This window comes from Pristiophorus japonicus, chromosome 15 (assembly GCF_044704955.1).
Source record: "Pristiophorus japonicus isolate sPriJap1 chromosome 15, sPriJap1.hap1, whole genome shotgun sequence".
NCBI lineage: Eukaryota > Metazoa > Chordata > Chondrichthyes > Pristiophoridae > Pristiophorus > Pristiophorus japonicus.
Genome location: NC_091991.1, coordinates 3,431,606 through 3,503,694, shown reverse-complemented (window position 1 = coordinate 3,503,694; position 72,089 = coordinate 3,431,606). Strand labels below are relative to the sequence as shown.

General features: G+C 48.2%; 1 protein-coding gene across 2 annotated transcripts; it reads left to right on the top strand.

Annotated features, from left to right (window-relative positions):
* The first annotated feature begins 18,178 nt into the window (after positions 1-18,178).
* Positions 18,179-39,847, top strand: kera (keratocan). 2 transcript variants are annotated; one of them, XM_070900073.1, is made up of 3 exons: positions 18,179-18,194; positions 30,077-30,951; positions 37,815-39,847. In XM_070900073.1, the coding sequence occupies exons 2-3, from the start codon at positions 30,090-30,092 to the stop codon at positions 37,985-37,987; spliced, it is 1,035 nt and encodes a 344-aa protein (XP_070756174.1). In that variant the 5' UTR covers positions 18,179-18,194; positions 30,077-30,089; the 3' UTR covers positions 37,988-39,847. The 2 variants fall into 2 exon arrangements, with proteins under 2 accessions (XP_070756174.1, XP_070756173.1); XM_070900072.1 differs by lacking the exon at positions 18,179-18,194 and adding an exon at positions 20,388-20,728.
* The last annotated feature ends 32,242 nt before the right edge of the window (positions 39,848-72,089 follow it).

Below are 72,089 nucleotides of genomic sequence, written 5' to 3'. Positions count from 1 at the left end.
ATTTATTAATCTTGGCCAAGTTATCTGTGATTAAATCCCTGTCGGCCTAGTTTAAGGAAGCTTGCTGGTGGATCAGTCTGATAGCTCCATTGGTTATATCCAGGATGGTGCTCAGGCCTTGTATGTCTCTGGCTCGCACACCAATGAGCTCAGCATGAAAGTGGGGTAGTTTGGTGAAACAGGAAATTGATATTTTTAAAATGAAAAGATGCAAAGCAGTGGTATCTGCTTAACGTTTGTACTCATTTTCTTGAAAGAGATGTAACCCGGAGCAAGATTTGGCTTGAAGACAAAGAAATGCTGGAACAGTGATAGTGTTTTACTGTTTGTTTTGGAAATACACCAGACCTTGTTCTATCAGGTTGTCCTTTGATGTTGTGGTGAAGGATGCAGTGTAGAACAGCTGTGTTGTTTGTAGTTTATCTATCACAGACGGGACAATTAGTAATGTATTTTATCCACAGATTGTATATGGAAGGGTATAATATATGCCAGCTGTATTTGGATTGTCAGCAAATTTCATGCCAGCTCATCGTCTTTTGAAAAAACTACTATTCTCCTCAACCCCTCCCTGTGGCAGCGAGTTCCACATTCTCACCGCTCTCTGGGTAAAGAAGTTTCTCCTGAATTCCCCATTGGATTTCTTAGTGACTCTTATATTGATGGCCTCTAGTTCTACTCTTCCCCACAAGTGGAAACATTCTCTCTGTGTCTACTCGATCAAAACCTTTCATAATTGTGGAACTCGCTACCACAGGGAGTGGTTGAGGCGAATAGTATCGAGGCATTTAAGGGGAAGCTGGATAAGCGTATGGGGGAGAAGGGAATAGAGGGTTATGATGATAGATTTAGATGAGGAAAGATGGGAGGAGGCTTGAGTGGAGCATAAACGCCGGCATGGACTGGTTTGGCCGAATGGCCTGTTCTTGTGCCATGAGTTAGAATCATAGAAACATAGAAAATAGGTGCAGGAGTAGGCCATTCGGCCCTTCGAGCCTGCACCGCCATTCAATGAGTTCATGGCTGAACATGCAACTTCAGTACCCCATTCCTGCTTTCTCGCCATACCCCTTGATCCCCCTGGTAGTAAGGACTACATCTAACTCCTTTTTGAATATATTTAGTGAATTGGCCTCAACAACTTTCTGGGTGAAGAAGTTTCTCCTCATCTTGGTCCTAAATGGTTTACCCCTTATCCTTAGACTGTGACCCCTGGTTCTGGACTTCCCCAACATTGGGAACATTCTTCCTGCATCTAACCTGTCGAAACCCGTCAGAATTTTAAACGTTTGTATGAGATCCCCTCTCATTCTTCTGAACTCCAGTGAATACAAGCCCAGTTGATCCAGTCTTTCTTGATAGGTCAGTCCCGCCATCCCGGGAATTAGTCTGGTGAACCTTCGCTGCACTCCCTCAATAGCAAGAATGTCCTTCCTCAAGTTAGGAGACCAAAACTGTACACAATACTCCAGGTGTGGCCTCACCAAGGCCCTGTACAACTGTAGCAACACCTCCCTGCCCCTGTACTCAAATCCCCTCGCTATGAAGGCCAACATGCCATTTGCTTTCTTAACTGCCTGCTGTACCTGCATGCCAACCTTCAATGACTGATGTACCATGACACCCAGGTCTCGTTGCACCTCCCCTTTTCCTAATCTGTCACCATTCAGATAATAGTCTGTCTCTCTGTTTTTACCACCAAAGTGGATAACCTCACATTTATCCACATTATACTTCATCTGCCATGCATTTGCCCACTCATCTAACCTATCCAAGTCACTCTGCAGCCTCATAGCATCCTCCTCGCAGCTCACACTGCCACTCAACTTAATGTCATCTGCAAATTTGGAGATACTACATTTAATCCCCTCATCTAAATCATTAATGTACAATGTAAACAGCTGGGGCCCCAGCACAGAACCTTGCGGTACCCCACGAGTCACTGCCTGCCATTCTGAAAAGTCCCCATTTACTCCTACTCTTTGCTTCCTGTCTGACAACCAGTTCTCAATCCATGTCAGCACACTACCCCCAATCCCATGTGCTTTAACTTTGCACATTAATCTCTTGTGTGGGACCTTGTCGAAAGCCTTCTGAAAGTCCAAATATGCCATATCAACTGGTTCTCCCTTGTCCACTCTACTGGAAACATCCTCAAAAAATTCAAGAAGATTTGTCAAGCATGATTTCCCTTTCACAAATCCATGCTGACTTGGACCCATCATGTCACCTCTTTCCAAATGCGCTGCTATGATATCCTTAATAATTGATTCCATCATTTTACCCAGTACTGATGTCAGGCTGACCGGTCTATAATTCCCTGTTTTCCCTCGCCCTCCTTTTTTAAAAAGTGGGGTTACATTGGCTACCTTCCACTCGATAGGAACTGATCCAGAGTCTATGGAATGTTGGAAAATGCATCCGCTATTTCCAAGGCCACCTCCTTAAGTACTCTGGGATGCAGTCCATCAGGCCCTGGGGATTTATTGGCCTTCAATCCCATCAATATCCCCAACACAATTTCCCGACTAATAAGGATTTCCCTCAGTTCCTCCTTCTTACGAGACCCTCTGACCCCTTTCATATCCGGAAGGTTGTTTGTGTCCTCCTTAGTGAATATCGAACCAAAGTACTTGTTCAATTGGTCTGCCATTTCTTTGTTCCCAGTTATGGCTGCCCCTGATTCTGACTGCAGGTGACCTACGTTTGTCTTTACTAACCTTTTTCTCTTTACATATCTATAGAAACATTTGCAGTCCGCCTTAATGTTCCCTGCAAGCTTCTTCTCATACTCTATTTTCCCTGCCCTAATCAAACCCTTTGTCCTCCTCTGCTGAGTTCTAAATTTCTCTCAGTCCCCAGATTCACTGCTATTTCTGGCCAATTTGTATGCCACTTCCTTGGCTTTAATACTATCCCTGATTTCCCTTGATAGCCACGGTTGAGCCACCTTCCCTTTTTTATTTTTACGCCAGACAGGGATGTACAATTGTTGTAGTTCATCCATGCGGTCTCTAAATGTCTGCCATTGCCCATCCACAGTCAACCCCTTCAGTATCATTCGCCAATCTATCCTAGCCAATTCACGCCTCATACCTTCAAAGTTATCCTTCTTTAAGTTCTGGACCATGGTCTCTGAATTAATTGTTTCATTCTCCATCCTAATGTCTTTCATGACAACCTCACCTCTTGTTTAACGGAACCGGGGAGGCGAAATTACTTGGTGTAACCGCAGGGAAAGCATGAAGTAAAGCAGGAGCTGGTGTAAATTTAAATCTGTACCATATGAGCACACACTCCTCACGGGGAGCTTCATTTGCTGGGAGCGTTTCAGCGAATTGGGCCCCTGCTTTCGGACTCTTCAAGCCCAGGCAACAGTTTGACGGACTCATATTTCTTGTGCCTTGCCTGAACTTCCTGAGCCTGGTGTTGTGGAAAGGACAGCTTTTGGTTCTGACGACAGGTCGTTGACCCGACACTCTGGCCGAGAAATTCCGTTGCGGCCGGTTTGGGGGAGGTAATGTCCGCAATGGTTGAACCTTCTGCTCCAGGCGTGGAAGTCCTGTCCCACTCTCAAAATTGGGGTTGCCGTCCCCGAGAGGAAGTGCAGCGCAAATAAACGCACTCCACTTCCTCTCTGGGGCACTCACAGGGCGGACGGGTCGGGAGCAGGGCACAGTACAATGCACGGAGCCGCGTAAGGCTGCTGCGTAGGAGGGGCTCTCCCCTTCGTTAAAGGGCGGGGACCGTAGCTGCTGATTCTGCGGGGCCCTACCTGCACCACTGGGGAGCGGGGTGCCAAGCAGATCGGCGCACGGACCCCGCGTTAAAAGCGGCAATGATCCGCGACAAGTAAGTTAGCACCTTGTCTATTGACCCACCCCGCCACCTCCCCTTTAACTACACCCCGTGAGCCCCCACCCGCCCCATTCACGCCCCCTGTCGCTGTCGCTGTCATCGCCCCGCGCAGCGTCAGGGGGCACAGGACAATTTTTGCAGCGTAGCAAAAACGGGGCGCTGCATGCGGTGATGACCCCACGGAATTTAGCGTGAGTCGTTAGCGGTGGCGCGCCCCCGTGAATGGTTGTTTGTGCCCCGGTACGGCCCCTGAGCGCTAATGGGAGGCACATCTGGCCCCAATTTCTCCCCCTGTTAACTCTCTTTCTCTCTCCACGGATGCTGCTTGATCGGCTGAGTGTTGCCAGTATTTTTGTTCTTTGTGCCTCTCTGGGAACACCAGGCCCTGTTAATATCCACAGTTTGCGATATCTGTGATGGGTAATATTGAGTTATGTGGTCTGTGAGGCTCCATAGTACGTACCTAACTGACCCACCAAGACAAAACAACTCCGTCACTCAGTTCCTATGGAATATGTTTCGATGAAGAATATAAATCTGTCGATGTATCTTTCCTGACATCACCCTCTGCTTAATTCTTGCTTTTCCGTTCAATTTCTTTTCAAGGACTAGTAAAGAATAAACTGCGCTGTCTGCAAAATATTGAATCGATACTCCTTATTATTACTATTACTTGTTATTGTGTGAGGATTGACAGATTTGTTGCACATTTAAATATGAAAGGTAAGTCCTGCAGGGATTTCTGTTGCTGATTTAACTGCTGTTGTCACTGTTCACCCAAAGCAAACAGAAAATAGCTGAGGTAATGATAAGAAACAGAGGACTGTAAAAAAAAACTATCAAAAACAAATACAAAAGTGTGGAAGGAGCCGATCTAGCCCATTCATCCACAGAAGCCGAGGGCCCCCATCATGTCATCTAACTGCCTTTTGAATTAATCCAGTTTTTGCTCCCGCTCCCGCACTCGGAGGATTATTACAAATATTAAGCTTTGCGTGAAGAAGTTGCTTCCAGAATTTTCCTTTTTTCGGCTGGTACTTCTATCCAGCTGACACTCCAGCGCAGTGCTGAGGGAGTGCTGCACTGTCAGAGGCGCCGTCTTTTGGATGAGACGTTAAACCGAGGCCCCGTCTGTAATGTGTGCACCTGTGAGTATGCTCAGAGGTTTGCCCAGCTGTTGCATTGTGAGTGGCTTAGCCAGGTCATGTGATGTTCACAAGACTCAATAAAACCCCAGTCAGTTGGGTCTAGGTCATCCACGATGAGGTATGCAGTTGTGAGCCTGGTGGATGAACTGGTAATGTGTAGTGTGATCCAAGCCATCGTCAACATCTTCACTGAGGCGTACGAAAGCATGGGCCTTACACTAAACATCCATAAAACAACCAACCTGACCCCACTGCACAGCACTGCCCCCCGGTCATCAAAATCCAAGGCGCGGCCCTGGACAACGTGGACCACTTTCCCTATCTCGGCAGCCTACTATCAGCAAGGGCAGACATCGACGACGAGGTCCAACACTGCCTCCAGTGCGCCAGTGCAGCCTTCGGAAGAGAGAGTTTGAAGACCAGGCCCTCAAATCTGGCACCAAGTTTATGGTCTACAGGGCTGTAATGATACCCTCCCTCCTGTATGGCTCAGAGATGTGGACCATGTACAGAGAAACACCACCACACGATGTCTCCACAAGATCCTGCAAATCCCCTGGGAGGACAAACGCACCATATCAGTGTTCTCGATCAGGCCCACATCCCCAGCATCGAATCACTGACCACACTCGACCTGTTCTGTTGGGCGGGGCCACATTGTTCGCATACCCGACACAAGACTCCCAAAGCAAGCGCTCTACTCGGAACTCCTACACTGCAAGCGAGCCCCAGGTGGGCAGAGGAAACGTTTCAAGGACACCCTCAAAGCCTCCCTGATAAAGTGCAACATCCCCACCGACACCTGGGAGTCCCTGACCAAAGACCGCCCTAAGTGGAGGAGAAGCATCCGGGAGGGCGCTGAGTACCTCGAGTCTCGTCGCCGAGAGCATGCAGAAACCAAGCGCAGGCAGCGGAAGGAGCGTGCGGCAAACCAGACTCCCCACCCACCCTTTCCTTCAACCACTGTCTGTCCCACCTGTTGTATATGTAGACACCTTTAGTAATGACTCCACGAGGCAGGGTATGATACTTAAACTGTGTAGACCTGCAGTCCTTTATTTACAGTGACGACAACAAGCTGTGAGTTCCCTTTTATACTGGGTTACCTGCCGTGTGCAGGCAACCCCTAGGTCTCCAGCAGCAGCACCCTCTGGTGTACCGGTAGGGTGTGTACAGTATAAGGGTACATTCAATGTGGTATAACAGTGTTACAGACATCACACAGTGAACAGGCATGCATACACAACACCACCTGTGGCAGAGACTGTAATTCCCGTATTGGACTGTACAGTCACCTGAAAACTCATTTTTAGAGTGGAAGCAAGTCTTCCTCGATTTCGAGGGACTGCCTATGATGATGATGATGAACTGGTAATGTGTAGTGTGATTGTTAAACCTTTGCTAATAAACCAACTAGTTCTTAATAGCAATGTGTTGCTATGAATTCTGAAGCAATGAACCCATGAAGCAAATACATTATACTGTCTTCCCTCTCAGGTGGATGTAAAAGATCCCTTGACCACTATTTGAGGAAGAGCAGGGGAGTTCTGCACAATGTCCTGGCCAATATTTATCCCTCAAGCAACATCACTGAAACAGATTATCAGGTCATTTATAATACAGTATGTTACATGGGGCTGTAGCTTCTCTGGATGAGATGAGGAGTCTCTTCTAACGTACTTTTGTATTTGATTTTGCAAGTTTCTCTTATTAAAGTCCTCTGTTTCTGACGAAAGGTCATCGACCTGAAACGTTAACTCTGTTTCTCTCTCCACAGATGCTACCTGACCTGCTGAGTGTTTCCTGCATTTTCTGATTTAATTTCAGATTTCCAGCTTTTGTATCATGTCATTTATCTTGTTGCTGTTTGTGGGAGCTTGCTGTGCGCAAATTGCTGCTGCGTTTCCTACATTACAACTTCAAAAATACTTCATAGAAACATAGAAACATAGAAACATAGAAAATAGGTGCAGGAGTAGGCCATTCAGCCCTTCTAGCCTGCACCGCCATTCAACGAGTTCATGGCTGAACATTAAACTTCAGTACCCCCTTCCTGCTTTCTCGCCATACCCCTTGATCCCCCGAGTAGTAAGGACTTCATCTAACTCCCTTTTGAATATATTTAGTGAATTGGCCTCAACTACTTTCTGCGGTACAGAATTCCACAGGTTCACCACTCTCTGGGTGAAGAAGTTTCTCCTCATCTCGGTCCTAAATGGCTTACCCCTTATCCTTAGACTGTGACCCCTGGTTCTGGACTTCCCCAACATTGGGAACATTCTTCCTGCATCCAACCTGTCCAAACCCGTCAGAATTTTAAACGTTTCTATGAGGTCCCCTCTCACTCTTCTGAACTCCAGTGAATACAAGCCCAGTTGATCCAGTCTTTCTTGATAGGTCAGTCCCACCATCCCGGGAATCAGTCTGGTGAATCTTCGCTGCACTCCCTCAATAGCAAGAATGTCCTTCCTCAAGTTAGGAGACCAAAACTGTACACAATACTCCAGGTGTGGCCTCACCAAGGCCCTATACAACTGTAGCAACACCTCCCTGCCCCTGTACTCAAATCCCCTCGCCATGAAGGCCAACATGCCATTTGCTTTCTTAACCGCCTGCTGTACCTATATGCCAACCTTCAATGACTGATGTACCATGACCCCCCAGGTCTCGCTGCACCTTCCCCCTTCCTAATCTGTCACCATTCAGATAATAGTCTGTCTCTCTGTTTTTACCACCAAAGTGGATAACCTCACATTTATCCACATTATACTTCATCTGCCATGCATTTACCCACTCACCTAACCTATCCAAGTCACTCTGCAGCCTCATAGCATCCTCCTCGCAGCTCACACTGCCACCCAACTTAGTGTCATCCGCAAATTTGGAGATACTACATTTCATCCCCTCGTCTAAATCATTAATGTACAATGTAAACAGCTGGGGCCCCAGCACAGAACCTTGCGGTACCCCACTAGTCACTGCCTGCCATTCTGAAAAGTACCCATTTACTCCTACTCTTTGCTTCCTGTCTGACAATCAGTTCTCAATCCACGTCAGCACACTACCCCCAATCCCATGTGCTTTAACTTTGCACATTAATCTCCTGTGTGGGACCTTGTCGAAAGCCTTCTGAAAGTCCACATATACCACATCAACTGGTTCTCCTTTGTCCACTTTACTGGAAACATCCTCAAAAAATTCAAGAAGATTTGTCAAGCATGATCTCCCTTTCACAAATCCATGCTGACTTGGACCTATCATGTCACCATTTTCCAAATGCGCTGCTATGACATCCTTAATAATTGATTCCATCATTTTACCCACTACTGAGGTCAGGCTGACCGGTCTATAATTCCCTGCTTTCTCTCTCCCTCCTTTTTTAAAAAGTGGGGTTACATTGGCTACCCTCCACTCCATAGGAACTGATCCAGAGTCAATGAAATGTTGGAAAATGACTGTCAATGCATCCGCTATTTCCAAGGCCACCTCCTTAAGTACTCTGGGATGCAGTCCATCAGGCCCTGGGGATTTATCGGCCTTCAATCCCATCAATTTCCCCAACACAATTTCCCGACTAATAAAGATTTCCCTCAGTTCCTCCTCCTTACTAGACCCTCTGACCCCTTTTATATCCGGAAGGTTGTTTGTGTCCTCCTTAGTGAATACCGAACCAAAGTACTTGTTCAATTGGTCTGCCATTTCTTTGTTCCCCGTTATGACTTCCCCTGATTCTGACTGCAGGGGACCTACGTTTGTCTTTACTAACCTTTTTCTCTTTACATACCTATAGAAACATTTGCAATCCGCCTTAATGTTCCCTGCAAGCTTCTTCTCGTACTCCATTTTCCCTGCCCTAATCAAACCCTTTGTCCTCCTCTGCTGAGTTCTAAATTTCTCCCAGTCCCCAGGTTCGCTGCTATTTCTGGCCAATTTGTATGCCACTTCCTTGGCTTTAATACTATCCCTGATTTCCCTTGATAGCCACGGTTGAGCCACCTTCCCTTTCTTATTTTTACGCCAGACAGTAATGTACAATTGTTGTAATTCATCCATGCGGTCTCTAAATGTCTGCCATTGCCCATCCACAGTCAACCCCTTAAGTATCATTCGCCAATCTATCTTAGCCAATTCACGCCTCATACCTTCAAAGTTACCCTTCTTTAAGTTCTGGACCATGGTCTCTGAATTAACTGTTTCATTCTCCATCCTAATGCAGAATTCCACCATATTATGGTCACTCTTCCCCAAGGGGCCTCGCACAACGAGATTGTTAATTAATCCTCTCTCATTACACAACACCCAGTCTAAGATGGCCTCCCCCCTAGTTGGTTCCTCAACATATTGGTCTAGAAAACCATCCCGTATGCACTCCAGGAAATCCTCCTCCACCGTATTGCTTCCAGTTTGGCTAGCCCAATCTATGTGCATATTAAAGTCACCCATTATAACTGCTGCACCTTTATTGCATGCACTCCTAATTTCCTGTTTGATGCCCTCCCCAACATCACTACTACTGTTTGGAGGTCTGTACACAACTCCCACTAACGTTTTTTGCCCTTTAGTGTTCTGCAGCTCTACCCATATAGATTCCACATCATCCAAGCTAATGTCTTTCCTAACTATTGCATTAATCTCCTCTTTAACCAGCAATGCTACCCCACCTCCTTTTCCTTTTATTCTATCCTTCCTGAATGTTGAATACCCCTGGATGTTGAGTTCCCAGCCCTGATCATCCTGGAGCCACGTCTCCGTAATCCCAATCACATCATATTTGTTAACATCTATTTGCACAGTTAATTCATCCACCTTATTGCGGATACTCCTTGCATTAAGACACAAAGCCTTCAGGCTTGCTTTTTTAACACCCTTTGTCCTTTTAGAATTTTGCTGTACAGTGGCCCTTTTTGTTCTTTGCCTTGGGTTTCTCTGCCCTCCACTTTTCCTCATCTCCTTTCTGTCTTTTGCTTTTACCTCATTTTTGTCTCCCTCTGTCTCCCTGCATTGGTTCCCATCCCCCTGCAATATTAGTTCAACTCTTCCCCAACAGCACTAGCAAACACTCCCCCGAGGACATTGGTTCCGGTCCTGGCCAGGTGCAGACCGTCCGGTTTGTACTGGTCCCACCTCCCCCAGAACCGGTTCCAATGCCCCAGGAATTTGAATCCCTCCCTGCTGCACCACTGCGCTATCCTGCGATTCCTACTCTGACTAGCACGTGGCACTGGTAGCAATCCCGAGATTACTACTTTTGAGGTCCTACTTTTTAATTTAGCTCCTAGCTCCTTAAATTCTTTTCGTAGGACCTCATCCCTTTTTTTACCTATGTCGTTGGTACCAATGTGCACCACGACAACTGGCTGTTCTCCCTCCCATTTCAGAATGTCCTGCACCCGCTCCGAGACATCCTTGACCCTTGCACCAGGGAGGCAACATACCATCCTGGAGTCTCGGTTGCGGCCGCAGAAACGCCTATCTATTCCCCTCACCATCGAATCCCCTATCACTATCGCGCTCCCAATCTTTTTCCTGCCCTTCTGTGCAGCAGAGCCAGCCACAGTGCCATGAACTTGGCTGCTGCTGCCCTCCCCTGATGAGTCATCCCTCCCAACAGTACTCAAAGCAGTGTATCTGTTTTGCAGGGGGATGACCACAGGGGACCCCTGCACTATCTTTCTTGCACTACTCTTTCTGCTGGTCTTCCATTCCCTATCTGGCTGTGGACCCTTCACCTGCGGTAAGACCAACTCACTACACGTGATACTCACGTCATTCTCAGCATCGTGGATGCTCCAGAGTGAATCCACCCTCAGCTCCAATTCCACTTCGCGGATCATCAAGAGCTCGAGGCGGATACACTTCCCACACACGTAGCGCCCAGGGACACCGGAAGTGTCCCCGAGTTCCCACATGGTACAGGAGGAGCATATCACGTGACCGAGTTCTCCTGCCATGTCATGTGGAATCTATATGGGTAGAGCTGCAGAACACCAAAGAACAAAAAACGTTAGTGGGAGTTGTGTACAGACCTCCAAACAGTAGTAGTGATGTTGGGGAGGGCATCAAACATGAAATTAGGGGTGCGTGCAATAAAGGTGCAGCAGTTATAATGGGTGACTTTAATATGCACATAGATTGGGCTAACCAAACTGGAAGCAATACGGTGGAGGAGGATTTTCTGGAGTGCATAAGGGATGGTTTTTTAGACCAATATGTCGAGGAACCAACTAGGGAGGAGGCCATCTTAGACTGGGTTTTATGTAATGAGAGAGGATTAATTAACAATCTCGTTGTGCGAGGCCCCTTGGGGAAGAGTGACCATAATATGGTGGAATTCTGCATTGGGATGGAGAATGAAACAGTTAATTCAGAGACCATGGTCCAGAACTTAAAGAAGGCTAACTTTGAAGGTATGAGGCGTGAATTGGCTGGGATGGATTGGCAAATGATACTTAAGGGGTTGACTGTGGATGGGCAATGGCAGACATTTAGAGACCGCATGGATGAACTACAACAATTGTACATTCCTGTCTGGCATAAAAATAAAAAAGGGAAGGTGGCTCAACCGTGGCTATCAAGGGAAATCAGGGATAGTATTAAAGCCAAGGAAGTGGCATGCAAATTGGCCAGAAATAGCAGCGAACCTGGGGACTGGGAGAAATTTAGAACTCAGCAGAGGAGGACAAAGGGTTTGATTAGGGCAGGGAAAATGGAGTATGAGAAGAAGCTTGCAGGGAACATTAAGACGGATTGCAAAAGTTTCTATAGATATGTAAAGAGAAAAAGGTTAGTAAAGACAAACGTAGGTCCCCTGCAGTCAGAATCAGGGGAAGTCATAACGGGGAACAAAGAAATGGCGGACCAATTGAACAAGTACTTTGGTTCGGTATTCACGAAGGAGGACACGAACAACCTTCCGGTTATAAAAGGGGTCGGGGGGTCTAGTAAGGAGGAGGAACTGAGGGAAATCCTTATTAGCCGGGAAATTGTGTTGGGGAAATTGATGGGATTGAAGGCCGATAAATCCCCAGGGCCTGATGGACTGCATCCCAGAGTACTTAAGGAGGTGGCCTTGGAAATAGTGGATGCGTTGACAGTCATTTTCCAACATTCCATTGACTCTGGATCAGTTCCTATGGAGTGGAGGGTAGCCAATGTAACCCCACTTTTTAAAAAAGGAGGGAGAGAGAAAACAGGGAATTATAGACCGGTCAGCCTGACATCGGTAGTGGGTAAAATGATGGAATCAATTATTAAGGATGTCATAGCAGTGCATTTGGAAAGAGGTGACATGATAGGTCCAAGTCAGCATGGATTTGTGAAAGGGAAATCATGCTTGACAAATCTTCTGGAATTTTTTGAGGATGTTTCCAGTAGAGTGGACAAGGGAGAACCAGTTGATGTGGTATATTTGGACTTTCAGAAGGCGTTCGACAACGTCCCACACAAGAGATTGATGTGCAAAGTTAAAGCACATGGGATTGGGGGTAGTGTACTGACATGGATTGAGAACTGGTTGTCAGACAGGAAGTAAAGAGTAGGAGTAAATGGGTACTTTTCAGAATGGCAGGCAGTGACTAGTGGGGTACCGCAAGGTTCTGTGCTGGGGCCCCAGCTGTTTACACTGTACATTAATGATTTAGATGAGGGGATTAAATGTAGTATCTCCAAATTTGCGGATGACACTAAGTTGGGTGGCAGTGTGAGCTGCGAGGAGGATGCTATGAGGCTGCAGAGCGACTTGGATAGGTTAGGTGAGTGGGCAAATGCATGGCAGATGAAGTATAATGTGGATAAATGTGAGGTTATCCACTTTGGTGGTAAAAACAGAGAGACAGACTATTATCTGAATGGTGACAGATTAGGAAAAGGGGAGGTGCAAAGAGACCTGGGTGTCATGGTACATCAGTCATTGAAGGTTGGCATGCAGGTGCAGCAGGCGGTTAAGAAAGCAAATGGCATGTTGGCCTTCATAGCAAGGGGATTTGAGTACAGGGGCAGGGAGGTGTTGCTACAGTTGTACAGGGCATTGGTGAGGCCACACCTGGAGTATTGTGTACAGTTTTGGTCTCCTAACCTGAGGAAGGACATTCTTGCTATTGAGGGAGTGCAGCGAAGGTTCACCAGACTGATTCCCGGGATGGCGGGACTGACCTATCAAGAAAGACTGGATCAACTGGGCTTGTATTCACTGGAGTTCAGAAGAATGAGAGGGGACCTCATAGAAACGTTTAAAATTCTGACGGGGTTAGACAGGTTAGATGCAGGAAGAATGTTCCCAATGTTGGGGAAGTCCAGAACCAGAGGTCACAGTCTAAGGATAAGGGGTAAGCCATTTAGGACCGAGATGCGGAGGAACTTCTTCACCCAGAGAGTGGTGAACCTGTGGAATTCTCTACCACAGAAAGTTGTTGAGGCCAATTCACTAAATATATTCAAAAAGGAGTTAGATGAGGTCCTTACTACTAGGGGGATCAAGGGGTATGGCGAGAAAGCAGGAATGGGGTACTGAAGTTGAATGTTCAGCCATGAACTCATTGAATGGCGGTGCAGGCTAGAAGGGCCGAATGGCCTACTCCTGCACCTATTTTCTATGTTTCTATGTTAACCCTTAGATACACTTAAATTGGTAGTAACAATGCTAAAGTTCACTTACTGATATAAAAAATAAAAAGAAAAGCTACTCACCAATCACCAGCCAATCACTTACCCCATTGGCTGTGACGTCACTTTTTGATTCCCTTCTACTTCTATTTTGCTTTCTCTCCCGCTGTAGCTGCACCGGTCGCCTTTATAGGTCGCTCCCCTCTCACCAACTGCCGCTGGCTCTCGATCTCCCGCTGGGCCTTTATAGGCCGCTCCCCTCTCACCAACTGCCGCTGGCTCTTTTCATTGACTGTAAAGCGCTTTGGGATGTCCTGAGATCGTGACAAGTGTTATAGAAATGCAAGATCTTTCTTCATCCCCTGTCCTGTGGTCCTAGTTTAACTTGGAACAGTGCTCAGGATTAACATATTTTAATTCCACTTAGTATCTCATTTATGTTTCAATTGAATATGTTCCATGATACTTTATTTTTGAAAAAAATAAGTTTAGAAAAAGTGATGGACAGCACATTTCGTAAAGTCAAAGGGTGTTTATCGCTGAAGAAGCTCAGTTTGGCCTATATTATAGCATGTAAACATATACTTAGACCGATTAATTACAGTAATTCTACTGAAAATAAACTATGGCCAAAATAATTACTTAGTTTTGCCCCAAGAAATAACTCGAAGAGTAGGAATAGCAGGAATCGGAACCAAACTGAGAATTACACCTCTTGAAAAACACATTCATTTTAACATCTTTCACCACTTTACTCCTTAGCTTTCTTCTATTTCCTTTGGTTAGTTGAGTAGCTTCCAGCCAAGCCTTGCCAATGTTGAACCGAGGCAATACAACACTGGATACAGCACAATGGAACCATTGTCTGCTGTGCCATCTGACAGGAATTACGCTATAGATTATAGTTATGAATTCATATATATTTGCAATGTCTCCACTAAACTTGAACCACATGGCCACATGTAAATCTATCCAGTGCACAAAATGCTCAAGGCAATAATATGAAATATCCTGGACAAATCTCTCAGAGAACCAACTGAAGACAACTATTGACCAAACTTGTCGATCAGCTGGAGCAGGAATGCCACAGATCAGTTACAGCCACAGAGCCCTCGTGACCCTCCCCCCGCCGAAGCTCAGGCAACTCAGTCTGAATCATGCTTATATTTGCTGGCATGGTTTGTTTGGATTCTGTGGGCCTAGAGATTTGGACAAGGGCTGTTCTTGGTGCGTTCATTGCGTTGTTGGATCAGTCCGAATCACAACAGGATTCTTCAGCCTCAGCAACTTGAAAGATGGAAGCAAATTAATGCGGAATCAGGTTTAAACTTGATATGTGGGCCCAAGGCTACAAGGTACACACTTACATGGCCAATGAAGACAGAAATCTTGAAAACCCTTGAGATAGACCAAAAACGAGGCCTACTCTAGGCCTAACAATTCCAACGCATTCCTGGCTGACCTCCCACATTCTACCCTATGTAAACTAGTGATCCAAAACTCAGCTGCCCGTGACCTAACTCACACCAAGTCCCGCTCACCCATCACCCCCTGTGCTCGCTGACCTACATTGGCTCCCAGTTAAGCGACGCTTTGATTTCAAAATTCTCATCCTTGTTTTCAAATCCCTCCATGGCCCTCGCCCCTTCCTATCTCTGTAATCTCCTCCAGACCCACAACCCCCAGAGATATCTGCGCTCCTCTAATTCTGCCCTCTTGAGCATCCCTGATTATAATCGTTCAACCATCAGTGGCCGTGCCTTCTGTTGCCTGGGCCCCAAGCTCTGGAACTCCCTCCCTAAACCTCTCCATCTCGCTACCTCTCTCTCCTCCTTCAAAATGCTCCTTAAAACCGACCTCACCTGCGCTAATTTCTACTTAAGTGGCTCGGAGTCAAATTTGGGACATTTCACTACATTAAAGGTGCTATATAAATACAAATTGTTCTTGTTCTTGTTGGAATCTGGCACCAGCAAACTATAACACATTGACTACAATGTGATCAGAACTGAAGGTTATATATCAGAATGATAAACTCTGTAAGCTCCTCCAGCCCTACCAGTCTTCGAGATCTCTGCTCTCCTCCAGTTCTGGCCTCTTGCGCACCTTCGACTTTAATCGCTCAACCATTGGTGGCCGTTCCTTCAGCAGCCAGGGCCCCAGGCTCTGGAATTCTCTCCCTAAACCTCTCCACCTCTCCTTCCTCATTTAAGACGGTCCTCAAAACCTCCCTCTTTGAACAAGCTTTTGGTAACCTGTCCTACTATCTCCTTATGTGGCTCGGTGTCAAATTTTGTCTGATCACAAACCTGGGAAGCGCCCTGGGATGTTTCACTACATTAAAGGTGCTATATAAATGCAGCTAGTTATTATTAACGTCTGCGTGCAAGTGCACGGTGCTTGATACCCTAACACATAGAGCAAAACAGTGTTTGAAAGCAATGCAATCTGACCAGTGTTATTCCCTGTGACTTACTGAAACCAGAGCCCGAAATATAATGAGAGTATCAATAGGCATGCAGCATTTACAAAGTGCACTATAGACATATTGGGCTGGGTCTTCGCCCGTGTCGTTTTCGGGGCGAAAACGGAGGCGGGGAGGGAAATTTACCGCCCGATTAACGTTTGTGATGTGTGGGGTAATTTTTGTTATCGGGGCCCTGTGCCGAGGAGCAGCACAATGGGACGACTTTCGCAGCAAAAAAAACGGGAATCTCACCAACTAAAGTGTGAGGCCGGGAGCGGTCTGAGAGAGACCTTGGGAGGGGGAAAAAACCTCACAAAAACATTCCAAAAACATTGCCCACACTCTTACAACACAAATCGCTACAAAAAAATAAACAAATAAAAACTGGGGCTCACCTTTCTTGCAGTTTATCCACCTGACCTTTGCTGCAGAGAGTTGTTGAGGCCAGTTCGTTGGATATATTCAAGAGGGAGTTAGATGTGGTCCTTACGGCTAAAGGGATCAAGGGGTATGGAGAGAAAGCAGGAAAGGGGTACTGAGGTGATGATCAGCCATGATCTTATTGAATGGTGGTGCAGGCTCGAAGGGCCGAATGGCCTACTCCTGCACCTATTTTCTATGTTTCTATGACCTCCGCGGGCAGGGCAGGACCGCTGTGTTTTCCCTGGCGGGCATCGCAGGGTGCGTTTCGGTGTGTACGGCTCGGGTGTGACTCCAAACTCCTGCCGGTGTCGCAAGGAGAGGCGTTGAGCACCCAGCGGTGCTTCTAAGCACTGCCGCAAAACCCGACCCGAGGATCACGCCCGCACGCAAAAGACCTCACCGCCCAATTTTCCCGGGCTTTGCCGCGGAGGGTCAAAACCCGGCGAAACACAGATCACAAACGTCCTGAAAATCCAACCCATAAGAGAAACTGAAGGTCCACCCCAAAGGATAGTACGCTAGTTGTCCTGAAACACAATCATACCGACATTGGAAAGGATGGTAACGGATGCCCAGAGGGACTAAAGGGGTTTGAAATGTTTGTACGATGTCAGCAAATTTTAATATTCTATTTCCAGTTTCATAATGGGTCTGTGTTAGATTTGAGTAGCTTAAATGCAGAACAGATTTCAGAGCAGAAGACTTCTTTTTTGTGCCACTTTTGATGTGTTTCTGAAAACATGCATAAATATGATGGCACCAAATGAACCAACTACTGCTCCACTGGAGCTCTGCTGGCCTGTTGCAAGAATAATTTTTCTTTCACAAAAGAAATACTGTTTCAAAAGCAAGCGTTTAAAAGTTTGCCTGTATCTCTGTTAAGCCACAGGAGATAGAAAAGTCACACAGTTGCACCACATGCAACACAGCGTAACTATGTTTGGAAATTAATGTGCAAACTTGCATTAAATAGGCCACAGTAGTGTTAGCCGTGGCTCAGTGGGCAGCACTCTCGCCTCTGAGTCAGAGGGCTATGGGTTCATGTCCCACCCCAGAGATTTGAGCACAAAAATCTAGGCTGGCGCTTCCAGTGCAGTGCTGAGGGAGTGCCGCACTGTCGGAGGTGCTGTCTTTTTGGATTAGACGTTAAACCACGGTTCCTGTTGTCCCTCCCAGGTGGATGTAAAAAAATTCCCCAGAACTATATCGACCAGCACAGCCACCATGGGCCAAATGGCCCCCTCCTGTGCTGCATCATTCTGGGATTCTGCAGTGTACCCGTTGTGAGAAGTAGCACATTTACATGCAACAATCCATGTCCCGAAGCAGGCTGAACAGTGCTGAGGCAATCAAGTCTTACACCACAGGCACAGGGTTGCCAACCCTCCAGGGTTGCCCTGGAGTCTCCAGGAATTAAAGATTCATCTCTTGAGAGAAAAATCATCAGGGAAAATTGTGCGTGTTTTTTTTTTCATTTTCTTGGAACACCTTTATTAGATACAGAAACATTGGCTATGGGGGGAGGGGAAATGGCTGTTTAACTGGGCGGGGCGGTTGGAGGCGTGAGGTCATGTGATGAAACCTTCAGGAATACATACAACCAGAGTTGGCAACCCAATACCAGCATCTCCATTAACCTAAAGATTGACAGCAATGACCACAGCCAAAACAGCTCACAATCTGGAAACACACAGCAGGTCAGTGTCTGCGTAGCAGAAAGGTTCAGCGTTTCAACAACAACAACAACTTGTATTTATATAGCGCCTTTAACGTAGTGAAACGTTCCAAGGCGCTTCACAGGAGTGTTATAAGATTTAAAAATTTGACACCGAGCCGCATAAGTAGAAATTAGCGCAGGTGACCAAAAGCTGGGTCAAAGAGGTCGGTTTTAAAGAGCGTCTTGAAGGAGGAAAGAGAGGTAGAGAGGTTTAGGCAGGGAGTTCCAGAGCTTCAATTTAAGTGTGGAAGTAAGTCACCTTCCACTCCGGGGAACTGCTTGGGAGGAGAAGAAGAAGCTGGAACTAATTTTTGCCACGCATTGTTTTCACATCCACAAAGAATATTTAACCTTTTTAACCGAGGGTTTGTCTTGTCAGAGTTACTTTATTTTACTATTTTTAAATCGAATTCTCGAAACTGGTCAGGATATATTTACTGCTCCCACCTCCGAATGGAGAGCTTCATTCAAAAGGAGCACAAGACACTCCGGAGCAGTGGCCTAGACCCTGGTTGCCGTTTTGGAGCGTGGGCAGGAACATCGGCAGGACCAGGTACAGAGAGTGGGAAGGTCGGGGAGGTTAAGCGGCGAGTGTTTGTGGCGAGATGCGGTGAATGTTTGTGGCGGAGGAGCGGCGAGAGATCGGGGCGGAGGTGCGACAGATGAGGGTACGGGGACCAGAAGAGGCGCGGGCCCAGGCCCAGCCCACACTGCGATATGTGCGCGCACGAGGTCCGTGCGGCAGAGCAGGTCTCCAGTCGTCCTGGTTAACCCTTGCCACTGGATAAAGGCCGAGCTCTGTCAAACCCGTGTGGTGGCTGGTGTGCAACGGTCACCCCACGTTAAAAAAATCCACGCACAGGCATCTTCCACCCCCTCAATTGGAGTTCAGGATCTGGAACATCGGGTTCTTCACCGAAACATCTGTAAACTCGTGGAAGCAAGTCATCCTCGTTCGAGGAACCGCCTCTGATGATGATAACTCCTATTTCTGTTCTGTGCACCCTTTGAGTGTTGTTCCCTGCTGGGAATGTGGCATCCATGAATGTATCCTTACATTACTGCATGTAATTTATTAAGCTACAATACATTTTCATTAAAAAAGAAAAATAAATAACTTGCATTGATATAGCGCCTTTCATGACCACAGGATGTGTCAAAGTGCTTTACAGCCAGTGAAGCACTTTTGAAGGGTAATCACTGTTGTAATGTAGGGAAACGCGGCAGTCGATTTGCGCACAGCAAGCTCCCACAAATAGCAATGTGATAATGACCAGATCAACTGCTTTTCAATGGTGTTAGTTGTGGGAGAACTCCTCTTCTCTTCTTCAAAATAGTGCCGTGGGTTCTTTTATGTCCACCTGAGAGAGCAGGCGGGGCCTCAGTTTAGCATCTCAGCCAGTGAGTATACTGGCATATTAAGGTTTCTTGGCTTGCGCCAGGAGCAATACAAGTTGAAGCATTGTGGTGATTTGTTCTTGGTTTCTGAGGGTTCATTTGGGGCAGGGACTGGGAGCTAAGGAGATTGGCCCTGCTCGACAGTACTGGTTGGCTTTGTTCTCCTTCCCTGAGCGAGTCAGTGAGCGGGGGGGTGGATGGGACCTGCACTGACTGGAGCCCCAAGGTAGGGCTGCGGGCGGCCGCAAATTCTCCAGTCCTGGGCCAAGGCCAACGACTACATGTGGCTGAAACACCTGTGTGACGTGAATTACCTTTAATGATCTACAGCGCGTACATTCAATGCATAGAGTTGCTACAGCAACTCTGCTTTCACATACTAACAGGATGCACGAATGAATTAGCTATGCTACATATATTGCTTGAATATTCTTGCATCTGGTTTATATCCCGAGTCCAAGAAGGAACTTTCACAAAACAGCTGGGATCCCTTTCACTGTTGTTCAGCAGTGTGACTGCAATAAAAAATGTTATTACTGAATAAAATTAGCTGATCAGAGGAGTTTTTACGACCACCATTCCACGTGGTTCTATTTTAATTTTCGATCTTTCCAAGACATGACATTTTGCATTGTTTATCCAGTCACGTCTCTAGCTGATATTGAAACATTATATACATTACCAGCAGCTGGTTCAGATTTCTGGATGTATTCACAACTGTTTTCTACCCTCCCCCAGCCCCCCTCCATCCCACGAGTTTCAAATGTGAAGGTGTCTGCTATTTTAGGGTTAAAAAAAAAACTTTATCAGTGCATATATATTAGGCTGCCTTAATAAAGCACAACATGCAGGCTCAGTCAATCTGTCACAGGCAAACAATGGTGAAGTAAGACTGCAGAATAGTGCAAAGCGTGTCTCCAGATTAAGCTGTGCTGTGCATACAAGAGCAAGAGGTTAGAGTCAGACCCTGGAGAGCTTTTAGTTGCTGCTTACTTTCAGCAACACAAGATTGGATGAGAGCTATCTGCAATAATCCAGCGTACCCTCTAGCAGAGCAATCTCTCACAAAGCAAACAGCCATTCACAAGAGGCAGAGCTGCACTCCTGGAATCCAAGGTAAATGGTTTTTTGCACTTTTTGGGGAGCATAAATGAGACTTTTCAGGAGATGTATGAGTTAGCTTGGCATTCTCAATGTGTAGAGCATTCCCTGGTGCCATGCACTTTAGTGTCTGAAAAATTAGGAAAGATTTATTGCTTTGATAAGGAATTGTCTACCTTTGAGAAAGAAGTTTTGAAAAGATGGTTTAAGATAATAAGGTAATAATAACTGTAAATACATTCAAATGGGTTTAGATAATGTCAAGGAAAACAAACAACATAATAATTATTGATGTTCCAATGTCTCTTTTGATTACCTTGTTTTTAATTGTTTGTTAGCTATACTTTATCTCCTGTATTTTTTTCCTGTGAGCTTGTTTTCTACACTGGAAACTAGAGGGAAATGAACCACCTCTGGTTTACACAGGTGGAAAAAATGCAGTAAGCAAGATGATATAAAATGTCTTTTAGCCTATACTCTGAACTCAACCCATCGAAATCCACATACCACTCAAGCTCAAAGCACTTCTGTACTGTATCCTCCACTTGCTCAGCTTTTATTATGTAAACTGATTGCGATCGAGGAAGTTTTAATTTATCAAAAACACCTAAGGAGAAACAAAAATATTTGCATATGTTTGTTGTATTTTTTTTGGTGATTAATTTCCAATTGCATGGGACGGGTTGTTAAAGCAGTTAGGAGTGCTCCACATATATCTTTGCTGAACAGACCGCTTGTCCACAGATCAGCTCAGGTGGCTAGAGTGCTGAGTTTGTGATTGGGGCTGGGTAATTGTGGTCTGGGAGGCTGCTGCTGGCTTATGACGGGATTTATCTCTGTCCTCGTTACTCTCACTGCTTCAGTGTCAGCCTGGAACTGCAGGACAGCAAGCGAGCTGTCATCGCCCTGCCTTCTCCCCAAGTGCCTTCCTGCTCCTATTCCCCTGAGGTATTACATTCCCTCCAGTGACATTTCCTCCAGTGTCTGACATTGCTGTATCCCAAAGCAACAGTCGCCCGGTTTACATCTATACCTGCGCCCACGCTATCGCATGTAACACAATGGATGCAGTCACCTATTGCATTTTCCCTTTTGAATTTAACCGGGTAAGCACAACAACAAAAAAAACATATGGTATAAATCACAGAACAACACAGTAGTTATGGACTTCGTGATGTGTCATAAGACTGACAGCCTCATTTGTCCTTTGTTCTCTAAACCTTTTTAATGTGGTCTACGGATTAGAGCAACACCTACAGTGTACGCCGTGCTAACTGCGCCTAGTCCTTGTCTGTTGAACTGGAATAACGATCCATTTACACATATTACGTTTAATTCAGGAGAAACTTCTTTACCCAGAGAGCGGTGAGAATGTGGAACTCGCTGCCACAGGGAGGGGTTGAGGCGAATAGTATCGATGCATTTAAGGGGAGGCTGGACAAGCGTATGAGGGAGAAGGGAATAGAGGGTTATGCTGATAGATTTAGATGGGGAAAGACGGGAGGAGGCTCGAGTGGAACATAAACACCGGCATGGACTGGTTGGGCCGTATATCCTGTGTAATCCTATGTACCTCTTAATCAATTTAATAGTCAATCAGTACAAAGTATGGACTAAAGCAAGCACGGAGATCATGGCTCTCCACGACTCGTTCTTTCTGTTGGATCCATGTTCAGTTTAGTCGGAAGGTAAGATTGCTAATTGAGCTCCAAATGAAAGCAGCTGTATATTGCTTGATCGATAATCATTGACGATGTCCCCACCAGGATTCCCCACCGAGACGTTCCACCCAATCAGCAGCTCTGACAGCCAGCTATTATATTTCCTTTTAATGCTGGATTGGCAATGGGGAGAATTTCCTCTTTAGAAAATGTGATCCAGATGACTTTATGTTTCAAGGTGATTAAGTGTATATAAGCATAAGCAGGTGTGCGTGCCATTGTTACCTCCAGACACAAATATTCCAACGCTCTCCTGCCCAGCCTCCCACCTTAGTATCCTCCGTAAACATGGAGCTCCTCCCGGCTGCCCCGTGTCCTAACACACACCGAGTCCCGCTCACCCATCACTCCCTGTGCCCGCTGCCCCGTGTCCTAACACACACCAAGTCCGGTTCGCCCATCACCCCCTGTGCCCGCTGCCCCCATGTCCTAACTCACACCGAGTCCCGCTCACCCATCACCCCCTGTGCTCGCTGCCCCGTGTCCTAACACACACCGAGTCCCGCTCACCCATCACCCCCTGTGCTCGCTGCCCCGTGTCCTAACACACACCAAGTCCGGTTCGCCCATCACCCGCTGTGCTCGCTGCCCCGTGTCCTAACTCGCACCAAGTCCCGCTCACCCATCACCCCCTGTGCTCGCTGCCCCGTGTCCTAACTCACACCAAGTCCGGTTCGCCCATCACTCCCTGTGCCCGCTGCCCCGTGTCCTAACTCACACCAAGTCTGGTTCGCCCATCACCCCCTGTGCTCGCTGCCCCGTGTCCTAACACACACCAAGTCCGGTTCGCCCATCACCCCCTGTGCCCGCTGACCTACAGTGGCCTCCAGGTCCGGCAATGCCTCGATTTTAAAATTCTTATCCTCGTGTTCAAATCTCTCCATGGCCTCGCCCCTCCCCATCTCTGTAACCTCTTCCAGTCCCACAAACCCTCTGAGATCATTCCACCATTGATGGCCCTGTCTTTAATTGCCTGGGCCCCAAGCTCTGGAATACCCTGCCTAAACCTCTCCGCCTCTCTACCTCTCTCGCTTCATTTAAGACGCTCCTTAAAAGCTACCTCTTTGACGCAGCTTTTGGTCGCCTGCCCTAATTTCTCCTTATACAGCTCAGTGTCAAACTTTGTTTGCTAATCGCTCCTGTGAAGCACCTTGGGATGTTTTACTCCGTTAAAGGTGGTATCTAAATGCAAGTTGTTGTTGTATCAACATGGTAATGGATCCTGGTATCAGTGAAAAAATAAAGCTAATGCTGAATTTGAATCTTCTGATGTTTCTGCATTTTATTCAACATGAAGATGTTTCTTTCAGTGTATTAGCCGAGATTGCCATTTAAAAAAAAATGTTGAAGCTGGGAGGTGGACAATTGAATATTCTGCACCATATTCTATGATATATCGGTTCAACAGTGCAGACAGCTGGCCAGGGATGAGCAATGGAGACATTAAATGGACAGACTGTCTATATTTTCACTCAACTACCTTTGAGAATCGGGGATTAATTAGGCAGAAATTCCCCTCAGGACATTAAGTGTTGAGGAAGACTCTTTGATCAGTCAGACTGCAAACGGTACTGTACAACATAAATGGTCTCACTGGGACAGATTATCTTTTCTCATTCCAAGGCTGCTCATGTCCTGGCGGAGGGGGGGGGGAGGAGTTAAAATTCCCCCTGAGTTAAAATGGACTCACACCCTATTTTTCCCACCCCGAACTGGCCAACTGCAATTTTAAATTACAAGCAGCAAGGACATCCATCCCAGGCTGGCCAGGGTCCTCTTTAAATATACAGATTGGGGTTCAATGATGTCATCGGGGTCCGATCTGCTATTTTATAAAAATTTACAGCACGGAAGGAGGCCATTTCGGCCCATCGTGTCCACGCCGACCGACAAAGAGCTACCCAGCCTAATCCCACTTTCCAGCTCTCGGTCCGTAGCCCTGTAGATTACGGCACTTCAGGTGCACATCCAAGTACTTTTTAAATGTGGTGAGGGTTTCTGCCTCTACCACCCTTTCAGGCAGTGAGTTCCAGACCCCCACCACCCTCTGGGTGAAGACATTTCTCCTCAAATCCCCTTTAAACCTCCCCCCAATTACTTTAAATCTATGCCCCCTGGTTGTTGACCCCTCTGCTAAGGGAAACAGGTCCTTCCTATCCACTCTATCCAGGCTCCTCATAATTTTATACACCTCAATCAGGTCTCCCCTCAGCCTCCTCTGTTCCAAAGAAAACAAACCCAGCCTATCCAATCTTTCCTCATAGCTAAAATTCTCCAGTCCAGGCAACATCCTGGTAAATCTCCTCTGTACTGTAATGTGGTGACCAGAACTGCACGCAGTACTCCAGCTGTGGCCTAACCATTGGGGGCTTTCACTGTAGAGCAAAATCTGCCTGGAACAGCAGCAAGACCCAGGCAAGATAAATTCTTTGTGTGCTTTCTTTTAAAACAGGCTTCCTTGTGGCGCCAGGAGGCTCCTCCAGGCCCCACAAGGAAACCTTGGACCTTTTCTATCCTGGGCTCCCCCCACCCCCCGCACCCCACAACCCCCCCACCCCCCATCCCCTCCCCAGCCCCCATTCCTCCCTCCATCCCCCCTCCATGCCCCCCCTCCCCATCCCCGCTCCATCCCCCCTTCCCATCCCCCTCCCCCATTACCCCTCCATCTCCCCCCCTCCCCCCTCCCCCTCCGAGCTGCACTCTCCTGGAGTATGGAATCAACCCATGAAAGAAAAAAAGACTTGCATTTATATATCCCCTTTCACAACCTCAGGACGTCCCAAAGTTCCTTACAGCCAATGAAGTACTGTGGAAGTGTAGTCACTGTTGTGATGTAGGAAACGCGGCAGCCAATTTAAGCTCCCTCAGACACCAATGAGTTAATAAGCAGATAATCTGTTTTTAATGATGTTGGTGGAAGGATAAAAATTGGCCAGGACACCGGGGATAACTCCCCTGCTCGTTTTCAAAATACATCCATCTGAGAAAGCAAACGGGACCTCGGTTTAACATCTCATCTGAAAGACGGCACCTCTGACAGTGCAGCACTCCCTCAGCACTAAATTATGTTCTCGAGTCTCTGGAGTAGGACTTGAACCCACAACCTTCTGACACCTGTGCTCATTAAGTTGAACATTAATTTCTTCCGCTGATTGTTACGATCTGCTGATTGAAATCCGCACCAGATGCAGCAACTTTGAGTCAAGCAAGGTTGCAGAGCAACAGTTACATTTCCCAGCTTGTGACTGCTTCCTGTGACTCATCGGAATGTTTCCATGCCGTGTACGGTAGACCAGGTGTACTTCTGTTGGTGGCTTGCTTTTGTTTCAGGATTTGTGATGTGACTCCCTGTGTAGTAGTGTTTTGGTTTGAGCCACTTTTCTCTCAGAACATTTTCCATTTGTTTTGGTGATAAAATCTCTTTATTGCTGAAGTCTCTTATTGCTTCCAGCTTCTGCTGTGGCTGGGTCTCGCTAATGCCCGCAGTATTGCTCCGAGCTATTTGGGATATTTTCTCATGTTCTATATGTGAGGCTTTTAAAGGACAAAGCTCATTGAATCAATGCAGAATTAGCAAACTGGATTGAAAACTGCCAAAGTAATAGAAAGCACAGAGTAATTACAAATGGTAATGGTTCTGTCTGGGAGGCAGTGTTTGCTGAAGTCCCACAATGCTCTGATCTAACTGTCTTGCTATTCTTTTTTTTTAATTCGTTCACGAGATGTGGGCAGTACTGAGGGAGTGCCGCACTGTCAGAGGGGCAGTACTGAGGGAGTGCCGCACTGTCGGAGGGGCAGTACTGAGGGAGTGCCGCACTGTCAGAGGGGCAGTACTGAGGGAGTGCCGCACTGTCGGAGGGGCAGTACTGAGGGAGTGCCGCACTGTCGGAGGGGCAGTACTGAGGGAGCGCTGCACTGTCGGAGGGGCAGTACTGAGGGAGTGCCGCACTGTCGGAGGGGCAGTACTGAGGGAGCGCCGCACTGTCGGAGGGGCAGTACTGAGGGAGTGCCGCACTGTCAGAGGGGCAGTACTGAGGGAGCGCTGCACTGTCGGAGGGGCAGTACTGAGGGAGTGCCGCACTGTCGGAGGGGCAGTACTGAGGGAGCGCCGCACTGTCGGAGGGGCAGTACTGAGGGAGCGCCGCACTGTCGGAGGGGCAGTACTGAGGGAGCGCCGCACTGTCGGAGGGGCGGTACTGAGGGAGCGCCGCACTGTCGGAGGGGCAGTACTGAGGGAGCGCGGCACTGTCGGAGGGGCAGTACTGAGGGAGTGCGGCACTGTCGGAGGGGCAGTACTGAGGGAGTGCTGCACTGTCGGAGGGGCAGTACTGAGGGAGTGCTGCACTGTCGGAGGGGCAGTACTGAGGGAGTGCTGCACTGTCGGAGGGGCAGTACTGAGGGAGTGCGGCACTGTCGGAGGGGCAGCGCTGAGGGAGTGCCGCACTGTCGAAGGGGCAGTACTGAGGGAGTGCCGCACTGTCGGAGGGGCAGTACTGAGGGAGTGCGGCACTGTCGGAGGGGCAGTACTGAGGGAGTGCCGCACTGTCGAAGGGGCAGTACTGAGGGAGTGCCGCACTGTCGAAGGGGCAGTACTGAGGGAGTGCCGCACTGTCGGAGGGGCAGTACTGAGGGAGAGCTGCACTGTCGGAGGGGCAGTACTGAGGGAGTGCCGCACTGTCGAAGGGGCAGTACTGAGGGAGCGCCGCACTGTCAGAGGGGCAGTACGGAGGGAGTGCTGCACTGTCGGAGGGGCAGTACTGAGGGAGCGCCGCACTGTCGGAGGGGCAGTACGGAGGGAGTGCTGCACTGTCGGAGGGGCAGTACTGAGGGAGTGCTGCACTGTCGAAGGGGCAGTACTGAGGAAGCACCGCACTGTCAGAGGGGCAGTACTGAGGGAGCGCCGCACTGTCAGAGGGGCAGTACGGAGGGAGTGCTGCACTGTCGGAGGGGCAGTACTGAGGGAGTGCCGCACTGTCGGAGGGGCAGTATTGAGGGAGTGCCGCACTGTCGGAGGGGCAGTACTGAGGGAGCGCCGCACTGTCGGAGGGGCAGTACTGAAGGAGTGCTGCACTGTCGGAGGGACAGTACTGAGGGAGTGCTGCACTGTCGGAGGGGCAGTACTGAGAGAGTGCCGCACTGTCGGAGGGGCAGTATTGAGGGAGTGCCGCACTGTCGGAGGGGCAGTACTGAGGGAGCGCCGCACTGTCGGAGGGGCAGTACTGATGGAGTGCTGCACTGTCGGAGGGACAGTACTGAGGAAGCACTGCACGGTCGAAGGGGCAGTACTGAGGGAGTGCTGCACTGTCGGAGGGGCAGTACTGAAGGAGTGCCGCACTGTCGGAGGGACAGTACTGAGGGAGTGCTGCACTGTCGGAGGGACAGTATTGAGGGAGTGCCACACTGTCGGCGGGGCAGTACTGAAGGAGCGCCGCACTGTCAGAGGGGCAGTACTGAAGGAGTGTTGCACTGTCGGAGGGACAGTACTGAGAGAGTGCTGCCCTGTCGGAGGGACAGTACTGAGGGAGTGCCGCACTGTCGGAGATGCCGACTTTTGGATGAGACGTTAAACCCGAGGCCCTGTATTGCAACAGTGACTGCACTTCAAAAGTACTGCTGGAAAGGGGTTTGGGATGTCCTGAGATTGTGAAAGGTGCTATATAAATCCAAGTTCTTTCTTCATGTTCTACAAAGCATCATTGAGGCCACAGATCGGTTATTATGTACCCTGTATTCTGCGGGTCCTTCAAAAAGACAATGAGATTCAAATAATTGAAATGGAAGAGTCCTGGAGCTAGAGCTCTCAGGCACAAAAGCAGATGCATAGAACATAGTTTGTGTTCACTGGAGAAAATATAATTAAGTGGGGATAGGATCCAAGAGGTGCATTTAATATAAATGCAGACTTGGCGTGTAGGGTAAAAGTATGTAAAGCTAGCCACGGGAGGGATGATTCTCTGCATTAGCACAGCCAATTAGGTAGCTCATCTGCCAGATATGCATGTAGAGGGATCGTGGGCTGCATCGATATACACGACCAGTGGCTTCCTAGCTGACAGGGCAAGCTTGGGTGCATGTGCCCCCGACAAAGAGGTGGATACGGGGAACGGATTTCCAATACAAGGAGCTAGATATATCGGAGGACAAACTTGCTTGATATATTGTCAGCTGTGGCTCAGTGGGTAGCACACTTGACTCTGAGTCAGAAGGTTGTGGGTTTAAGTCCCACTCCAGGAACTTGAGCGCAAAAATATAGGCTGACACTCACAGTGCTGAGGGAGTGTTGCACTGTCAGAGGTGCCGTCTTTTGGATGAGACATTAAACCAAGGCCCTGTCTACTCTCAGGTGAACGTAAAAGATCCCATGGCACTATTTTAAAGAAGAGCAGGGAAGTTATCCCCGGTGTCCTGGCCAATATTTATCCCTCAATCAACACAACAAAAAAAAAGATTATCTGGTCATTATCACATTGCTGTGTGTGGGAGCTTGCTGTGTGCAAATTGGTTGCCGCGTTTCCCACATTACAACAGTGACTACACTCCAAAAGTACTTCATTGGCTGTAAAGCACTTTGAGACATACAGTGGTTGTGAAAGGCGCTATATAAATGCAAGTCTTTTTTTTACTGAAATTGTGAACAGATTTGACCTCAATTAGTCACGCGGCTGGCGTGATGCGTGCTGACTCTATGCATTGCCCTCAAGAGTTAGCTGGACCAGCTCTTCAGTGGGCAGAGATCGCATCATGTACAAAGCAAGTATCTTTCGAGACAATATTTGGTCCGTGTGATCTCCTGGACTGGCTTCGATTACCTGAGGGAGGGCGGAGAGGAATTTTCCAGAGTATTTTTATCCTTATTGATGCTGGGTTTTTTCGCTGGTCCCACAATACTGTTCTTTTGCCTCTCGCTGGAGATTGAGGGGTACAGTAGCATAGTGGTTATGTTATGGACCAGTAATCCCAAGGTCTGGACTAATCATCAGATACATGAGTTCAAATTCCACCACTGGGGAATTTAAATTCAGTTAATTAAATCAATCTGGAATTTAAAAAAAACTAATATCAGTAATGGTGACCATGAAACTATTGGATTGTGGTAAAAACCCATCTGGTTCACTAATATCCTTTAGGGAAGGCAATCTGCTGTCGTTATCCAGTGTGGCCTATGTGTGACTCCCGATCCTCTTAATCTTAAATGCCCTCCATTCATCACCATCCTTGGAAATATATCGGCCGTTCCTTCATCGTCGCTGGGTCACAATCCTGGAACTCCCTCCCTAACAGCACTGTGGGAGCACCTTCACCACACGGACTGCAGCGGTTCAAGAAGGCGGCTCACCACCACCTTCTCAAGGGGCAATTAGGGATGGGCAATAAATGCTGGCCTTGCCAGCGACGCCCACATCCTGTGAACAAATTTTTAAAAATATATTACATGGCTGCCCAGGGGTGGGGTGAGATTTTAATCGCGATGCTCTGACCATCATGAGGTGTAGAGAAGACTTGATGGACCAACTGGTCTTTTCCTGCCCGTCAATTGTGTATGTTCGGACAATTCTTCATTTGACAAAAATGTGATTTAATGCTTAAGAAACGTGCCAAAAAGCAATTGATTGTTTTTTTCCCCATTTTATTTTTTTTCCAGGGTATCTGCAAACATGAAGGTCGTGGTGCAGCCTGTTCTAGTTGCTTTATTCCTAAGCAATGGCATTTGGTGTCAGGACTCATCAGACTATTTCACACGCCTACAATACTTTTACGAATGCCCGAAAGAGTGCCGATGCCCTTCGACCTTTTCTACTGCTCTGTACTGTGACAGCCAAAAGCTCAAAGAGATGCCTATAGTGCCATCAAAAGTTCTGTACGTCTATCTTCAGAACAATTTCATTGAAGCGCTTTCGGAGAAATCCTTCAAAAACGAAAGTCAGTTGAAGTGGATAAACTTGAATAAAAATGAGATCACAAGCAACAACATCGACAAAGGTCTCTTTCAGAAGATGGAAAATCTGCTGTACCTGTACCTGGAAGATAACTACCTTGAAGAGGTACCTGCACCCCTGCCCAGCAGCCTGGAGTACCTGCGCCTGGCTAGGAACAAGATCTCCAGTATACCTGAGGGTGCCTTCAAAAACCTCAACAAGCTGATATTGCTTGACCTGCAGGGGAACAAACTGAGAAACATTCAGGAAAACACTTTTCAAGGACTGACGACTCTGCTTCAGCTGAATTTGGCCAAAAACGAGCTGGAGCAAATGCCCTTGCAGATTCCCTCTTCAATTCTGCAACTCTACTTGGACAATAACTCCATCAAAGCCATCCCATGGAACTACTTCATCGGCCTGCCCAAGCTCTCCTTCATCAGGCTCAATCACAATAAGATTTCTAACACTGGAATTCCTGAGACTGTCTTCAACGTGTCGTCCTTACTGGACCTGCAGTTGTCACACAATCAACTTACTGCCGTCCCACTCATCCATTTCAGTCTCGAGCATTTGTACCTCGACCATAACCAAATCAAAAGTAAGTAGCAGGTTCTTATTTTGAGAACCACAGTAAATACCTTTCAAGCATAAATCACAAAATGGGCAACCCGCAGTAATGAGATTCAGAAATTGGCAGATACAACACACACAGGCTATTCCCCATTGCTGTCCCGGTTACTCGAAGTAGGTTTATAATACCTCTAGTAATAGTTCACATACCAGTTCACTCTCTTTGCAATGAGATTGTAGGGCAGATGTTATGAATTTGCGCTTCTGGGGCACAACTTTGTCGACCAGGACTGCACATCAGGGACTTAGACATGAGGCTCAGAGGGCACGCCGGGATTTTCCATTCATTATAATCATAAAATTACACTGTATGAGCCAATAGTCTTTGCTGGTAGCTCACCCCACAAGTCTGTTATCGGTTGGATAAAAGAGTTCTGCCGGCCTTCCCTTCTTACGGGTTGGAGTTTCTAACTATCCTTGGTTTCCAGTCTCGAGCCAATTTTCAATCCAGCACCGTGCATTACAGCTGGAGTACTGCGTGCAGTCCAGGTCACCACATTACAGGAAAGATGTGATTGCATCAGAGCGGGTACAGAGGAAATTTATGAATTTTAGCTATGAGGAAAGATTTGATAGGCTGGATTTTGTTTTCTTTGAAACAGAGGAGGCTGAGGGGAGACCTGATTGAGGTGTATAAAATTATGAGGGACCTAGATAGAGTGGATAGGAAGGACCTGTTTCCCTTAGCAGAGGGGTCAACAACCAGGGGGCATAGATTTAAAGTAATTGTGGGGAGGTTTAGAGGGGATTTGAATGAAAATATTTTCACCCAGAGGGTGGTGGGGGTCTGGAACTCACTGCCTGAAAGGGTGGTAGAGGCAGAAACCCTCACCACATTTAAAAAGTACCTGGATGTGCACCTGAAGTACCGTAACCTACAGGGCTACAGACCAAGAGCTGGAAAGTGGGATTAGGCTGGGTAGCTCTTGTCGGCCGGCACGGACACGATGGGCCGAATGGCCCCCTGCCGTGCTGTAAATTTCTGTGATTCTATGATTATTCCTTGCCGTCTTACCGTAATCACTGATTATTGTGAAACCTGACTAGAAGCTGGCTAGAGTTCCAAGTATATAAACTAATTTAATTTGCCTAGTCCACCATATCAGTGATGTCCTCGAAATACTTTGGTATATTAGTCAAACTGGACTTTCCTTTCTGCCATCCATGCTGGCTGCTCTTGAACAAGTTGAGCTTTTTCATTGCCTCTCTCAGCACGGACAATCGCTAATGTTAGCGGACCAAAGTTATGTCAGTTATAGCTTCACTCGTTTCAGTTCCCATCTCCGTTAAGACTTGTTCTGTCTGGACCTGGTGCCTTATTTATTTTAACAGCAGTAGTAAATCCTCATGCCCATGGTCCTTGAAGTACAGGGCATGGGTGAAGATCTGAGTTCCAGATAAAGAGGAAAAGAAAAGACTTGTATTTTATTAGCGCTTTTCACAACCTCAAGACATCCCAACGTGTTACACAGTCAATGAAGTACTTTTGGAGTGCAGTCACTGTTGTAATGGGGGAAACGCGACAGCCAATTTGCTCACAGCAAGCTCCCACAAACAGTAATGTGATAATAACCAGATCATCTGGTTTTCTTAGTAATGTTGGTTAAGGGATAGATATTGGCCAGGACACTGGAGCGAACTCGCCTGCTCTTCTTCGAAATAGTGCCGTAGGATTTTGGACATCCACCTGAGACAGGGCCTCGGTTTAACGTCTCATCCGAAAGACGGCACCTCCGACAGTGCAGCACTCCCTCAGCACTGCACTGGAGTGTCAGCCTGGATTAAAGAGGGAAAAGCAGAGGGAGAAAAAAAAATGCACATATATTAAAATAAAAAGGCACAAAAAGTTCTAAATTGGTCCCAAACGTTACGAAGTTACAGGAACTTGAAATGGAGAGGCCGCAGCAGGTCAGGGAGCATTCATAGGTGTAGCTATTACAATTAAAGCTGGTGGCAGACAGCCAGAGGAGGGTGGGGGCTTGAATCATGACCATCCATTGTCGAGAGAGGTCGATGGGGAGTTACCATTGTGATTGGAAATGTTGCCGTAAAAGTGCTAATCGAAAATTGGAATAACAGGAAATCCTATTTTTGGGGTAGGCAGTGAACACTTGCACAAGATCTTTTTAACACGATATATATGTAATCATATCCTTCATTATTTACATGCTGCCTAACTGCTTCTCTGTCATTCCTGAAACTCTGATGTCTGAACTTAGATAAATCTCCCTCTGAGGGGGGAAGTTCTGAGTACGATCCTTGCCCGATGGTTGCACAAAGCAGGAAATTGCAGGAGCGCTGTCCTTAATCTGGTGTCTATTGTCAAATGCATTGAAGATGATGGGCAGTAAGCCTACAATATCCTGAAGTGCTCAGCCGCAGGCCAGGGTCCTGGCTCATCTCCCACACCCGCAAAATTGACCCCACCAAGTAATAACTCCGCTACATTCTTTGTCCATGGAATCCAGCTTCCTTTCATCCTTTATTTATCGCAGATGTACTGTTGCTTGAGATGGTCCCAGCAATCTTAGCTTCAATAAACATTTCCCTCCGAATCTCATTACTGCTACCGACTGAAATCCTCGTGCATTTTGAAAGCCTTCCTCTTATCTCCAATGCTGCTCTTTACAGGATAAATTCAGCGAGGGCCATGCTCCTGGCAGGGAGGGGGGAGGCTTGAGGGGAGAGTGCATCAGAGAAGCGGCCACAGAGCTTGGTGCAACTCTAGCCGTGGAGATCTTGATTATCCGGCCATTAATGAAGCACCAATGGTACACCGCCTCGAGAAACATTCCCTCCTCTTTGGATAGACTTATGCTGTTACCCAGTCAATATCTGGGCAATTGAAATTCACTCTGATTTATGTTCTGGCCTTTCTGCAGGCCTCCCTGATCTGTGAAGATCTTTCCCCTGTCTACCTTCCAGGCATAGATGACCAATAACGACCTCCATTCACACTTTCTCCACAAATGCAGCTACAGCAGCTGAAGAGCTTCAGTCCCCACCTCCCATAAACTTCCAGGGCCGCGTCCAGGGAGGGGTCTGAATAAAAGATATCTCCTCCCGCTGTGTGGCCCTTTTATTCAATAAGGTCACCTTTCGCCCCCGGCTTTCCTGCTGCACAGTTTCTAAAGCTCGATCCATCAAGCGGGCTGTGCCGACCCAAATTATACTGCCCCCAAACCCAGGCACAGCTTTCAGCACACCCTCCGTAGTTGATAATCTGGTCCCCAACCACTATGACAGTCCGGGTACGTCATGTACTGAACGCTTTAAGCGTGTTACAGTGTGAGGCCATTGGGGGCGATAACCTTCCAGGGCCGGACGTTTCGTGCCCGGCGCGGAAGTCCCGCCCCCGACGTTGAATTGGGCGCAATCTCCGGCACACTGCTTCCTGTAGGGGGCGGGGCCCGGGGCGTGATTAAAGAGGCGGGGCCACTGCACACTCTGCACGGCCTCTGATGACCATCACTGGGCACCGGGTCAGCGTGCGACTGGGCCAGCAGCCCAAGACGGAGAGGCAGGTGGCACGACGGTGCCCTGACCACTCTCGGGCCACCATGATCGAGCCGACCCGAGAGTCGGGCGGCAGAAAAAGATGGTGGCCTGGGGCGCTGACGCCCTCCCCTTTAACTACTGCCCCGAGAACGGGTGTCGCGTTGACATCTGCTCGTGCCAGCCTCGCGGGCCATGGGGCAATTTCCCCCACGGGGCGTTAGGGAGTGGCTCAGAGCGGTGAGGGGGCAGGGAGGTGAGGGGTCAGAGCGGTGAGGGGTCAGAACGGTGAGGGGTCGGGGAGGTGAGGGGTCGGGGAGGTGAGGGGTCAGAGCGGTGAGGGGTCAGAGCGGTGAGGGGTCGGGGAGGTGAGGGGTCGGGAAGGTGAGGGGTCGGGAGGTGAGGGGTCGGGGAGGTGAGGGGCTGGGCGGTGAGGGGTCGTGGCGGTGAGGGGTCGGGGCAGGACGTGGCGGTGAGGGGTCGGGCGGGGAGGTGAGGGGTCGAGGCGGGGAGGTGAGGGGTCGAGGCGGGGAGGTGAGGGGGCGGGGCGGTGAGGGGGTGGGGAGGTGAGGGGTCGGTGGGGGAGGGGCTGGGCGGTGAGGGGTCGTGGCGGTGAGGGGTCGGGGAGGTGAGGGGTCGGAGCAGTGAGGGGTCGGGGAGGTGAGGGGTCAGAGTGGTGAGGGGTCGGGGAGGTGAGGGGTCGGGGAGGTGAGGGGTCGGCGAGGTGAGGGGTCAGAGCGGTGAGGGGTCATGGCGGTGAGGGGTCGGGGCAGGGCGTGGCGGTGAGGGGTTGGGGCGGGGAGGTGAGGGGTCGAGGCGGGGAGGTGAGGGGGCGGGGCGGTGAGGGGGTGGGGAGGTGAGGGGTCGGTGGGGGAGGTGAGGGGTCGCGCGCCGCCATTGGCATTATTGATAGTTACGCGGTGGTCCGGGGTGCTAATTGGTGCAGGAAGTCCTGCCTCTCCTTGGTTACTGCCCCCAAACGGGGCGCTACCCAATTTCGGTCCCGATAGAATCATAGAACGGTTACAGCACAGGAGGAGGCCTTTCGGCCCATCGAGCCCGTGCCGGCTCTCTGCCCTTTCCCCGGAGCCCTGCACATTTGTTTTCCTTCAGGTACTTCTCAAACTCCCTTTTTGAAAGCCACGATTTTGTCTGCCTCCACCACCCTCTCAGGCAGCGCATTCCAGATCCTAACCACTCGCTGCGTAAAAAGGCTTTTCCTCATGTCGTCTTTGGTTCTTCTGCCAATCGCCTTAAATCTGTGTCCCTCTGGTTCCCGACCCTTCCACCAATGGGAACAGTCTCTCTCTATCTACTCTGACCAGACCCCTCATGATTTTGAACACCTCGATCAAATCTCCTCTCAACCTTCTCTGCTCCAAGGAGAACAACCCCAGCTTCTCCAGTCTCTCCACGTCACTGAAGTCCCTCATCCCTGGAACCATTCTTGAAAATCTTTTCTGCTCCCTCTCTAAGGCCTTCACATCCTTACCAGTGGTTGGGCCCTGAGAGTGGAGCAGTGTGCTAAGGGAGGCGTTCCACACCTCTTTCGGGGCGCTAGGCCGGGTGAGCAATTGAATATACCGTTGTTAAAAAGCCGGCTTGGTCGCCCCCGAGAGAGGCCTCCCTGCAAAAATAAAATCGGAGCAAAAAACACAAAAAAATTCCCGAAACATTACTCACCCCAAATAAAGGTAAATCGCAAAAAAGAATTCCACAAATCAATCACACTTCCCTGATGCAGTCACGCCTTCCCTCAGTGCCCCAGGACAGCTGCACGCCAGGTGTATGCAGATCACTTCCTCGATGGCAATGAGGCCCGAGATCCAATATCAAGTCCGCCTCGGGCCTATTCCAGATTCTGAAGGGGATTGACAGGGTAGATGCTAAGAGTTTGTTTCCCTTGGCTGAGGACTCTAGAACCAGGGGGCATAGTCTCAGGATAAGGGGTCATAGAAACATAGAAAATAGGTGCAGGAGTAGGCCATTCGGCCCTTTGAGCCTGCACCACCGTTCAATATGATCATGGCTGATCATGCAACTTCAGTACCCCATTCCTGCTTTCTCTCCATACCCCTTGATCCCTATAGCTGTAAAGGCCACATCTAACTCCCTTTTGAATATATCTAACGAATGGTCTCAACAACTTTCTGTGGTAGAGAATTCCACAGGTTCACAATTCTCTGGGTGAAGAAGTTTCTCCTCATCTCGGTCCTAAATGGTTTACCCGCTATCCTTAGACTGTGACCCCTGGTTCTGCACTTCCCCAACATCGGGAACATTCTTCCTGCATCTAACCTGTCCAATCCCTTATATGTTTCTATGAGATCCCCTCTCATTCTTCTAAATTCCAGTGAATATAAGCCTAGTCGATCCAGTCTTTCTTCATATATCAGTTCTGCCATTCCGGGAATCAGTCTGGTGAACCTTCGCTGCACTCCCTCAATAGCAAGAATGTCCTTCCTCAGATTAGGAGACCAAAACTGTACACAATATTCAAGGTGTGGCCTCGCCAAGGCTCTGTACAACTACAATCTACAATCTCCCTGCTCCTATACTCAAAACCTCTCGCTATGAAGGCCAACATGCCATTTGCCTTCTTCACCACCTGCTGTACCTGCATGCCAACTTTCAATGACTGATATACCATGACACCCAGGTCTCGTTGCACCTCCCCTTTTCCTAATCTGTCACCATTCAGATAATATTCTGCCTTCCTGTTTTTGCCACCAATGTGGATAACCTCTCATTTATCCACATTATACTGCATCTGCCATGCATTTGCCCACTCCTGTCCAAATCACCCTGCAGCCTCTTAGCGTCCTCCTCACAGCTCACACCACCACCCAGCTTAGTGTCGTCTGCAAACTTGGAGATATTACATTCAATTACTTCGTCTAAATTGGCCATTTAGGACTGAGATGAGGAGGAATTTCTTCACTCAGAGGGTTGTAAATCTTTGGAATTCTCTGCCCCAGAGGGCTGTGGAGTCTGAGTCTCTGAATATATTCAAGGCTGAGATCGATAGATTTTTGGAGTCTCGGGGAATCGAGGGATATGGGGATTGGGCGGGGAAGTGGAGTTGAATTCGATGATCAGCCGTGATCTTATTGAATGGCGGAGCAGGCTCGAGGGGCCGACTCCTGCTTCTAACTTTTATGTTCTTATTCATTCAAGCACCGTGATTTCTTTCCCCCTCCCCTCATTTTTGAGCATCTTCGAATATTTAGGTCTCTCAATGTGACAGAAAATGAAGGCCAGCAGTGAAAGTAAATTTGCCGGTAACTTAATGGAACAAAACATTAACACTTTACGCTGTTTCTCTTTTACCCACAGATATTAACGGACCTCAAATCTGCCCCATGCCCATCAACATGATTGACCAGAGGCCTGAAAAGAACCATCAGCCTCGACTCCGTTACCTCCGCCTCGATGGCAATGGACTCAAACCGCCCATTCCAGTCGAGCTCATGATGTGTTTTCGGCTCCTTACTGCAATTGTGATTTAAAGAAATAACACCTGCTCTCCATATCCATTCCAAGAAAGCAAGAGAGAGAGAGAGAGGTGAAAAAATGCAAGTCTTGCTGGTCTGGTACTTGCAGTGTGAGATGATTCCTAGTTGTATACCTTCTAAACTGGAAAATAGACGACAAAAAACAATCTAGCAATGGCAGAAAAATGCCAGCAATTTTAATACATCAATTGCAATGGCAGAGATTCAAGTACATTAGTTTTTAAAAATACTGATAGGTACTATTTTGTAAACTGGAAATTCTGGAACCCAAGCAGAAAAAGTTTGAAATCCAAGTGTGTTAACCAGTAGTGGAGATCTGGAACTCCCCCCGCACCCCCCCCCCCACCCCACCCCACCCCCCCAAAAAAAGGCTGTGGGTATTGGGGGACCAATGCAGCTTTAAGACCGAGATAGGTAGATTTGTGCTGGGTAATGGTATCGGGGGATATAGAGCAAAGACGGATAAATGGGGTTGAGGTGCAGATCAGCCATGAACTCATTAAATGGCGGAGCAGGCTCGAGGGGCCGAATGGCCTACTGCCCGTTTCCTAATGTAGAGAAAAAAGAAAGGTTGATGTTTTGGGGGAGTACTTGTTCGGAGGAAGAGTTTTTGCCCAAAAGGCTAACTTGTCTTTTGGCTCTCCAGGTGTGCGGCATTTTTATGTCAGTATATTAGCCAGCGGCACCAGCCAGCCTTTGGAGCTCACCTTCCCAGTGTAACTTCACCGTGACTCGGCATCCAGTCAACGAACCGAGGAATGGCTTAGACTCCAATACTCGAAACTGTGATTTTCAAAATAGGGCACCACTGTTGCCGACCAACCAGAGATAGTTGCGTGCGCTCAGCTCCAGTGTTTATTTGTTTGTTCTCATTGGACGTCCCACAGATTGGTGAGCGAGAAAGGTGAGGGGTGGAGATTTCAGGTTTGGTGAGGTCTGTGATGTGACCTGGAGGTGATGATAGGATGTGGGCAGCGTGTGAGATTATTGAACTCACACGGAGTATGTTTATCGCGATCAGGTCCTCCGTCTGTTGTGGTTTGACACGCAGCGGGTGGGCAGAATGCAGGCGCAGAATGTTAGGGATTAATTGTCTGGGAAAAGGATGATTGAGAAAGCAAGGAGAGCCAGTGCGGAGAGATAGAGAGAGAGGAGCGCTAGACAAAGGGCTGGATATTTGGCTTTGCTGATTTTGGGCGGTAATGGCGGCGGGGCGGTAAAGTTTGCACCCGGGAACAGTTTGCGCCTCAGTAGCAAAATCTGGCAGCTGGACCCCAAGTGTGGGGCGGGGCGCTAAGGGAGGCGTTACACACCTCTCTCAGGGCACTAGGCCGGCTGAGCAAGGGACAATTCCCAGCTAAACAGCCGGTCCGGGAGTGTTCCGAGAGAGATCTGGGGAGAGAAAAAAACCTGAAAAAACCTAACAAAAACATTCCCAACACACAGCCCACGCCACCACAACATAAATCGCACAAACAAATAAAACCCAACCACACTGACCTGAGGTGGACATTACTGACCTCACTGCGGCCGGTATAGGTCGGAACGCCCGCTGTCACAGGCGGTCCCAGCAGGGGGCGCTGCGGGGCGGATCGCCTGCTGTCACAGGCGGTCCCAGCAGGGGGCGCTGCAGGCCGACACACCCGCTGTCACAGGCGGTCCCAGCAGGGGGGCGCTGCGGGGCGGAACGCCCGCTGTCACAGGCGGTCCCAGCAGGGGGCGCTGCGGGGCGGAACGCCCGCTGTCACAGGCGGTCCCAGCAGGGGGCGCTATGGGGCGGAACGCCCGCTGTCACAGGCGGTCCCAGCAGGGGGCGCTATGGGGCAGAACGCCCGCTGTCACAGGCGGTCCCAGCAGGGGGCGCTGCGGGGCGGAACGCCTGCTGTCACAGGCGGTCCCAGCAGGGGGCACCGAGGTGCGGAACGCCCGCTGTCACAGGCGGTCCCAGCAGGGGGCGCTATGGGGCGGAACGCCCACTGTCACAGGCGGTCCCAGCAGGGGGCGCTATGGGGCAGAACGCCTGCTGTCACAGGCGGTCCCAGCAGGGGTGGACGATTCAGGCGGGACGCAAAACTCGAGCCGGTGTTGTAACCAGGGGCGCAGCACACCGGCTCGCCTCTCCCGGGCGGTAATGCTCCGTGCCCCGCTGAAACCGGCCCCAAAACTCCCGCAGGGCCTCGGGAGCTGGCCGCCCCCCCCCCGCCCCCCCGGAAGAGCTGACCGTCGCCATTACCGCCCCTCCGGGGTGAAAACACAGGCGGACATCACTGGAAAATCCAACCCCTTTGGGGAGGAAAACAAGAGGGAGGGCGGAGAAGGAACGCGAGAAGAGAGAGAGAGTGGGGGCAGAGTAATTAATTCATCAGCATGAACTGCTCATACTGAAGGAGGATATTGTCAGATTGGGAGAGTTTTGTTGTACTCTCCCCGAGTGTGCTTATCACTCTCAGATCCTCCGTCTGTTGTGGTGAACGTTACTTTGTCATATTTGGGACCTGACAGTTCTGTGCAGAATGCTTCTTATCAGCTTCCGGTAACTTCTGGTTTGTTGGCAGCAATCACTCCGTTAAACATAAACCATGATAGAAAATGAACAGCAAAACTAGAAGCAAGAAGAATTAAAAGTCAGAAAGTGCCTTTATAACATTTCCAGTTGATCAATAAGTTGATACATTATAATTCAACACTGAAATATGTTGAAAACCAAACAATAAAACGCGGTAAGCACACAGCAGGGCAGCATAACATCCGTGCAGAGAACAGGAGGAGGCCATTCAGCCCATCGTGCTAGTACCGGCTCTTTGAAAGAGCTCTCCAATTAGTTGCACTCCCCGCCTCGCTCTTTCCCCAGCGCCCTGCAAATGTACCCTTTTCAAGTATTTATCCGATTGCCTTTTTGAGCGTTACTGAATCTGCTTGCAACTCGCTGCATAAACAATATTCTCCTCCTCCCCCTGGTTCTTTTGCCCAGTAGCTGAACTGCTTGTCCTCTGGTTACCGGCCCTGTGTCTGATGGAAACAGTTTCTTGATTTGCAAGTATATGTCTGTGCAGACATATGGTCCCAGTGAGGGATTAATGGTACGTTTAGCGTACACTCGGATTGTTCTATAGCAGTGCTGCGAGTTCAAACCGTTGCCTGGAGGCATTGCCAGCTCACCCTGTAAATCCGATCACACAATGCGCCTACCGCCAACTTGGAAAATGACCCCCCTCCCTCTCCGCAATGTGTTCGCTGAATTAACTGGAGACTCACAAGGGAACTGACTGGATGCCTCAATATATCTTCAACAACAACAACTTGTATTTATGTAACGCCTTTAACGTAGTAAAAAGTTCCAAGGCGCTTCACAGGAGCGTTAGTGAATAAAATATGACACCGAGCCACATAAGGAGATATCAGGGCAGGTGACCAAAAGCTTGGTCACAGAGGCAGGTTTTAAGGAGTGTCTCAAAGGAGGAGAGAGAGGTAGAGAGGCGGAGAGGTTTAGGGAGGGAATTCCGATAGTCCTTGTATCTACTAAATCACCACTACAACTGTGTTCTGAAATTCAATTGCTTTATACTCCTAGATACAATAGCAAAACCTATACAGCATAATAGAGGGCATATCTATGTTTAACTAGATCCTTATACATAAAATGTGTTTTATTATACAGTAAGCTAGAGTTCAGCTTGTAATAATGGAATAGCGCATGTAATATGCATGTTATTATAGCATTGCAACATCATACAATAAAGATGCATGGACAAGTTTAATTTATTTCCATTTCAGAAAGATATGCTACTGAAGTGATTTTATATTATTGCAATATAATAAAATGCGGAAAAAAAAATCTGCCTAACTTATTACAACGTGTGCAAGGAGGGAGATCTGTGGATGGGTTTACTACAGTGACGAATTCACGTCTGGGTATGTCTGAAATTCTTCTCGGTGTTCTTTTGTCAAAGAGTTTAACCTGTGGCTTAATGCTGCTGGTTAGACTGTGGGGAAAGGAACTTTAGCCGAGTTTACATGCTGGCACCCCACAGTGAAACCTCAGATGAGACTTTCACTGTCACTCACTCGATGCAATAACCGTGGGTCGAACTTAGAATAATAAACAAGCACAGTAGTCTTATCATTAAACAAAATTACTCTAACATAGAATCATAGAACGGTTACAGCACAGAAGGAAGCCATTTGGCCCGTCGAGCCCGTGCCGGCTCTCTGCAAGAGCCCCTCAGCCAGTCCCACTCCCCCGCACTTTCCCCGTAGCCCTGCAAATTATTTTCCTTCAGATACTTATCCAATTCCCTTTTGAAAGCCACAACTGAGTCTGCCTCCACCACCCTCTCAGGCAGCACATTTCAGATCCTAACCACTCACTGCGTAAACAAATGTTTTTCCTCAGTCTTTGATTCCTCTGCCAATCACCTTAAATCTGTGTCCTCTGGTTCTCGACAACGGCCTATTATGTCTGTGATGTACCTATGAATGACTCCACGAGGCAATGTGTTGTACTCAAACCGTAATGACCTTGGTCCTTTATTCGTAACTCCAGAGTGAGGCACAAGCATTGTGGTTACCCTTTTATACAGCCCCTGCCGCCAGGGCAGGAAACCCCGGTCTCCACCAGTTGCACCCTCTAGTGGTGCCAGTATAGTATATACACAGTGCAAACCTTATCGATAGTACATCAGGTAAACAAGTCTCAATCTTATGCAACTATTCAGTGACAACACAAAGAGTATATCTATAGTCTGCATATATAACATCTGCACCAATGAGAACAGTCTCTCTCTATCTACTCTGTCCAGACCCCTCATGATTTTGAACACCTCGATCAAACCTTCTCTCAACCTTCTCTGCTCCAAGGAGAACAACCCCAGCTTCTCCAGTCTATCCATGTAACTGAAGTCCCCCATCCCTGGAATCATTCTCGTCAATCTTTCCTGCTCCCTCTCTGAGGCCTCCACATCCTTTTACCTTCACTTGGGAGAACAGACCGGGCCTCAGTTTAACTTACAACAGTGACTGCACTTCAAAAAGTACTTCATTGGCTGTAAAGCGCTTTGGAACCTCTGGTGGACATGAAAGAACATGGGGGAGACTTTCGCCTTCATTTTTGGCGGTTTTCTCAGTGGTACAGCTGTTTTTCTGAGAGAAACCGCCCGGCGAAAGTTTTCCCTCCTTTCTTTTTGAATGGTACCGCCCAACTCTCGGAACGCCCGCCGGGAACAAACTGCCAATGTGCACCGTGTCAGTTTGGCCTCAACGGAACCCGCCCAGATCACCGAGGGAACCACCCGGTGAAAGCTGCTTAAACAGGGTGCCAGGTGAGTACTCTGTATATTAAGGTAAGTTAAAGGTTCTTTATTTATTTTTTAATTGTAAAACGGCGATTAACTGTAAAACTATCTTGGGAATGTTTTTTAACTTTTTTTTTAGTGAAATTTTTTTTAAAGTTTTCCTCCCTCCCTAGGCCGAACCGCAGCCTCGGAGTAAATTTAAAAAATGTTTTTAAGAACCGCCCATTTCACCTAGTTTCGCCTTTAACCGCCGAGAAACCGGCGAGAATATCGGTGCAAGATCCATTTTCTCACCGGGTGATATTTTTTACGTTAATTATGGAAATTCTCGCCAATGTTAGTTGCAAAATGTTAGCGGTTTTTCTGAGAGGCAATCAGGCATTGAGGGGCTTTAGGGAAAGTCTAGCCCCATAAGAACTGGGAGCAGGAGTTGGCCATTTGACTCTCGAGCCTGCTCCACCATTCAATAAGATCTTGGCTGATCTTCTACCTCAACTCCACTTTCCTGCTCTGTCCCCATATCCCTATCGATCTCAGCCTTGAATATACTCAACGACTGAGCCTCCACAGCCCTCTGGGGCAGAGAATCCAAAGATTCACCACCCTCTGAGTGAAGAAGTTCCTCATCTCAGTCCGAAATGGCCGACCCCTTATCCTGAGACTGTGACCCCTGGTTCTAGACTCCCCAGCCCGGGGGAAACACCCTCCCTGCATCTACCCTGTCAAGCCCTGTAAGAATGTTGTATGTTTCAATGAGATCTGCTACATAAAATATATAATGTATAGCACCCTGGATCTGTATTAAAAGACTAGCTGTATGAGGAATGCCATTTAACTGCAAATGGCTGATTGAGATTGCCAGAATAAATAGAGTTGAATTCATCTAAGAGTGTTCAAGAGACTATGGGCTAGACTTTCCATTATGATCCCTATGGGCCAAAAATGGGCGATATTTCCAGCCTTAGTGCTTTTTTAATTTTTCAGGATCGCTGGAATATGGCCCAATTTAAAAACCGCTAATTAGCAATCTTGCTGTGCAAGGCCCCTTGGGGAAGAGTGACCATAATATGGTAGAATTCTTCATTAAGATGGAGAGTGACACAGTTAATTCAGAGACTAGAGTCCTGAACTTAAAGAAAGGTAACTTTGACGGTATGAGAAGTGAATTGGCTAGGATAGACTGGCGAATGATACTTAAAGGGTTGATGGTGCATAGGCAATGGCAGACATTTAAAGATCACATGGATGAACTTCAACAATTGTACATCCCTGTCTGGCATAAAAATAAAACGGGGAAGGTGGCTCAACCGTGGCTAACAAGGGAAATTAGGGATAGTGTTAAAACCAAGGAAGTGGCATATAAATTATCCAGAAAAAGCAGCAAATCTGAGGACTGGAAGAAATTTAGAATTCAGCAGAGGAGGACAAAGGGTTTAATTAGGAGGGGGGAAATAGAGTACGAGAGGAAGCTTGCTGGGAACATAAAAACTGACTGAAAAAGCTTCTATATATGTAAAGAGAAAAAGATTAGTGAAGACAAGTGTAGGTCCCTTGCAGTCAGAATCAGGTGAATTTATAATAGGGAACAAGGAAATGGCAGACCAATTGAATAAATACTTTGGTTCTGTCTTCACTAAGGAAGACACAAATAACCTTCCGGAAATACTAGGGGACCGAGGGTTTAATGAGAAGGAGGAACTGAAGGAAATCCTTTTTAGTCAAGAAATTGTGTTAGGGAAATTGATGGAATTGAATGCCGATAAATCCCCAGGACCTGATAGGCTCCATCCCAGAGTATTTAAGGAAGTGGCCCTAGAAATAGTGGATGCATTGGTGGTCATTTTCCAACATTCTATAGACTCTGGATCAGTTCCTATGGATTGGAGGGTAGCTAATGTAACCTCACTTTTTTAAAAAAGGAGGGAGAGATGTTATATATATAAACCTGTAAATACCTTGTTTAACCACCAGAGGGCTCATCCCCTGGAGTTCTAAGGGATCCCACAATCCCTTGGGAGCACCTGTACTTAAGGAGGCCTCACAGGCTGGAGAGGCACTCTGGAGACCTGCAATAAAAGACTAAGGTCACTCTTTACTTTGCGCTCACAGTATCTGGTGAGACTCTTTATTCATACACCACAACTGGCGACGAGATACAGATGACGACCCCACCGCAACGATGCAGAGAACAGTGGGCATCCTGGAGAAATTTTCGGAGGGAGATGTTTGGGAAATTGCAACCGATTGCTTATGCATCCAGAAGTCTGTCTAAGGATGAGAGAGCCTACAGCATGATTGAAAAAGAAACGTCAGCGTGTGTTTATGGGCTAAAGAAAATGCATCAATATCTGTTGGGGCTCAAATTTGAATTGGAAACTGACCATAAGCCACTGATATCCCTCTTTTCGAAAAGCAAGGGGATAAATACGAATGTATCGGCCCGCATCCAGAGATGAGCGCTCACGTTGTCCACATTACAACTACGCCATCCGCCACAGGCCAGACACAGAAAACCGTACCGATGCTCTCAGTAGGCTGCCATTGCCCACCATGGGGGTGGAAATGGCACAACCCGCAGATTTAGTGATGGTAATAGAAGCATTCGAGAGTGAGCAATCACCTGTTACCGCCCGACAGATTAGAACCTGGACGAGCCAGCACCCCTTACCGTCCTTAGTAAAAAACTGTGTGCTTCACTGGAGCTGGTCCAGTGTCCCGTTAGAAATGCAGGAAGAAATAAAGCCATACCAGTGGCACAAAGATGAAATGTCTATACAGGCAGACTGCCTTCTGTGGGATAATCGGGTAGTGGTACCAAAAAAGGGCAGGGACACTTTCATTAGTGATCTCCACAGTACCCACCCAGGCATTGTAATGGTGAAAGCGATAGCCAGCTCCCACGTGTGGTGACCCGGTATCGATGCGGACTTAGAGTCCTGCACAAATGTAACACATGTTCACAGTTAAGCAATGCACCCAGGGAGGCGCCACTAAGTTTATGGTCTTGGCCCTCCAAACCGTGGTCCAGGGTCCATGTTGACTATGCAGGCCCGTTCTTGGGAAAAATGTTCCCAGTGGTTGTAGACGCGTACTCCAAATGGATTGAATGTGAGATACTGTCAGCAAGCACGTCCGCTGCCACCACTGAAAGCCTGCGGGCCATGTTTGCCACGCAGGGCCTGCCTGATGTCCTTGTGAGTCACAACGGGCTGTGTTTCACCAGTGCCGAGTTCAAAGAGTTCATGACCCGCAACGGGATCAAACATGTCACATCTGCCCCATTCAAACCAACATCCAATGGTCAGGCAGAGAGAGCAGTGCAAACAATCAAGCAGAGCTTGAAGAGAGTAACTGAAGGCTCACTACAGACTCGCCTATCCCGAGTCCTGCTTAGTTACCGCACGAGACCCCACTCGTTCACTGGGATTCCACCCGTTGATCTGCTCATGAAAAGGGCACTTAAGACAAGGCTCTCGTTAGTCCACCCTGATCTACACGAACAGGTAGAGCGCAGGCAGCTTCAACAAAGTACATATCATGATAGCGCAAATGTGTCACGTGAAATTGAGATTAATGATCCTGTATTTGTGTTGAACTATGGACAAGGTCCCAAGTGGCTTCCTGGCACTGTCGTGGCCAAAGAGGGGAGCAGGGTGTTTCGGGTCAAACTTTCAAATGGACTCATCTACAGGAAACATTTGGACCAAACCAAACTCAGATTCATGGACTATCCAGAGCAACCCACAATAGACTCTACCTTTTTTGACCTCCCAACATACACACCAGTGGCAATCGACACCACGGTTGACCACGAATCAGAACCCATCACCCGCAGCAGCCCAGCAGGACTCACCACCCCCAGCAGCCCAGCAAGGCCAGCTGCACAGCTGCCCAGCGAGGGCCCAACAAACGACTCACCAAGACCAACATTTTCACCGAGACGATCAACCAGGAAAAGAAAGGCCCCAGATCGACTCACCTTGTAAATAGTTACACTATTGACTTTTGGGGGGGGGGGGGGGGGGAGTGTTGTAATATATGTAAATCTGTAAATACCTTGTTTAACCACCAGAGGGCTCATCCCCTGGAGTCCCAAGGGATCCCACAATCCCCTCGGAGCACCTGTACTGAAGGAGTTCTCACAGGTTGGAGAGGCACTCTGGAGACCTGCAATAAAAGACTAAGGTCACACTTTACTTTGAGCTCACAGTATCTGGTCAGATTCTTTATTCATACACCACAAGAGAGAAAACAGGTAATTATAGACCGGTTAGCCTGACATCAGTAGTGGGGAAAATGTTGGAATCAGTTATTAAAGATGTAATAGTAGCGCATTTGGAAAGCAGTATCTGGATCGGTCCATGTCAGCATGGATTTATGAAAGGGAAATCATGCTTGACAAATCTTCTAGAAATTTTTGAGGATGTAACTAGTAGAGTGGACAAGGGAGAACCAGTGGATGTGATGTATTTGGACTTTCACAAGGCTTTTGACAAGGTCTCACACAAGAGATTAGTGTGCAAAATTAAAACACATGGTATTGGGGGTAATATATTGACGTGGATTGAGAACTGGTTGGCAGACAGGAAGCAGAGAGTCGGGATAAACAGGTCCTTTTCAGAATGGCAGGCAGTGACTAGTGGGGTGCCGCAGGGCTCAGTGCTGGGACCCCAGCTATTTACAGTATACATTAATGATTTGGACAAAGAAATTGAATGTAATATCTCCAAGTTTGCAGATGAGTGGGAAAATGCATGGCAGATGCAGTATAATGTGGATAAATGTGAGGTTATCCACTTTGCTGGCAAAAGCAGGAAGGCAGAATATTATCTGTGTTATGTATGAATAAAGAGTCTGACTGGGTACTGTGAGCTCAAAGTAAAGTGTGACCTTAGTCTTTTATTGCAGGTCTCTAGGGTCCTGCTCCAGCCTGTGAGGCCTCCTTAAGTACCTGTGCTCCCAAGGGATCGTGGGATCCCTTGGGACTCCAGGGGATGAGCCCTCTAGTGGCTGTACAAGGTATATACAGATTTACATATATAACAACACTCTCCCCCAAAGTCAACAGTGTTAATATTTACAATGTGAGTCGATCTGGGGCCTTTCTTTCCCTGGTTGATCGTCTCGGTGCAAATGCTGGTATTGGTGAACTGTCTGTTGGGCCCTTGCTGGGCTGCCTGGTGTGTTGGGTCCTGCTGGGCTGCTGCGGATGATGGGTTCTGTTTCGTGGTGAACCGTGGTGCCGGTTGCCATTGGTGTGTATGTTGGGAGGTCAAAGAAGATAGGGTCCAAGGTGGTTTGCTCAGGATAGTCCATGAATCTGAGTTTGATTTGGTCCAAGTGTTGCCGGTGAATGAGTCCATTTGAAAATTTGACCCGAAACACACTGCTCCCCTCTTTGGCCACAACAGTGCCAGGAAGCCACTTGGGACCTTGTCCATAATTCAATACAAGTACAGGATCATTGATTTTAATCTCGCGTGACACATTTGCGCTATCATGGTATGCACTTTGTTGAAGCCGCCTGCTCTCTCCCTGTTCATGTAGATCAGGGTGAACTAACGAGAGACTTGTCTTAAGTGCTCTTTTCGTGAGCAGTTCAGCAGGTGGGATCCCAGGGATTGAGTGGGGTCTCGTGCGGTAGCTAAGCAGGACTCGGGATAGGCGAGTCTGCAGTGAGCCTTCAGTTACCCTCTTCAAGCCTTGCTTGATGGTTTGCACTGCTCTTTCTGCCTGACCATTGGATGCTGGTTTGAACGGGGCAGATGTGACATGTTTGATCCCGTTGTGGGTCATGAATTCTTTGAACTCAGCACTGGTAAACCATGGCCCGTTGTCGCTCACAAGGACATCGGGTAGTTTGTGCATGGCAAACATGGCCCGTAGGCTTCAGTGGTGGCAGCGGATGTGCTAGCCGACATTATCTCACATTCAATCCATTTGGAGTACGCATCTACAACCACTACGAACATTTTACCCAAGAACGGGCCTGCATAGCCGACATAGACCCTAGACTACGGTTTGGAGGCCAAGACCATAAACTTAGTGGCTCCTCCCTGGGTGCATTACTTACCTGCGAGCATGTACATCTGAGCACGCAGGATTCAAAGTCCGCATCGATACCGAGCCACCACACGTGGGATCTGGCTATCACTTTCATCATTACGATGCCTGGGTGGGTACTGTGGAGGTCATTGATGAAGGTGTCTCTGCCCTTCTTGGGAACCACGACCCGATTTCCCCAGAGAAGGCAGTCTGCCTGTATAGACATTTCATCTTTGCGCCGCTGGAACGGCTTTATCTCTTCCTGCATTTCCACGGGACACTGGACCAGCTCCTGTGAAGCACACAGCTTTTGACTAGGGACAGTAAGGGGTCCTGGCTCGTCCAGGTTCTAATCTGTTGGACGGTGACGGGTAATTGCTCACTCTCAAATACTTCCATAACCATGACTAAATCTGCGGGTTGCGCCATTTCTACCCCCGTGGTGGGCAATGGCAGCCTACTGAAAGCATCGGCACAGTTTTCTGTGCCTGGCCTGTGGCGGATGGTCTAGTTGTATGCGGGCCGATGCACTAGTATTTATCCCCTTACTCTCGGAAAACAGGGATATCAGTAGCTTATGGTCAGTTTCCAATTCAAATTTGAGCCCAAACAGGTATTGATGCATTTTCTTTACCCCATAGACTCACGCTAACACTTCTTTTTCAATCATGCTTTAGGTTCTCTCAGCCTTAGACAGACTCCTGGATGCATAAGCAACTGGTTGCAATTTCCCGAAATCATTAGCTTGTTGCAATACACACCCGACGCCATATGACGACACATCACATGCTAGTACCAAACGCTTACATGGATCATACAACTCAAGCAATTTGTTTGAGCATAACAATTTTCTAGCTTTTACAAAGGCATTTTCTTGGCTTTTGCCCCATACCCATTCATCCCCTTTGCACAGTAAGGCGTGCAGTGGTTCTAACAGTGTGCGGAGACCCGGTAAGAAGTTACCAAAATAGTTCGGGAGTCCTAGAAACAACCGCAACTCCGTCACGTTCTGTGGCCTTGGTGCGCTCTCGATTGCCTCAGTCTTTGAATCGGTGGGCCTGATGCCGTCCGCCGCGATTCTTCTCCCCAGGAACTCCACTTCAGGCGCCAGGAAAAGGCACTTTGAGCGTTTCAACCTGAGCCCCACGCGGTTGAGTCGACTAAGAACCTCCTCCAGGTTCTGCAGATGTTCACTTGTGTCCCAACCTGTTACCAAGATGTCGTCCTGGAAGACCACCATGCGTGGGACCGATTTCAGTAAGCTTTCCATGTTTCTCTGGAATATTGCCGCCGCTGATCGAATTCCAAACAGGCATCTTTTATAAATGAAGAGACCTTTGTTCGTGTTGATGCAGGTGAGGCTCTTGGGTGATTCCTCCAGCTCCTGTGTCATGTAGGCCGAGGTCAAGTCCAGCTTCATGAACGACTTTCCTCCCACCAGCGTAGCAAAAAGGTCGTTGGCCTTTGGTAGTGGGTATTGCTTCTGCAGGGCGAAACAATTGATAGTTACATTGTAATCACCACAGATTCTGACGGTGCCGTCTCCCTAGAGGACAGGAACGATCAAACTGGCCTACTCGTTGAATTCAATCAGCGAGCTGATGCCCTCTCTTTGCAGCCGGTCCAGCTCGGTCTCTACCCTTTCTCTCATCATGTACAGTATTGTTCTCGCCTTGTGATGGATGGGTCGTGCTCCCTGGAATTAGGTGGATCTTCACTTTTGTTCCTTGGAACTTCCTGATGTCTGGTTCAAACCGTGAAGGGAACTTGTTTAGGACCTGGGTACACGAAGTGTCGTCAGCGGATGAGAGTGCTCGGATGTCATCCCAGTTCCAGCGTATCTTTCCCAGCCAGCTCCTGCCGAGCAGCGTGGGACCATCGCCCGGTACCACCCAGAGTGGTAGCTTGTGCACCGCTCCATCGTAGGAGACCTTTACAGTAGCACTGCCGATTACGGGAATCAGTTCCTTTGTGTAAGTTCTCAGTTTTGTGTGAATTGGAGTCAAGACCGGCCTTGAGGTCTTGCTGCACCACAATTTTTCGAAAGTCTTTTTGCTCATAATGGACTGGCTCGCGCCCGTGTCCAGCCCCATTGACACCAGGAGTCCATTTAGTTCAACTTTCAGCGTTATCAGGGGACACTTTGTGGTAAATGTGTGCACCCCATATACTTCTGCCTCCTTGGTCTGAGGCTCTGGTTCGTCGTGATCCGCCGTGGATCTGTCCTCCTCTGCAACATGGTGGTTTGCAGGATTAACAGGATTTGCAGCTCGCCTGCACACACATTGGAGGTGTCCCATTGTTCCGCAGCCCGTGATAAAGTACCCTGAAGCGGCATGAATGGAAATGATGATCACCCCCACAGCGCCAACAAGGTGTTAATGGCCTTGCATTCATCACCCTTGATGGTGGACTCTGAGACATCTGTGGACGTGCAGCTGCAGGTATGTGGGGCCTGCCCTGTACGTTGAAATTTGAAAACAACATCACTTTGTTCACAGTACTTGTAGCAGCACTCGTGTGCTGAGAGATTTGCTTAGTATTGTCACTGGTGGCAATGGACGCCTGGGCTATCACTATGGCCTTACTCAAGGTTGAGGTCTCTACAGTCAAAAGTTTGCAAAGTATCATTTCATGGCCAATGCCAAGTACGAAAAAGTCTCTGAGCATGTGCTCCAAATTTCCTTCAAATTCGCAATGTGCTGCAAGGCTTCATAGCTCGGCGACATAACTCTCCACTTCCTGGCCTTCCTGTAGAACCGGTATCTCGCCATCAGAACGCTTTCCTTCGGGTTCAGATGCTCCCGAACCAGTGTGCACAAATCATCGTACGATCTCGCTGTGGGTTTCGCTGGAGCGAGCATGTTTTTCATGAGGCCATACGTTGGTGCCCCACAGACGGTGAGGAGATCGCCCTTCGTTTGGCAGCGTTCGCTTCTCCTTCCAGCTCGTTGGCCACGAAGTATTGGTCGAGTTGCTCTATGAAATTTTTCCAATCATCTCCCTTCGAAAACTTCTCCAGGATGCCCACTGTTCCCTGCATCATTGTGGTGGGGTTCGTTATCTGTATCTCGTTGCCAGTTGTTATGTATGAATAAAGAATCTGACTGGATACTGTGAGCTCAAAGTAAACTGTGACCGTAGTCTTTTATTGCAGGTCTCCAGAGTCCCTCTCCAGCCTGTGAGACCTCCTTAAGTACCTGTGCTTCCAAGGGATTATGGGATCCCTTGGGACTCCAGGGGATGAGCCCTTTGGTGGCTGTACAAGGTCAAGTTTACATATATAACAATCTGAATGGTGAGAGATTAGGAAAAGGGGAGGTGCAACGAGACCTGGGTCTCATGGTACATCTGTCATTGAAAATTGGCATGCAGGTACAGCAGGCAGTGAAGACGGCAAATGGCATGTTGGCCTTCATAGCGAGAGGATTTGAGTATAGGAGCAGGGAGATCGTATTGCAGTTATACAGGGTCTTGGTGAGGCCACACCTTGAATATTGTGTTCAGTTTTGGTCTCCTAATCTGAGGAAGGACATTCTTGCAATTGAGGGAGTGCAGCGAAGGTTCACCAGACTGATTCCCGGGATGGCAGGACTGACATATCAAGAAAGACTGGATTGACTGGGCTTGTATTCACTGGAGTTTAGAAGAATGAGAGGGGATCTCATAGAAACATAAAATTCTGACGAGATTGGACAGGTTAGATGCAGGAAGAATGTTCCCGATGTTGGGGAAGTCCAGAACCAGGGGTCACAGTCCAAGGATAAGGGGTAAGCCATTTAGGACTGAGATGAGGAGAAGCTTCTTCACTCAGAGAATGGTGAACCTGTGAAATTCTCTATCACAGAAAGTTGTTGAGGCTAGTTCATTAGATATATTCAAAAAGGAGTTAGATGTGGCCCTTATGGCTAAAGGGATCAAGGGGTATGGAGAGAAAGCAGGAAAGGGGTACTGAGGTGAATGATGAGCCATGATCTTATTGAATGGTGGTGCAGGCTCGAAGGGCCGAATGGCCTACTCCTGCACCTATTTTCAATGTTTCTATGTTTCTATGTTTCGCCTTTTTCATTTGGGCGATAGCTTTAGTGATCTGAAATGGGCCTTAGCGATGTATTCAATCGTGCAAGGCTGGCGTTTATAGTAACGGCCGTTCTGCGCATGCGTGTTTTTTTTTCAGCAAAGAACCTTTCCCACGATTCGGGAGTTCAGGGGTCATCTGCGCATTCTCAGCAGACTGGAAGAGAGGGAGAGAGAAAAGGAAGCTGAAAAGAAGTCTGTGGAGGGTACAAAATGTCCAACCAATCTAGTGATAGTAGTATGCAGCAGGAGCTGTCAGGGAGAAGGAGGGCGAAAGCCATTTCTGATGAGGCCAATGAGGCCCTGGTTAATGAAGTCGAAAATCGGTGGGGCCAATTAACCCGGGCTAGGTATGGGAAACCTCCCCCACGCATATATCAAAAAATATGGGGCGATATCGCCGCCCTGGTCTCATCGGTGGCCCACGATAGGCGTGAGGCAGACCAGTGCCGCAAGCGGTGGAACAGTCTGTGCGTCTGCAGGAGCCCCCGGCCTGCGAGCATCATTGGAGCAGGCCGGGGAGCGCAAAGAGCAGCTCCAGGGAGCAGCACGTGCTGGAGCAGGCGAGCAACGGCAATGAAAAGGGACGTCATCAAGGTCCAGGTCGGTGATTGGAGCGTGGGCAGGTACTGCAGGAGCGGCGAGGTCGGGGCGAAGGAACGGCGAGAGATTGTAGAGGAACATGATTGGGGCCCAGGAGAGGTGAGAGTTCGGGCACAGAAGAGGCGAGGGCCCAGGGACAGCACGGGCCCAGCCCACACTGCGATATGTGTGCGCACTAGGTCCGTGCAGCAGAGCTGGTCTCCAGTCGTCCTGGTTAACCCTTGCCACTGGACCAAGACCTCGCTCTGTCAAGCCCGTGTGGTGGCTGGTGTACAACGGTCACCCCACGTTAAAACAATCCACGCACAGGCATCTTCCACCCTTCAGGATGTAGTTCGGGATCCGGAATATTAGGTCCTTCACTGAAACACCTGTGAACTTTTTGATGTGGAAGCAAGTCATCCTCGATTCGAGGGACTGCCTGTGATGGGATGAGGGACAGTTGGTTGCATTGGGAGGAGTAAGTATTCAATTATTACATTTTAAATTGTAATGATGCACTGACTGATTAATTAGAATGTAAATCTGCAGGATTGTAATGAAGCTGGGTAATCTTGGGTAGCTTCCCTGCTAAGATTTGGACTGGGGTCGGAACCTGCATCCTTTAACTTTAATTTTGCTGAGATGCCGTATATTTAATCAACACTATTAATTATTACTATTTAAAAGCTTTGATCGAAAATTGTGGCCAAAGGAATGACTGGAAACAGACAGACCGCAAACATTCGGCATTTCTACCACTTTAGTTTAGAAGGAGAATTATTAAATGATATCGCTGCTTGTGTGCTGTGAGCAACTCTTTAACTTGGGCACCATCTCCTTTTTGGTTAGGTTGGTGGATGGGGCACGACTGAGCACTGAGGGGTCTGCTCAGCTTTGCCCAGACTGTGTGAGTCTCTCCGGCTGATGTCAGTCATACAGTGACCCAGCCTGGAATGGGGGAGAGCTGCCCTGGCTCACTGTCTGCCCTGGAACACTTTGGGACATTAGCTCCGGCCACACGGAGGTCTCCGAGCACAGCCCATGGACAAGGCGCCCCCTTCCCATTAGTCCTGTCATTGCCGAGCTCACCGGTGGTCCTGATCCCCTCCCCGCACCCCCCCTCGGGGACCGACATCGATTCCAATAAACTGCCTCCCTCCCCTCAGTCGCCGAATGGCACGGCCCGTGGATGGGGCCTTTCCTGGAGATTGTACGTGAGATGTTTAGTGTCAAGCATTAGTTCATAAACATGATCTTATTAAATATTTTCTCTGAATGTAGATGTTATAACCATGCATCCATTGGATACAAACCGTATTTGCATATAACATTAACGTTAACAATGAATAGCTTGTGGGGTGACTAATTGTGGATTACAAAAAATCTGTTGTGTTTCCGTAATAGTACCTAGTCAATTCGCTTATGCTCTTGTCACGTTTGCAGAGGAAGATATCTAAGAATCAGGTGGAGCAGAGGCGGCCTGGAGAAGGGCCTGCTGAGGGGCAGCCTCTGACCGATCTGGAAGAATCGCACAGCCTTAGTGGGCACCCATAATCATTCTGCCACCCGTGGTGGTACAGATCCCGTTACTGCGCCACGTGAGTAATGTGTAAAGCAGTGGGAATTTAAAGTACTTTAATACCATTTGATTATAATCTATGAATGATGTAATATTATGCATGCAGCTTCTGTACTCTTCTGTACTCTCATGTTAGTCATATGTAACATAGAAACATAGAAACATAGAAAATAGGCGCAGGAGTAGGCCATTCGGCCCTTCTAGCCTGCACCGCCATTCAATGAGTTCATGGCTGAACATTCAACTTCAGTACCCCATTCCTGCTTTCTCGCCATACCCCTTGATCCCCCTAGTAGTAAGGACCTCATCTAACTCCTTTTTGAATATATTTAGTGAATTGGCCTCAACAACTTTCTGTGGTAGAGAATTCCACAGGTTCACCACTCTCTGGGTGAAGAAGTTCCTCCGCATCTCGGTCCTAAATGGCTTACCCCTTATCCTTAGACTGTGACCTCTGGTTCTGGACTTCCCCAACATTGGGAACATTCTTCCTGCATCTAACCTGTCTAACCCCGTCAGAATTTTAAATGTTTCTATGAGATCCCCTCTCATTCTTCTGAACTCCAGTGAATACAAGCCCAGTTGATCCAGTCTTTCTTGATAGGTCAGTCCCGCCATCCCGGGAATCAGTCTGGTGAACCTTCGCTGCACTCCCTCAATAGCAAGAATGTCCTTCCTCAGGTTAGGAGACCAAAACTGTACACAATACTCCAGGTGTGGCCTCACCAATGCCCTGTACAACTGTAGCAACACCTCCCTGCCCCTGTACTCAAATCCCCTCGCTATGAAGGCCAACATGCCATTTGCTTTCTTAACCGCCTGCTGTACCTGCATGCCAACCTTCAATGACTGATGTACCATGACACCCAGGTCTCTTTGCACCTCCCCTTTTCCTAATCTGTCACCATTCAGATAATAGTCTGTCTCTCTGTTTTTACCACCAAAGTGGATAATCTCACATTTATCCACATTATACTTCATCTGCCATGCATTTGCCCACTCACCTAACCTATCCAAGTCGCTCTGCAGCCTCACAGCATCCTCCTCGCAGCTCACACTGCCACCCAACATCTCTCGTTCGCATTTATTGCAGTAGTGTTGCTCCTCGTACATATGCCTGCACAGCGCAAGCATTCTCATGTCTCCCCTTCTCTTCCATTGACCTCAATTATGTTTTCCAGCTCCCCAGGCGCAATGGGAGGCCCCTGGAGCAACACTACTACCGCTGCAGGTCGTGCTCACCATGGGTGAAGTACAACCGAGGAGGAGGACAAAACAGAGCCTGATTTTTCGATGGATGAAGTAGCGGAGCCAAGCGGATTGCAGCAGGCCACTCCGAGTCGTCCAGTGCCCACGCTGACCCCGCGGAGGTTGAGTCGCGAGGTAGGCATGCGCTGCGATGGGCAGATGTCAACGAAGACAAGGTGTCACTGTCGAGGGCGAGCGTCGACATAGGTCAACTTGGGTTGACCCGCAACATTGCCATACTGTCTGCCAGAATATCGGAGGGCATGGAGCGGATAGTTGTGGCAATGGGGCGAAAGACCGACTCTGTCGCTGCCTTGCAACACGCGATAGTTTCGGGATACGGCACTGCACCCCAAGGTGCCGTACCATCAACCAGCATGACAGATGCGAGCCAGGAGGAAGAACTTCCTTCTGACTCAGAAGATGTTTCTTCGCAAACGTCGTCTCCTCCATCCACTGAGGTCATTCTGCCAATGTCACCCAAAACACACTCACGTCGTGGTCTTCCAAAGGCAGAAGCTCAGTGCTAGCTTAGATCAGCATTCGGCTATTTCAACAGTGTGCCCCCCGTTCCCACCCCGTGGGCTGGGTTAACATTCCCCCCATTGTGTTGTGCGTTGGTTGGATGTGGATTTGAGCCTCTGTGAGGAAGTGTTGAGCAGAGGCCACAAAAAAGGAGAAAAAGCTCGGTTGGAGAGGCATCACTGGACGACTTGTGTGCCTCTTTGTGATTGGCATGAAGTGGCATTGGCTGTGGCCCAGGGTAAGTTGCCACTCAGCACACTTGACCTCAGCTGGCAGCCTAAGCAGGCGGGGGAATAGAGAGAAAACCGGGAGTGCCAGTCTAGAATTAAGAAACATACTGCTTTGCCAGTGTGGTTTGTCGGTTTACTTTGCATAACAGCTCCTTTCACTTAACAAGTTGACACACAGCTGGCTGAAGAACACCTAGGGAACTAGGCTGTAGTTAAATGTAACTGGCAGCTTTCAATCGTAAAGTCCTGAACTTAACCCTCTTGAAGAGGATTGGCCAAATGGAACAACTTGCTGGCAGGAAGTCACCATGCATAACCGCCCTCAAAGATGGACAACCTCTAAAGAAGGACAGCCTGTTTGAAAATATTTATCTCAAAATGTCCTTCTCAGGGACTGTCTCCAAATGTAAGAAGTATTAGCAAACCTAAGACCAATCACATAGAATTTACAGCTCATTTGGCGCAACAGGTTTTGTTTTATTCCTTCACGGGATGTGGGCATTGCTGGCAAGGCCGGCATTTATTGCCCATCCCTAATTGCCCTCAAGAAGGTGGGGGGGGTGAACCACCTTCTTGAACTGCTGCAGTCCGTGCTGTTAGGGAGGGAGTTCCAGGGCTTTGACCCAGCGACGATGAAGGAACGGCCGATATATTTCCAAGTCAGGATGGTGTGTGACTGGGAGGGGAACGTGGAGGTGATGGTGTTCCAATGCACCTGCTGCCCTTGTCCTTCTAGGGGTTAGAGGTCACGGGTTTGGGAGGTGCTGTCGAAGAAGCCTTGGCGAGTTGCTGCAGTGTATCTTGTAGATGGTGCACACTGCAACCACAGTGATGGAGGGAGTGAATGTATGTCAGGCTTGACTAGTCTGTGGGACAGCTCTCCCAATTTTGACAGAAATCCTCAGCTGTGGTGAGAGCACGTTGCAGGGTCGACTGGGCTAGGTGTGCCGTTGTCGTGTCCATAACCAGTGCCGAGATTGATGCCAGTAGTCCATCCAGTTTTATTCTTCTTATTGTTGTTTCTTGTAGCAGCTTTGTTGCAACTGAGTGTCTCGCTGGGCCATGTAAGAGTCAACCACATTGCTGTGGGTCTGGAGTCACATATAGACCAGACCAGGTAAGGGCGGCAGATTTCCTTCCCTAAAGGACATTAGTGAACCAGTTGGGTTTTTACAACAATCCAATGGTTTCATGGTCACCATTACTGATACTAGCTATTTTTTTTAAATTCCAGATTTATTTAATTAACTCCCAGCTGCCGTGGTCAGATTTGAGCTCATGTTTCCAGATCATTAGTCCAGGTCCCTGGATTACGAGTCCAGTAACATAACCACTATGCTACCGTTCCCGGTTGACTTCCTTTTTATTCGTTTTGTGGGTACTTGACAGTCGATAAACTATAGAATCCTATCTAATATTCTCAGCTACCCCACACATTTTATATTCAGTATCATTGATTCAAACACTCAATACATTCTGGGACCAGACATCCAGGGATAGCAGTGGAGCTGGTAGTGGTTTTAACTTCCGTCTCCGGATTATTGTCCAGGCTTCTGGATTTGTTCTCATAGATGGAAATACAACACTTTAAATAGGATTTTTTGTGCATTAATATCCATTAACTGTACATAAGGGGTGCCCTTCCTCTTTTTCCTTGCGTTATACGATATTCTAAGAATGAAACAGGGAGACAGCAATAGTCCACAACTACACACGATCTTGAACATGGATCTGACAGTGTCACCAGCCCCGCCCTCCCAACACGGAGATTATCGTATACACCCATAACTGAAAAGAGAGATGAGAAGGTTCGGGGTGACCTAATAGAGGCCGTTAACATTGTATCAGGATGATCAGGGCTGGGAACTCAACATCCAGGGGTATTCAACATTCAGGAAGGATAGAATAAAAGGAAAAGGAGGTGGGGTAGCATTGCTGGTTAAAGAGGAGATTAATGCAATAGTTAGGAAAGACATTAGCTTGGATGATGTGGAATCTATATGGGTAGAGCTGCAGAACACCAAAGGGCAAAAAACGTTAGTGGGAGTTGTGTACAGACCTCCAAACAGTAGTAGTGATGTTGGGGAGGGCATCAAACAGGAAATTAGGGGTGCATGCAATAAAGGTGCAGCAGTTACAATGGGTGACTTTAATATGCACATAGATTGGGCTAGCCAAACTGGAAGCAATACGGTGGAGGAGGATTTCCTGGAGTGCATAAGGGATGGTTTTCTAGACCAATATGTCGAGGAACCAACTAGGGGGGAGGCCATCTTAGACTGGGTGTTGTGTAATGAGAGAGGATTAATTAGCAATCTCGTTGTACGAGGCCCCTTGGGGAAGAGTGACCATAATATGGTGGAATTCTACATTAGGATGGAGAATGAAACAGTTAATTCAGAGACCATGGTCCAGAACTTAAAGAAGGGTAACTTTGAAGGTATGAGGCGTGAATTGGCTAGGATAGATTGGCGAATGATACTTAAGGGGTTGACTATGGATGGGCAATGGCAGACATTTAGAGACCGCATGGATGAACTACAACAATTGTACATTCCTGTCTGGCGTAAAAATAAAAAAGGGAAGGTGGCTCAACCATGGCTATCAAGGGAAATCAGGGATAGTAGTAAAGCCAAGGAAGTGGCATACAAATTGGCCAGAAATAGCAGTGAACCCGGGGACTGGGAGAAATTTAGAACTCAGCAGAGGAGGACAAAGGGTTTGATTAGGGCAGGGAAAATGGAGTACGAGAAGAAGCTTGCAGGGAACATTAAGGCGGATTGCAAAAGTTTCTATAGGTATGTAAAGAGAAAAAGGTTAGTAAAGACAAACGTAGGTCCCCTGCAGTCAGAATCAGGGGAAGTCATAACGGGGAACAAAGAAATGGCAGACCAATTGAACAAGTACTTTGGTTCGGTATTCACTAAGGAGGACACCAACAACCTTCCGGATATAAAAGGGGTCAGAGGGTCTAGTAAGGAGGAGGAACTGAGGGAAATCTTTATTAGTCGGGAAATTGTGTTGGGGAAATTGATGGGATTGAAGGCCGATAAATCCCCAGGGCCTGATGGACTGCATCCCAGAGTACTTAAGGAGGTGGCCTTGGAAATAGCGGATGCATTGACAGTCATTTTCCAACATTCCATTGACTCTGGATCAGTTCCTATCGAGTGGAGGGTAGCCAATGTAACCCCACTTTTTAAAAAAAGGAGGGAGAGAGAAAACAGGGAATTATAGACCGGTCAGCCTGACTTCAGTAGTGGGTAAAATGATGGAATCAATTATTAAGGATGTCATAGCAGTGCATTTGGAAAATGGTGACATGATAGGTCCAAGTCAGCATGGATTTGTGAAAGGGAAATCATGCTTGACAAACCTTCTGGAATTTTTTGAGGATGTTTCCAGTAAAGTGGACAAGGGAGAACCAGTTGATGTGGTATATTTGGACTTTCAGAAGGCTTTCGACAAGGTCCCACACAAGAGATTAATGTGCAAAGTTAAAGCACATGGGATTGGGGGTAGTGTGCTGACGTGGATTGAGAACTGGTTGTCAGACAGGAAGCAAAGAGTAGGAATAATGGGTACTTTTCAGAATGGCAGGCAGTGACTAGTGGGGTACCGCAAGGTTCTGTGCTGGGGCCCCAGCTGTTTACATTGTACATTAATGATTTAGACGAGGGGATTAAATGTAGTATCTCCAAATTTGCAGATGACACTAAGTTGGGTGGCAGTGTGAGCTGCGAGGAGGATGCTATGAGGCTGCAGAGTGACTTGGATAGGTTAGGTGAGTGGGCAAATGCATGACAGATGAAGTATAATGTGGATAAATGTGAGGTTATCCACTTTGGTGGTAAAAACAGAGAGACAAACTATTATCTGAATGGTGACAGATTAGGAAAAGGGGAGGTGCAACGAGACCTGGGTGTCATGGTACATCAGTCATTGAAGGTTGGCATGCAGGTACAGCAGACGGTTAAGAAAGCAAATGGCATGTTGGCCTTCATAGCAAGGGGATTTGAGTACAGGGGCAGGGAGGTGTTGCTACAGTTGTACAGGGCCTTGGTGAGGCCACACCTGGAGTATTGTGTACAGTTTTGGTCTCCTAACTTGAGGAAGGACATTCTTGCTATTGAGGGAGTGCAGCGAAGATTCACCAGACTGATTCCCGGGATGGTGGGACTGGCCTATCAAGAAAGACTGGATCAACTGGGCTTGTATTCACTGGAGTTCAGAAGAATGAGAGGGGACCTCATAGAAACGTTTAAAATTCTGACGGGTTTAGACAGGTTACATGCAGGAAGAATGTTCCCAATGTTGGGGAAGTCCAGAACCAGGGGTCACAGTCTAAGGATAATGGGTAAGCCATTTAGGACCGAGATGAGGAGAAACTTCTTCACCCAGAGAGTGGTGAACCTGTGGAATTCTCTACCACAGAAAGTTGTTGAGGCCAATTCACTAAATATATTCAAAAGGGAGTTAGATGTAGTCCTTACTACTCGGGGGATCAAGGGCTATGGTGAGAAAGCAGGAAGGGGGTACTGAAGTTTAATGTTTAGCCATGAACTCATTGAATGGCGGTGCAGGCTAGAAGGGCTGAATGGCCTGCTCCTGCACCTATTTTCTATGTTTCTATGTTTCTATGTATCGGGGTTTGATAGGGTTGACGTAGAGTTGTTTCCACTTGTGGCACAGTCCAAAACTGAGGATCATAAATATAAGATATTCATTAACAAATCCAATAAGGAATTCCGGAGAATCGTCTTTATCCAGAAAGTGGAACTTGCTTTCACATGGAGTAGTTGTGGCGCATAGCATAGATGCATCTAAAGTGAAGCTAGTTGGTACAAGAGGGGAAAAGGATTAGAAGGATATGCTGATAAAGTTAGATGAAGTACGGTGGGAGGAGTCTTATGTGGAGCATAAACATCAGCATAGACCAGTTGGGCCGAATGGCCTGTTTTTGTGTTGTAAATTCTATTTAATGTAAAACTGTTTCAGAAAATCTGTACCGTATCATCCTGGGGTCATCATTGTCCAGAAACTTAACTGGACCAGCCACATAAATATTATGTCAATAAGAGCAGGTCAGAGGCTGGGTATTCTTATTGTCTCACCTCCTGACTCCCCAAAGCCTTTCCACCATCTACAAGGCACAAGTCAGGAGTGTGGGAACACTCTCCACTTGCCTGGATGAGCGCAGCTCCAATACTCAAGAAGCTCGACACCATCCAGGACAAAGCAGCCACTTGATTGGCCCCCCATCCCCCACCTTCAACACTCACTCCCTCCACCACCGGCACACCGTGGCTGCAGTGTGTACCATCTACAAGATGCACTGCAGCAACTCGCCAAGGCTTCTTCAACAGCACCTCCCAAACCCGCGACCTCTACCACCTAGAAGGACAAGGGCAGCAGGCGCATGGGAACACCACCACCTCCACGTTCCCCTCCCAGTCACACACCATCCTGACTTGGAAATATATCGGCCGTTCCTTCATCGTCGCTGGGTCACAATCCTGGCACTCCCTCCCTAATAGCACTGTGGGAGCGCCTTCACCACACGGACTGAAGCGGTTCAAGAAGGCAGCTCACCACCTCCAGTGCAATTAGGGGATGAGCAATAAATGCTGGCCTTGATGAGTACAGAAGACCAGATCCAGAAGTTAAAGTCAACAGGAGTACTTTTTGTGAAATGGTATATTTGGGTTAATGTTCCAACTGTGTTCTCCAGGCACTGAGCCTTGCCTTCCAGCAACGCGTATTGGAAATTAAGAGGTGTTGCGCACAATTTTCCGACTATTTAAATTTCTGTAATACGTGTTGAGCAGCCAAGGTCCCCCACAGGAGTGCAAAGTCATAAAATTACCCCAGTTGAGAATTCAGGCATGCCAATGATTACACGCTGCATCGTGACAGGGTAAACATAGAAACATAGAAACATAGAAATTAGGTGCAGGAGTAGGCCATTCGGCCCTTCGAGCCTGCACCGCCATTCAATAAGATCAAGGCTGATCATTCCCTCAGTACCCCTTTCCTGCTTTCTCTCCATACCCCTTGATCCCTTTAGCCGTAAGGGCCATATCTAACTCCCTCTTGAATATATCCAATGAACTGGCATCAACAACTCTCTGCGGTAGGGAATTCCACAGGTTAACAGCTCTCTGAGTGAAGAAGTTTCTCCTCATCTCAGACCTAAATGGCCTACCCCTTATCCTAAGACTATGTCCCCTGGTTCTGGACTTCCCCAACGTCAGGAACATTCTTTCCGCATCTAACCTGTCGAGTCCTGTAAGAATCTTATACGTTTCTATGAGATCCCCTCTCATCCTACTAAACTCCAGTGAATAAAGGCCCAGTTGATCCAGTCTCTCCTCATATGTCAGTCCAGCCATCCCAGGAATCAGTCTGGTGAACCTTCGCTGCACTCCCTCAATAGCAAGAACGTCCTTCCTCAGATTAGGTACATGCCGGCATGCTGACTATCCGCCTCAACTACCAACATGTGGTGCAGCTTAAAGCTCTGTGCCAGATTGCCAAAATTGAACCCGATAGGTTAACAGTGCACACCACTGGGCAGTTCAGTATCTAAGAGAATAGAAAGAACTTGCATTTATATAGCGACTTTCACAACTTCAGGGCATCACAAAGCTCTTCGCAGCCAATGAAGTTTGTTTTTGCAGTGTAGTCACTGTGGTGATGAAGCAAACATGGCAGCCATTTGCTCCACAACAAGCTCCCACAAACAACAATGACCAGATAATCTGTTTTAGTGATGATGACTGAGGGATAAATATTAGCCCCAGGATACCGGGGATAACTCCCCTGCTTGTCTTCCAGATTGTAAACAGATACTGCACTGCACTCCCCAATACATTCATTTGAAAACCCTCACCCTCATTTACCAGTGCCTCTGCAACCTTCTCCTGCTACGAGGTCCAAGGTTAAACCCTCTGCTCTTCTCACACTGGCCCACAGTGGCCTACTCGCCTCCCCCCTGCCCCCCTCATCGTCACCGGCTGAACTTTCAGTCATTGTGTCCCAACACTCGAGAAGGTAAAAGGATGGGCTTGTGTTTATATAGTGCCTTTCATATCCTCAGAATGTCCCAACGTGCATTGCAGCCAATGGATTATTTTTGAAATGTAATTGCTGCTGTTAGGCAGGCAAACATGGCGATCAAGTTGTGCACAGTAAGATCCGACAAACGGTAAAGGAAAGGTGTGATCGCACTGGAGAGGGTACAGAGGAGATTGACGACGATGTTGCCGGGACTGGAGAATTTTAGCTATGAGGAAAGATTGGATAGGCTGGGGTTGTTTTCTTTGGAACAGAGGAGGCTGAGGGGAGACCTGATTGAACTGTATAAAATTATGAGGGGCTTAAATAGGGTGGATAGGAAGGACCATAGCAGCGAGGTCAATAACCAGGGGGCATGGATTTAAAGTAATTGGGGGGAGGTTTAGAGGGGAGTTGAGGAGAACCTTTTTCACCCAGAGGGTGGTTGGGGTCTGGAACTCACGGCCTGAAAAGGAGGTAGAGGCAGAAACCATCACCACATTTAAAAAGTACTTGGCGGTGCACTTGAAGTGCCGTAACCTACAAGGCTACGGACCGAGAGCTGGAAAGTGGGATTAGGCTGGATACCTCTCTTTTGGCTAGCAAAGACACAATGGGCTGAATGGCCTCCTTCTGTGCCATAAATTTCTATGATTCTATGATAGTACTATTGTATTCCTAACACAGATGAGGCTGCACACAGGGAGGTTAAAGTAACAGTGACCTCAGTCTTTATTAAGACACTCCACAATGAGGAACAGGCCTTGGGTGTCGGCTTATATACAGTGCTTCCAAGGGATGCTGGGATCCCTTGGGACTTCAGGGGATGAGCCCCCTGGTGGCAGAACATGGGAGTGCATGCTTTACAGATACACAACATCACTCCCCCCCAAAGTCAAAGTGAAAACTATTTACAAGGTGAGGCGGTCGGAAGCCTTTCTTTCCCTGGTGGACCGCCTCGGTACAAATGTCTGTTCTGGTGTCTTGGCTGTGCCCTCGCTGGGCTGGCGTGTTGTTGGCCCTGCAGGGCTGCTAGGTGAGCCTGGCCTTGCTGGGCTGTTGGGCGTGATGGGTTTGATTTCCTGGTCCGGGGTGGTGTCGTTGATCCTTTGGGTGTGTGTTGTGGGCTCGAAAAAGGTGGTGTCTGCTGTGGGTTGTTCAGGGCAGTCTGTGAACCACAGCCTCGTTTGGTCCAGGTGCTTTCTGAAAATTTGTCCATTGTCTAGTTTGACTACAAACACCCTATTCCCTTCTTTAGCTATCACCATGCCCGCAATCCACTTGGGACCATGTCCATAGTTTAGCACATACACAGGGTCATTCAGATCAATTTCCCGTGACACAGTGGCGCGACCATCGTTTACATTTTGTTGCTGCCGCCTGCTCTCTACCTGATCATGCAGGTTGAGGTGAACCAGCGAGAGTCTGGTTTTAAGTGTCCTTTTCATGAGTAGCTCAGCCGGGGGCACCCCTGTGAGCGAGTGGGGTCTCGTGCGGTAGCTGAGCAGTACGTGGGACAGGCGGGTTTGGAGTGAGCCTTCTGTGACTCGTTTAAGGCTGTTTGATGGTTTGTACTGCCCGCTCTGCCTGCCCATTGGAGGCTGGTTTAAACGGGGCCGAGGTGACATGTTTGATCCCATTGCGGGTCATAAATTCTTTAAATTCGGCACTGGTGAAACATGGCCCATTGTCACTGACCAGTATGTCAGGCAGGCTGTGGGTGGCAAACATGGCCCTCAGGCTTTCAATGGTGGCGGTGGCGGTGCTTCCTGACATTATTTCACATTCAATCCATTTTGATAAGGCATCGACCAACACCAGGAACAATTTACCGAGAAACGGGCCTGCATAGTCAACATGGATCCTCGACCATGGTCTGGAGGGCCAGGACCACAAACTCAGTGGTGCCTCTCTGGGCGCGTTGCTCAACTGAGCACATACGCTGCATTGCCGCACACAGGACTCTATGTCAGAGTCGATATCGGGCCACCACACGTGGGATCTGGCTATCGCTTTCATCGCTATACCCGGGTGTGTGCTGTGGAGATCCGAGATGAACGTCTCCCTGCCCTTTTTTTGGTAGCATTACGCGGTTACCCCACAACAGGCAGTCTGCCTGAATGGACAGCTCGTCCTTTCGCCGCTGGAACGGCTTGATTAGCTCTTGCATTTCAATGGGGATGCTGGCCCAGCTCCCATGCAGTACACAGTTTTTTACTAGGGACGGCTAGTCCAAGTCCTAATCTGACGGGCCGTGACAGGTGATTTATCATTTTCAAACGCTTCCATGACCATCAACAAGTCTGCGGGCTGCGCCACCATCAATAAGTTTGCAGTCTGCGCCATTTCCACCCCCGTGGTGGGCAAAGGTAGCCGACTGAGAGCATCCGCACAGTTCTCGGTGCCTGGTCTGTGGCGGATGGTATAGTTATACGCTGATAGCGTGAGTGCCCACCTTTGTATGCGGGCTGAGGCATTAGTATTTATCCCTTTGTTTTCAGGGAACAGTGATGTGAGGGGCTTGTGATCAGTTTCCAGCTCAAATTTGAGGCTAAACAAGTACTGATGCATTTTCTTTACCCCGAACACACATGCTAATGCCTCTTTCTCAATCATGCTGTAGGTCCTCTCGGCCTTAGACAAGCTCCTGGAAGCATAGGCGACAAGTTGCAACTTCCCCACAACGTTAGCTTGTTGTAATACACACCCGGCTCCGTACGACGATGTGTCACATGCTAGCACAAGTCTTTTACACGGGTTGTACAATACAAGCAGCTTGTTGGAGCACAAAATGTTTCTGGCTTTCTCAAAAGCAATTACTTGGTTTTTTTCCCCATATCCAGTTCTCACCTTTGCGCAATAACACATGTAGGGGTTCTAAAAGGGTACTTAAACCCGGTAGGAAGTTACCAAAATAGTTGAGGAGTCCTAGGAACGACCGCAGCTCCGTGACGTTCTGTGGCCTGGGCGCGTTCCTGATAGCCTCTGTCTTGGCGTCTGTGGGCCGAATGCCGTCCGCCGCGATCTTTCTCCCCAAAAACTCCACTTCTGTTGCCATGAAGATGCATTTCGACCTCTTCAGCCGCAGCCCTACACGATCCAGTCACTGGAGGACCTCCTCCAGGTTTTGTAGGTGCTTGGCGGTGTCCCGATCCGTGACCAATATGTCGTCCTGAAAGACTACCGTGTGTGGTACTGACTTGAGTAGGCTCTCCATGTTTCTCTGGAAGATCGCTGCAGCCGACCGAATTCCAAATGGGCATCTGTTGTAGATGAACAGTTCCTTGTGCGTGTTGATGCAGGTGAAGCCCTTCGAAGACTCCTCCAGCTCCTGCGTCATGTAGGCCCAAGTCAGGTCGAGCTTGGTGAACATCTTGCCTCCTGCCAGTGTCGCAAATAGGTCGTCTGCCTTAGGTAGCGGGTATTGGTCCTGTAGCGAGAAACGATTAATAGTTATTTTGTAATCGCCGCAAATCCTGACTGTGCCATCTCTTTTGAGTACTGGAACAATCGGGCTGGCCCACTCGCTGAATTCCACTGGGGAGATGATGCCCTCACGTTGCAGCCTGTCCAGCTCGATTTCCACTCTCTCCCTCATCATGTGAGGTACCACTCACGCCTTGTGATGAATGAGTCGTGCCTCTGGGACCAAATGGATCCGCACCTTCGTCCTGGAAAAGTTTCCAATGCCTGGCTCAAAAAGGGAAGGAAATTTGTTAAGAACCTGGGTACATGAGGCCTCATCGACATGTGATAGCACTCGGATGTCATCCCAGTACCAGCGGATTTTGCCCAGCCAGCTCCTTCCAAGCAGTGTGGGGCCATTGCCCGGGACAATCCAGAGTGGCAGTTCGTGCACCGTGCCCTCGTAGGTGACCTTGACCATGGCGCTGCCCAGGACAGTGATAAGCTCTTTGGTGTAATTCTCAGTTTCGTGTGGATGGGGCTCAGGGCTGGTCTGAGTGCCTTGTTGCACCACAGTCTCTCAAACATCTTTTTACTCATGATGGATTGGCTAGCGCCAGTGTCCAGTTCCATGGCTACGGGTAAGCCATTCAATTTTACGTTTAGCATTATAGGTGGACATTTCGTCAAAAATGTGTGCACCCCGTGTACTTCAGTATCTGCCTCCTCTCTCTGAGGCTCGAAATTGCTTTGATCCACCATGGACCGATCTTCCTCTGCCACATGGTGGTTAGCAGGTTTTGCAGAGCTTGCAACTCATTGGAGGTGCCCCATTGTTCCACAGCTCTTGCAAACATACCCTTTGAAGTGGCATGAATAGGCTGAATGGAAGCCTCCACAACACCAACAAGGTGTGAATTGCCTTGCATTCATCCTTTGTTGGGGACTCTGAGTCATCTGGGTTACCTGAGGCCTCCTGGCAGTTGTAGACTTATGGGTTCTGCCCTGTACATTTCTGCTCGCAAACACAGTTCCAGTTAATTTATGAACATTGCTAGCACTTGTGTGCTGAGAGATTTGTTTGGTGTTATCACTGGTGGACATAAACGCCTGTGCTATCGCAATGGCCTTACTGAGGGTCGGTGTCTCTACAGTGAAAAGTTTTCATAGGATGGTCTCGTGGCCAATGCCCAGTACAAAAAAGTCTCTGAGCATTTGCTAGGTAACCATCAAACTCACATTGTCCTGCAAGTCGCCTTAGCTCGGCGACGTAGCTCACCACTTCCTGACCTTCAGATCGCTGGGACGTGTAGAACCGATACCTCGCCATCAGCACACTCTCCCTCGGGTTAAGATGCTCCCGAATCAGTGTACACAGCTCCTCATACGACTTATCTGTGGGTTTCACCGGAGCCAGAAGATTCTTCATGAGGCTGTAGGTCGGTGCCCCACAGACCGTGAGGAGGACCGCTTTCCTTTTTGCAGCGCTTTCTTCTCCGTCCAGCTCGTTGGCTACAAAGTACTGGTCTAACCGTTCGACATAGGCTTCCCAGTCCTCACCCTCCGAGAACTTCTCCAGGATACCCACAGTTTGCTGCATCTTTGCGTTGGATTTGTGTACTCGTCGCCAGTTGTTGTGTTCCTAACACAGATGAGACTGCACACAGGGAGGTTAAAGTAACAGTGACCTCAGGCTTTAATAAGACACTCCAGCGTGAGGAACAGGCCTTGGGGGGCCGGCTTATATACAGTGCTCCCAAGAGATGCTGGGACACCTTGGGACTTCAGGGGATGAGCTCCCTGGTGGCGGAACATGGGAGTGCATGCTTTACAGATACACAACAAGTACCATGGGATCTTTTATGTCCAGCTGAGAGGGCAGATGGGCCTCAGTTTAGCGTCTCATCCGAAAGACGGCTCCTTCGACAGTGCGGCACTCCCTTGCTATCTAGAAGTTGTGCTCAAATCTCTGGAAGGGGTACTTGAACCCATGGCCTTCGAACTCCAAGACAAGAGAGCTACCAACTGAGCAAGAAGACAAACACAAAATGAAGCCTTTCATTAAGCCTAGATCAGCAACAAACTTGTTGTTGGTATATAAGAGGGTAGATTTCCTTCTTTGGGCACCCATGTTGCACAACTGGAAATTCTGTGGCCCCGGCTGTGAGTTTCCATCCAATTAATTTCAGTGGAAAGTCTCAGCTCGGGAAGGTACCTGCTAATGATCAATATGCAAATAAAATAAAATGGCAGTGGCGAAAATTAAATCAGGAAAGAAATGTAACTGCAAAACTTAGACGTGAAATCCCATTGTGGGTTTTCAGCATACATTGATGGATGGAATTCCTACACTCAACAGGTTGAAGTCATTGTTAAACTAGCAAGCCAAGGAGTTACATCCGGATGTGTTCATGCATGTTAATTTGCTAGTTTCACCTCATTAGTGTCAGCCGTGGCTCAGTGGGTCGCACTCTCACCTCTGAGTCAGAAGGTTGAGGGTTCGAGTCTCAGTCCAGAGAAAAAATCTAGGCTGACACTCCCAGTGCAGTGCTGAGGGAGTGCTGCACTGTCGGAGGTGCTGTCTTTCAGATGAGATGTTAAACCGAGGCCCCGTCTGCCCTCTCAGGTGAACGTAAACGATCCCGTGGCACTATTTTGAAGAAGAGCAGGGGAGTTATCCCCGGAGTCCTGGGGACAATATTTATCCCTCAATCAACATAACAAAAAAAAGCAGATTATCTGGTCATTATCACATTGCTGTTTGTGGGAGCTTGCTGTGCGCAGATTGACTGGCGCGTTTCCCACATTACAATAGTGACTACACTTCAAAAAGTACTTCATTGGCTGTAATGCGCTTTGGGACGTCCGGTCATGAAAGGTGCTATATAAATGCAAGTCTTTCTTTCTTTAATGTTTAAAACAAGAAATCAAGAAATCAATGACTACCCCAAATAGTCAATCTTATGATTAGTTGTCAATTAACATAGAAACATAGAAAATAGGTGCCGGAGTAGGCCATTCGGCCCTTCGAGCCTGCACCACCATTCAATAAAATCATGGCTGATCATTCCCTCAGTACCCCTTTCCTGCTTTCTCTCCATACCCCTTGATCCCTTCAGCCGTAAGGGCCATATTTAACTCCCTCTTGAATATATCCAATGAACTGGCATCAACAACTCTCTGCGGTAGGGAATTCTACAGGTTAACAACTCTCTGAGTGAAGAAGTTTCTCCTCATCTCAGTCCTAAATGGCTTACCCCTTATCCTTAGACTATGTCCGCTGGCTCTGGACTTCCCCAATATTGGGAACATTCTTCCTGCATCTCACCTGTCCAATCCCGTCAGAATTTTATATGTTTCTATGAGATCCCCTCTCATCCTTCTAAACTCCAGTGAATACAGGCCCAGTCGATCCAGTCTTTCCTCGTATGTCAGTCCTGCCATCCCGGGAATCAGTCTGGTGAACCTTCGGTGAACTCTCTCAATAGTAAAAACGTCATTCCTCAGATTAGGAGACCAAAACTGAACACAATATTCCAGGTGAAGCCTCACTAAGGTACAACTGCAGTATGACCTCTCTGCTCCTATACTCAAATCCCCTAGCTATGAAGGCCAACATACAATTTGCCTTCTTCACCGCCTGCTGTACCTGCATGCCAACTTTCAATGACTGATGTACCGTGACATCCAGGTCTCGTTGCACCTCCCCTTTTCCCAATCTGCCGCCATTCAGATAATATTCTGCCTTTGTGTTTTTGCCACCAAAGTGGATAACCTCATATTTATCCACATTATACTGCATCTGCCATGTATTTGCCCACTCACCTAACCTGTCCAAGTCCCCCTGCAGACTCTTAGCATCCTCCTCACAGCTCACACCGCCACCCAGCTTAGTGTCATCTGCAAACTTGGAGATATTACGCTCAATTCCTTCATCTAAATTATTAATGTCTATTGTAAATAGATGGGGTCCCAGCACTGAACCCTACGGCACCCCACTAGTCACTGCCTGCTATTCTGACTCTCTGCTTCCTGTCTGCCAACCAGTTCTCTAT

What these genes read in the sequence shown, in the direction of transcription:
- kera (XM_070900073.1), top strand. Translation starts at nt 30,090, where the DNA reads ATGAAGGTCGTGGTGCAGCCTGTTCTAGTTGCTTTATTCCTAAGCAAT. An exon ending in CGACCATAACCAAATCAAAA is followed by an intron (nt 30,952 to 37,814) that starts GTAAGTAGCAGG and finishes TTTTACCCACAG; the next exon opens with ATATTAACGGACCTCAAATC.